The sequence below is a fragment of the Macaca mulatta genome, chromosome 11, assembly GCF_049350105.2.
Source record: "Macaca mulatta isolate MMU2019108-1 chromosome 11, T2T-MMU8v2.0, whole genome shotgun sequence".
NCBI classification, from domain to species: domain Eukaryota; kingdom Metazoa; phylum Chordata; class Mammalia; order Primates; family Cercopithecidae; genus Macaca; species Macaca mulatta.
This window is the reverse complement of record NC_133416.1, coordinates 62,679,079-62,751,167: the sequence shown is the minus strand read 5'-3', so window position 1 is coordinate 62,751,167 and position 72,089 is coordinate 62,679,079. Positions and strand designations below refer to the sequence as shown.

The following is a 72,089-nucleotide window of genomic DNA, read 5'->3' as shown; positions in this document are numbered from 1 at the left end:
GAACAGTGCCGCAATAAACATACGTGTGCATGTGTCTTTATAGCAGCATGATTTATAATCCTTTGGGTATATACCCAGTAATGGGATGGCTGGGTGGGTATGGCGATTCCTCAAGGATCTAGAACTAGAGGATTTCATTTTTGATTTCACTCTTGGCTTGGCTGTTATTGGTGTACAGAAATGCTAGTGGTTTTTGTACATTGATTTTGTATCCTGAGACTTTGCTGAAGTTGTTTATCAGCTTAAGGAGCTTTTGGGCTGAGATGATGGGGTTTTCTAGATATAGGATCATGTCATCTGCAAACAGAGATAGTTTGACTTCCTCTCTTCCTATTTGGATGCGCTTTATTTCTTTCTCTTGCTTCATTGCCCTGATCAGGACTTCCAGTACTATGTTGAATGGAAGTTTAATCCCTTAAAACTTCTTTAGTTTAGTTGAAGTTTCAATCCCTTAGCTTGCAGCTGTGACTTATTTTGGCTTAGGGGAAAGTCCCCTTAGGGAAGTTCCTATTGAACCAGGAAGTCCAGCCAACTTAGCCACTTAGTCCCTCAGTACCCCCTCTCAACAGGAAAGCCCGTGCTGTTGGGAAGTTGGGCGATGATCATTCTAGCTACTTCCTGCTGAACTGGGGTGTAGAAGGGGCTCTGGAGTTGAGGTTTCCTTGGGAGGGGAGTCTTCAGCGTTGTGGTGTGAGAACGGGTTGGCGGGTCGGTCTAGGGGTCCTTGATAGTAGGTGCTAGTGGTGGTCACTTGGGGCTCCATTTGTAGAACCATTTAAAGTTTCATAGATTCTATTGTGGAAAAGACAAATGTTACAAGGTTAAAAATGCAGGGTCCAAAGATAAGAAACACCACAATAGCTACCAAGGGTCCCAAGAAGGGGAGAAGCCAGGGTATCCATTGGTTGACAATACTCCAAGGTCCTGTGTTTTGGATCTTTTGTGTCTGGCACTGTATCTGGTCTGGAAGCTCTTTAATCTCATGGATTGATTAGTGAAATAACAGCACTCTTCTAGAAAAATACAGGTTCCGCCTCTTTCAGCTGTTAATAAGTTTAAGGCTCCCCGATTTTGAAGGGCTAGTGCTGCTAAAGAGTTAAGCTGACTTTGTAAGGTGACCAGTGAATTTACAACTCATACGATGTTATCATTTAACTCTTGTGATAATTTGTAATAGAATTGGGTGGAGGTGGTAACGCCTCCAGTGCTGGTTTCTAGTCCTCCTAGTATCCCAGCCCCAATAATGAATGGCAGGACAGTCCAGGTAAGTTGAGATGCTGGGTTTGACAGATCTTTAAAGGCAAATAAAAATTGAGAGTCAGGATGCAGAGGGATGAAGAAGAAAGTGTCCTTAAGATTTAGAACTGTAAGCCATTCTGCTTCCTCTGGTATCTGGGAGAGTAGAGTATAAGGATTAGGTACAACTGGATACAGTGGAACAACTGCCTCATTGATAATTCTGAGGTCTTGCACTAACCTCCGTTGTCTGTTGGGTTTTTGTATGCCTAGAATAGGAGTGTTGCATGGACTGTTGCATGACTTTAATAATTCCTGTGCTTTTAGGTCTTTGACAATCTTTTGTAACCCTTTTTGGGCTTCTGGTTTGAGGTATTGCCTTTGATAGGTAAAGGAGGTAGGATACTTTAATTTAACTTGAACTGGACAAACTTTTTTGCTCATTTGTATTGTCCTTCCTCTGCCCAGACTTCAGGATTAACTCCTCCCTCCTCGAGTAGAGGAAAGAGAAAAGAAATTTCTTTTCCTATATTCTAGTATATAATGGCCCCTGCTTTAGCTAATATGTCCCTTCATAGTAAAGGAGTAGGGCTTTTAGGCATAATAAGAAAGGCATGTGAGAAAAATAAGGTTCTCCTGTCACAACTTAGGGGGTGAGAGAAACACCTAGTGACTGGCTGTTCTAGGACCCCTTTGATGGTGATAGACCTGGAGGACAGAAGAGTAAAACCCAGAAGGCCATGCCAGTGTCCAGGAGGAAGTTAGTTTCCTGGCTTTCAATGCTTAAGCTTAGCCAGGGCTCTGTGGGGGTGATGGCAGGGGCCGGCACCTGCCCCAGGCACCTTCAGTCATGTTGTTAGACCATCTGGTTAGTGGCCTCAGGCCCAGAGGACCTTCGCCCTCAGGGGCAGTGTGCCTTCCAGTGATCCCCCTAGCACAAGGGACATGGATGAGGGAATGGCTTACTTTTGTTTGTGCAGTCCTTTTTGAAGTGCCCCTGTAAGCTGCACTGATAACAAGCTGTTAGGTGGGTTGCCTGTACAGCACTTCTTTCTTTCTTTTTTTTTTTTTTTGACTCTATGGTAAACTTTATGTACTTAGGAATTAATACCAACTCATTATTAGCAAAAAATAAACATCTTTACATCAAGAGTAGTTTTTCCTTTAATAAAAAAAGGTGGAATGTGTATAATGGACAAGGGATAATCAAAATTTGCCAAATGAGGCTAGTAAGACAATCCCAACAATTCACAATCATTATTCACTGGTCCATTAATCACAGGACAATACATACAAATGAAACTTACCTGGCTGGGCACGGTGGCTCATGCCTGTAATCCCAGCACTTTGGGAGGCCAAGGTGGGCAAATCATGAGGTCAGGAGTTCAAGACCAGCCTAGCCAACATGGCAAAACCCTGTCTTTACTAAAAATACAAAGAATTAGCTGGACGTAGTGGCGGGCACCTGTAGTCCCAGCCACTCAGGAGGCTGAGGCAGGAGAACCACCCAAACCCAGGAGGCGGAGGTTGCAGTGAGCCCAGACTGCACCACTGCACTCCAGTCTGGGCAACAGGGTGAGATTCCATCTAAAAAAAAAAAATGAAATAAAAAAATTAAACTTACCTACATATTAGAAAAACATCAAAATTCAACCATGAATCCAGCACATTATCAAATGACTAGACAAAAATTCTACCAACAAACTTAAGAAAATTTCATTATCTATGAAATTCAAGTACTACTGCTTAAAGAACATTTATAGAACTCTCACCTCAAGGTTTCCCTGGCAAAACAAGGTGAAATGCACACTCACGACTCTTTAAGAATGAGCCACTGATAAAAACTATATACTTGTAATTTGTGTAACATTTCATACATTTTTTTCAAGCACTGCACAATAATTAATTTGCATGAGGCTTTCCAAATTAGAAAAGCTTCACTTATAGAACTTCTTTCCAGTGGGAGTTTTCACTTGACTTTTCAAGTAAATGTTAAAACTGACAATATTCTTGCATTTTCTAAACTATTAGAGTTTTAATCCTGTGTACATTCTTGTATTTACAAGGTCCAGCCAGCTACAGTGTGCATTTTCATATGTCCTTGAGAGGGTATGAGAGAAATGAAACATTCCCACATTCTGGACATTCATAGGGTTTTTCTCAGGAATGAGCTGATGTCTTCAAATGGAACTAACACAACTGAAGGCCTTACCACAAATTTAAATTCAAAAGGCTTTTCTCCACTCTGAGTCCTCCCAAATCTTCAAAAACAGGAAAATCTGAAGGCTTGACCACATTTCCTGCATTCTTAAGGTTTCTCTGCAGTGTGAGCTCTTTCATGTTTATGAGGGAATGGGAAACAGTAAATGTTTTACCACATTTCTTACATTCAAGGAGCTTTATTTATTTATTTATTTTTTGAGATGGAGTTTCACTCTGTCGCCAGGCTGGAGTGCAGTGGCACAATCTCGGCTCACTGCAACCTCCGCCTCCTGGACTCAAGCGATTCTCCTGCCTCAGCCTCCTGAGTAACCAGGACTACAAGCATATACTACCACACCCAGCTAATTTTTGTATTTTTAGTAGAGACGAGGTTTCACCAAGTTGGCCAGGATGGTCTCGATCTCCTGACCTCGTGATCCGCATGCACAGGGCTTCCTCCCAACCCCCCATGGCTTTTTATGTCCTTGAAAAAGAACTAAGACAACTGAAATGTGCCACCATGCCCAGCTAATTATTTTTTATTTATTTATTTTTTTTGAGACGGAGTCTCGCTCTGTCGCCCAGGCTGGAGTGCGGTGGTGCGATCTCGGCTCACCGCAAGCTCTGCCTCCTGGGTTCATGCCATTCTCCTGCCTCAGCCTCCTGAGCAGCCAGTGTGAGCCACCGCACCCAGCATTATTTTATTTTTTGTAGAGACAGGGTTTCACCATGTTGCCCAGGTTGTTTCACATTGTTTTAATCCAGGCTGGCTATGAACTCCTGGGCTCAAGCAATACACACACCTTGGCCTCCCAAAGTGCTGGGACCACAGGCTGAGTCACCACACCCAGCCTCTATATCATGACTTCTTTCATGGCGAGTAAGGTGACTGGAACGAGTGTAGGCTTTACTGCATCTCTTACATTCATAGGGTTTTTCTCCAGTATGAATTCTTTCGTGGAGGTGAAGGGAACTGAGGTGACTGAAGGTTTGGTCACATTGTTTACATTGATGGGGTTTCTCTCCAGTATGAGTACTTCTGTGGTTACAAAGGGGACTCAAACGACTAAAGGCTTTGCCACATTGTTTACATTCATAGGGTCTCTCTCCAGTATGAATGCTTCCATGGTAACGAAGGGAAGTGGAAGAGTTGAAGGCTTTATCACATTTGGTACATTTATAGGGTCTTTCTCCAGTGTGAGTCCTTTCATGCGTCTTAAAAGAACAAGAAAATCTGAATGTTTTCCCACATTCCTTACATTTGTAGGGTTTCTCTCCAGTGTGAGTTCGTTCATGTGTTAGACAAGAACCTGAAACAGTGAACACTTTACCAAATTGTTTACATTTATAGGGTTTTTCTACTGTGTGAGTTCTCTGATGTCTTTCAACTGAATTGAGAAAATAAAAAGCTTTCCCACATATTGTACATTTATAAGCTGGATTTCCACTGTGCATTATCATGTGTCTTCTAGCACCTGGAACAGAAATGAAGAATTTCCCACACTGTTCACATTTATATTGCTTCTCTCCATATGGTTTGTATCCTGAGTGAGCTAGGATGTGCCTATTAAGGAGGGAATGACGTACAAAGACTTTTCCACAAATACTGCATTCCCATTGTTTTAATCCAGTAGAAATGTTCTCATTCAGATCAAGATTTGGAATTTGGCTGACAACTTGTCCATACTGACTACCTTCTTTGCTTTCACATAGTCTCTGTACCATATGATTTCTACAGAAGCCAGGTTCCTGCAGGTTTCCTGCATCACTTCTCTGTAGATATTCTTCTGAGAAGAATCTAGCAAAGCCCATTCCTCCTGGGTAAAGTTCACAGCCACATCCTCAAATGCCACGGAGTCCGTTCCTCGGCTTTCCGGGTGACCTGGTGTCAGCTAGGGATGTCCCAATACCCACAGGTCACAGGGTGGCAGAGGCTGCTGCAGAGCCACCTGGGCCTCGCAGAGTCAAGAAGTAGCTGCCCTTCTTTCTTTTAGAGCCATGGAAGTTCATCTGCCTGAGGGCCATGACTAAGGCGGTGGCCCTTTTTTGTCTCATCTGTTTCATTCAGCCTGCTCCTCCTTATCCCATATTATAAAACACCAAAGTTGCCAAATTCAGTAGAGTTTTCAAATTTTGATTGGGGCTGAGGGCAGACTTCTGAAGTTTTTTTTTAAATGTCTGCATCTGACTGAGTAAGATTCTTTAAGATTAGTTGGTCTTTAGAGTCAGGTGACAAGGAGGTATGCTTTCTGAATGCCTCCTTTAGCCTCTCTAAAAATGCCATCGTGTTTTCTTCCTTTCCCTGTGTTATAGTGGACATCATTGAGTAATTCATTGGCTTTTTTTTTCTGGTCTTTCTTAATCCCTCTAGTATACAAGTCAGTAAATGCCTGTGACTCCAGTCTCCACGCTCCAAATCGAGGTCCCAATAAGGATCCACACTGGGAACCTACTGTTGGCCTGTGGGGAATTGTTCCCTTTCTTCTGATGTCATTTTATCATTTACCTGGCTTAGGTACCAGAGATCCCCAAACTCCCGGGCTGCAGCTAAGGCAGTCTTTTTCACTGGGAGATAATGTGTGACCTAATAACAACATAATATCTCTCCACGCTAAGTCAAAAGGTTGTTCCAATCCCTGTAAGACGTCTATGTATCCATCAGGATTATCTAAGAATTTTCCTAGTTCAGGTTTGATTTGTTTTAAATCTGAGAGGGAAAAACAGACAGGTACTCACGCCGGGCCAAAGTCTCCTCCCCCTCCTTGGAGAGGACACAATTGAAGGCCATGGGCGCCTTTCGGTTCCTTGACTATCTTTTTGTCTGGTTCCTTTCGGGCTGTTAGGGTCAAAGGATAGTCCTTACTAGTGGGAGGGGGAGCTGTGGGGAGACCTGGGTATGGGAGTACACTTTGAGGACCCCCGGTATGATGTAAATTACACTTTTTACATAATTGTGGGTTATCCCTTAGTGAGAAAAAAACCTGTACATATGGCACTTCACTCCATTTGCCCTCTCTTTTACAAAAGAGATCTAGCTGTAGGATGCTATTATAGTTTATACTTCCCTTGGATGGCCATGTCTGTCCTCTGGGAAGAGGATATTGTGGCCAGGTGGTGCTGCAGAAAAATATAAGTCGCTTCTTCTTCAGCGTTTGAGGGTCAAATTGGTCCCAATTATTCAGGATACACCTCGGGGTGGCTTCGCTTTTGAGGGAACATCTCCCGTCTGAAAGGAGGAGCCCTAGTCATCCCCTACTGAGCACAAACCCTAGGGTATCCCCTATGGTCCTAGTGTCCTTCTCTTTCCAGGGTGCGCAGTCACCCATGGAACCTTTCTTATTGGATTTAATTGAGCTTACCGACTTAGAAGTTTTGCCCAGACTCATTTCCTGCCCTTTTTTAGTCACAAAAAAAGGGGGCTGGGGCTGCTGGATTTTAGTGGCTCCTTACCAGCATGCCCACAATTGCCTTTGCATCTGTGAGTGGGTCTTAGGTTCAGGGTGTATTTTGAGTTCAGAGACCAGGCACCAGGTAGCATATTTCTGGGCTTGGAGCTGTTCCAGCAAGATAAATTCCTTGAAAATGGCACTGAAGCACAACAGTTTTAGGGTAGGCAGTGGCAAATTGGATGACCAAGGTTGCAACAGTTTTTTTCATACCCAAATTTTCTGTCCCCTATTTGCCCTCATAAGAATATTCATTGACCTTTGGACTTGAATCGGGGACCTATTGTCTGTTATATTGTTTTTGGCCCATACGTCTGACTGCTTCAAGTGGAGAAGCTCTACAGTTCTAATCGCTGATCCCAGACAGGAAAGGTGGTAATTAAAGTAGCCTCTACAATCTGGAGTAAGTTGAGGGCAACAAAAGGAAAAGTGTCCTGGGTCTTCTATCAGCCGCTGACCTGCCTTTTGATGTCCTGGATAATGCCTTGGGTACAGGTTATGAGGGACAGGTCCCGTATAAGTATATTGATACCCATTTGCATAAGAATAAGCCTGGGGGCACCATAGGCAAGGGTCTTTGGATTGCCACCACACTCGACTTAGGCTCCTAGCCAAAAGATTCTTAGACTCATGGGTAGGAAAGATCCTAGAGGATAGGGCCTCAAGAAAGTCTTCTCTGAGGACGTTAGGACCCAGGAGGCATGGATCAGAAAGGGCAGGGAACTCACACATGGGCGATTGCAGAGTAGAGGCTTGTCGCGGTGCCATGATCTCCACTGGGTCAGTGCTGGGAGTTCGGGATGAGGGTTTTCCACCTCTAGCCAGAGAAGATAGAACAGAATAGCAAGTGAAAGGGGTCTGATGTTACTCACCACTTTGGAGAAATCCCAGACGGGCCCCCAGAAATGAGAGGAGAAGTCTTCCCCTATCAAAGGTATTTTCTCCATTGAAAGGTTAATGGTCTCACAGGCTTCAAGGAATGAAGCCGTGGATGGCAGTGGCGAGTGTTACAGCTCAATTAGAGAAAAAGGTGGACCCACAGAGTGTGAGGCGGCAGGATTTATTAAAGTGAAAGGGAAAGTAAAGTGAAAGTGAAAGTAAAGCTTCCACATGGTGGAAGTGGATCCGGAAGGGTTTCCCAGGTCCTCACTCTTATTTGGCTTTTAGGGTTTGAACTCGGAGTTCTACTGTTAGCCTTATGGGGATTTCTTTGTAAGTGACCTGTCCTTTCTCTATAGATGCCTTTAATATTTTTTCTTTCAGTTTTACTTTAAAAAATCTGATGATTATGTATCTTGGGGATGATCTTCTTGCATAGAATCTTGCAGGAGTTCTCTGTATTTCCTGAGTTTGACTGTTGGCCTCCAGTAAGATGGACAGTTTTCATGGACAATATCCTAAAATATATTTTCCAGGTTGTGTACTTTCTCCCCTTTCCTTTCAGGGATGCCAATGATTTGTAGATTTGACCTCTTTACGTAATTCCACACTTCTTGGAGGTTTTGTTCATTCTTTTTAATTCTTTTTTCTTTATTTTTGTCTGACTATCTTATTTCAGAGAACCAGTCTTCAAGTTCTGAGATTCTTTCTTCAGCTTGGTTTATTCTGCTGTTAATACTTGTGATTGCATTGTGAAATTCTTGTATTGTGTTATTCAGCTCTGTCAGACCTCTTAGGTTCTTTCTTATAGCAGATATTTTGTCCTTCAGCTCCCGTATCACTTTATTGTGATTATTATTTTCTTGGATTGGGTTTTGCCATCCTCCTGAATCCCAGTGATGTTTATTCCTATCCATATTCTGAATTCTATTTCTGTAATTCCAGCTAGTTTGGCCTGGTTAGAAACTCTTGTTAGAGAACTGGTGTGGTCGTTTGGAGGACATATGACACTCTCGCTATTTGAGTTACCAGAGTACTTGCATTGGTTCTTTCTCATCTCTGTGTGTGGGTGTTCCTTTAACTGCAGTGTAGATTGAGTACAATCAAGAGACTTCTTTTCTGGATGTTTTCACCAGGCTAAAATCTTGTGTAGGGTCTTTATTTGAAGCTGACTTCTTGTCTCTGGTTTCAGAGGGGGGTATGTTAGTGAGGTATTTTGGCATTGAAGCTTTGGAGTGTGATCCAGCAGGTGACACTTAGGCTTATTGGTAAGTTGATAGACTCACCGCTTGGGTGTGACTCCCCTATGTTTCCTCGAGTTGCAGCCATGTTCCCTCTCAGTGCACTTAACATATGGTTTCCTCTCTCCCTTGAGTGCTGGCTGTAGTTCACAACTTGGCACTCCTGGGCTGCCCACTGCAGCTCTGGAGTGATCTCAGTGTTTATGCTCTTTCCCCAGCTTAGAGGCAGCAGAGGAAGAGATCTTAGTAGTGGTTGTGGCCAAGGGTTTGTTTGCTTGACTCCTGAGGGTTCCATCTCAGAGAGATGCAGGTCAGCAATTGCTCAGTGCAGTCAGCCCAAGATGAAGGATTTGTGCTATGGGCCCAAGCAAGGGGTTCCCTGTCTGGTAATGAACCATGGGGGTGGTGTGGGACCTGGGGGAGATGGACTCATCTCCTCTCCTTGAGTTGACTGCAGCTTGTTGGATGTGTGAATAAGGCACTTAGGGTCTATGCTCCCTTGTTAGTCTGAGGGTGGCAAGGGCAGTTTCATTGCGGAGGCAGTGGCAGAAAGGCTTTCAGCTGACCTGGGAGGCTCTGTCCAGGGAGTTGCTGAGTTGGTACTGGCTCAATAGCTCTAGTAGTGGGGTGGCTGGAAGTCCAGGCCTGGGGGACCTTCCTAGTGAGGCGATATGGGAACAGTCTGGCCACTTTTCCATATGGCTGCTGTGGTATGCTTGGAGCCACTTCGGTTCCTTGTGTTCTCAGATTTTCCAGAACCTGGAGGTATCACCAGTGAAGGGTGTGAAACAGCAAAGATGACAGCCTATCCCTTCCTCTGAGAGCTTTGTCCCAGGGAGGTACAGACCTGTTGCCAGCCCAAAGGCACCTGAAGGAAGTGGCTGGAGAGCCGAGCTGGGAGGTCCTGCCCAGTGAGGAGGAATGGGATTGGGACTTGCTTGAAAAAGCAGTCTGGCCATGTTTTGGTAGAGCAGCTGTACTGTGCGGAGGGTCCACTTCAGGCCCCATTGACCTCAGACACACTGAGCCCAAAGGCTGGAAAGGCTAACTCGCTCAAAAAGCAAATATGGTAGCCTGCCCCTCCCTTTGAGAGTGCCATCCTGGGGGGGATTTCAGATTTTTGTTGGCTGAAGAGCTCAGGTGGGGGTGGCTGGAGGCACCAGTTGGGAAGTCCTGCCCAGTGAGGAGGAATGGGAGTGGACACCTGGTTAAAGCAGCAGTCTGGCTGTGTTTTGGTAGAGCAGCTGTGCTGTGTTGGGGGATCCCTTCTCCCCCATGTCAACTCAGACCCTCCAAAGCTTGAAAGCTAGAATGGCTAAGGTGCTCAAACAGCAAAGATGGTGGCCTGCCTCTCCCTGTGGGAGCTGTCTTAGGGAGGTGCAGTGCCACTCCTGGTAGCTGGCTGGAATCGCAAGCCAGTGGGTCTTATCTTGTGAGTTGTTATGGAAGTGGGGCCTTGCAGGTTGTTATGGAACAGCTGTTTGGGCGAATTAGCCTTTCCAGCCTTTGGGCCTCAGAGTGTCTGAGGTCAGTGGGGCCTGAAGTGGACCCTCAGCACAATACAGCTGCTCTACCAAAACATGGCCAGACTGCTTTTTTAAGCAAGTCCCAATCCCATTGCTCCTCACTGGGCAGGACCTCCCAGCTGGGGTCTCCAGTCACTTCCTACAGGTGCCTTTGGGCTGGTAACAGGTCTGTACCTCCCTGGGCTGTTGCTGCTCAGTATCCTGGATTCAGCCTCTTTCCTAGGGGTATGTACAGGAACCTAACCTCCCACTTTGCTGGAGCTACAGCTACTTTTGCCAAAAAGCCTGAATATTTAATGCTCCAGGGTCTCCCTCCATGCCTCAGTGGCTGCTCTGCTAAGACTCCACATAGCTCTGTTTGTCAGACTGAAGACCGAAGGCCCTGGTGCAGTGGGTTCACAAGGAGATCTCTTGACCTAAGGGTTGCAAATATATGTGGGAGAAGAGTAATTTCCTGGGGTTGCTCATTCATTCACTGCTTCCCTGGGCAGGAGAGGGTTCCCCAGGCTCCATGTTGCTCCCAGGTGGGCTGTTTTCTTGTCTTGCTTTTCTTCATTTTCTGTGGGACAAGTTGTTTTCTTGATTAGTCCTGATATGAGTACCAGGATATTTCAGTTGAAGGAGTTGTATTTACTTGCCCCTTCTGTTCCTCTCCATGAGAGCCACACACACTAGCTGCTTCTAGTTGGCCACCTTGGCCACTCCCTTCCCACATTCTCTTTATTCAGTCCACCCATGATGGGCACCTAAGTTGATTCTCTGTCTTTGCTTTTGTGAATAGCAAAGCAATGAACATATGCATGTATGTATCTTTTTGGTATAATACTCTATTTTCCTTTGGATGTATATCAGTAATGGTACAGCTGGGTCAAATGGTAGTTCTCAGTTTTTTGAGAAATCTCCAAACTACTTTCCACAGTGGCTGAATTAATTTACATTCCACCAAAAGTGTATAAGCATTCCCCTTTCTCTGCAGCCTTGCTAGCAACTGTTATCTTTCGACTTTTTAATTATAGCCATTCTGACTGGTGTGAGATGGTATCTCATTGTGGTTTTGCTTTGCATTTCTCTGATGATTATTTCATGTTTGCTGGTTGCATGAATGTCTTTTTTGAGAAGTGTTTGTTCATGTCCTTTCCCTTTTTTTTTTTTTTCTTTTTGAAACGGAGTCTCGCTCTGTCACCCAGGCTGGAGTGCAGTGGCTGGATCTCAGCTCACTGCAAGCTCCGCCTCCCGGGTTCATGCCATTCTCTTGCCTCAGCCTCCCAAGTAGCTGGGACTACAGGCGCCCGCCACCATGCCCGGCTAATTTTTTGTATTTTTTAGTAGAGACGGGGTTTCACCGTGTTAGCCAGCATGGTCTCGATCTCCTGACCTTGTGATCCACCCATCTCGGCCTCCCAAAGTGCTGGGATTACAGGCTTGAGCCACCGCGCCCGGCCCCCCCATTTTATTTCTATACACCATTAACACCCATGCTGAGAGTCAAATCAAGAACACAATCTCATTTACAATAGCCACAAAGAAAATTAAATACCTGGAAATACAGCTAACCAAGGAGGCAAAAGATCTCTACAAGGAGAACTGCAAACACTGCTGAAAGAAATCAGAGATGACACAAATAAATGGAAAGACATTCCATGCTGAAAACTTAGTAAAATCAATATTGTTAAAATGGCCATACTGCCCAAAACAATTTACAGATTCAACACCATTCTTATTTACCAATGCCATTCTTCACAGAATTAGAAAAATCAATTATAAAATTCATATGGAACCCAAAAAGAGCCTGAATAGCCAAAACAATTTTAAACAAAAAGAACAAAGCCAGAGGCATAACACGACAAACTACACAAGGCTACCATAACCAAAACAGCATGGTACTGGCACAAAAACAGACACATAGACCAATGAAACACAATAGAAAACTCAGAAATAAAGCTACATACCTATAATAATCTAATCTTCAACAAGACTGACAGAAACAAGCAATGAGGAAAGTACTCCCTATTCAATAAATAGTGCTGGGAAAACTGGCTAGCCAAATGCAGAAGATTGAAGCTGAATCCCTGCATTTCACAATTTTTATTTTTTGAGAAATTGCTATATAATTTTCCATAATGGAAATACTAATAAATGGCTATACTAATTTACATTCCCACCAAAAATGGGCTCTTTGTTATTTGTTTCTTTTTTTGCTATTGAGGTGTATTAGTTCCTTATAAATTTTAGATATTAACCCTTTATTAAATATATGATGTGCAAATATTTTTTTTCTGATTTTATAGGTTGCCTTTTTATTTTGTTGACTGTTTCCTTTGTTGTACAGAAACATTTTAGTTTGATGTAGTCCCACTTGTTTACTTTTGCTTTTGTTGCCTGTGTTATTGATGTCGTATCTAAAAATTCATTGCCAAGACCAATGTCATGGTACCTTTCCCTATGTGTTCTTTTAAGAGTTTTATGGTTTCACATCTTACCGTTTAAATCTGTAACACATTTTGAGTTGATTTTTGTGTATGGTGGAAGATAATAATTTAACTTTATTTTTTTGCATGTAGATATTCATTTTTCCTAAACAATTTATTAAGGAAACTATGTTTTCCTCCTTTCTGTATTCTTGGCAGCTTCGTGGAAGTTTCATTGACCATATATATATGTGTGGATTTATTTCTAGGTTCCTTATTCTCTTTAATTGGTCTAAATGCCTGCTTTGATGCCAGTACTATATTGTTTTGATTACCATAGCTTCGTAATAGAGTTTGAAATCAGGAAGTGTAATCTTTCCATCTTTGTTCTTTTTGCTAATTTATTTTTTGCCTATTTGAATTCTTTTTTGGTTCCATACAAATTTTAGGATTGTTTTTTCTATTTCTGTGAAAGATGTCATTGGAATGTCGATGGAGATTGCATTGAATCTGTAGATTACTTTGGGTACTATGGACATCTTAGCACTATTAATTCTTACTATCTAATAACACAGGATATCTTTCCATTTATTTGTGCCTTTTTCAATTTCAATTAATTGCAGTTTGTAGTGTACAGATCTTTCTCCTCCTTGGTTAAATTTATTCATAAGTATTTTTAATGCTATTATAAATAGGATTGCTTTCTTTTTTTTATTATACTTTAAGTTCTGGGTTACATGTACAGAACGTGCAGTTTTGTTACATAGGTATACACATGCCATGGTGGTTTGCTGTATGCATCGACCCATCACCTACTTTAGGTATTTATCCTAATGTTATTCCTCCCCTAGCCCCCCACCCCCAACAGGCCCCAGTGTGTGATGTTCCCCTCCCTGTGTCCATGTGTTCTCATTGTTCAGCTCCCACTTACGAGTGAGAACATGCGATGTTTGGTTTTCTGATCTTGTGATAGCTTACCGAAAATGATGGTTTCCAGCTTCCTCCATGTCCCTGCAAAGGACATGAACTCATCCTTTGTTATGGCTGTGTAGTATTCCATTGTGTATATGTGCCACATTTTGTTAATGCAGTCTATCTTTGATGGACATTTGAGTTGGTTCCAAGTCTTTGCTATTGTGAATAGTGCCGCAATAAACATATGTGTGCATGTGCCTTTATTGTAGAATGATTTATAATCTTTTGGGTATAGTAATGGGATTCCTGGGTCAAATGGTATTTCTAGTTCTAGATCCTTGAGTAATCACCACACTGTCTTCCACGATGGTTGAACTAATTTACACTCCCACCAACAGTGTAAAAGCATTCCTATTTCTCCGCAGCCTCTCTTGCATCTGTTGTTTCCTGACATTTTAATGGTTGCCATTCTAACTGGTGTGAGATGGTATCTCATTGTGGCTTTGATTTGCATTTCTCTAATGACCAGTGATCATGAGCATTTTTTTCATTTGTCTGTTGGCTGCATAAATGTCTTCTTTTGAGAATTGTCTGTTTACATCCTTTGCCCATTTTTTGATGGGGCTGTTTGCTTTTTTCTTGTAAATTTGTTTAAGTTCCTTGTAGATTCTGCATATTAGCCCTTTGTCAGGTGGATAGATTGCAAAATTTTTCTCCCATTCTGTAGGTTGCCTGTTTACTCTGATGATAGTTTCTTTTGCTGTGCAGAAGCTCTTTAGTTTAATTAGATTCCATTTGCCTATTTTGGCTTTTATTGCCATTGTTTTTGGTGTTTTAGTCATGAAATCTTTGCCCATGCCTATGTCCGCAATGGTATTGCCTAGGCTTTCTTCTAGAGATTTTATGGTTTTAGACCTTACATTTAAGTCTTTAATCCAAATTGAGTTACTTTTTGTATGAGGTGTAAGGAAGGAATCCAGCTTTAGCTTTCTGCATATGGCTAGCCAGTTTTCCCAACACCATTTATTAAATAGGGAATCCTTTCCCCATTGCTTGTTTTTGTCAACTTTGCCAAAGATCATGTGGTTGTAGATGTGTTATTTCTGAGGTCTGTGTTCTGTTCCATTGGTCTATACATCTGTTTTGGTACCAGTACCATGCTATTTTGGTTACTGTACCCTTGTAGTACAGTTTGAAGTCAGGTAGCATGATGCCTCCAGCTTTGTTATTTTTGCTTAGGATTGTCTTGGCTATTCAGGCTCTTTTTTGGTTCCATGTGAAATTTAAAGTAGTTTGTTCCAATTCCGTGAAGAAAATCAATGGTAGCTTGATAAGTATAGCATTGAATCTATAAATTACTTTGGGCAGTGTGGCCATTTTCATGATATTGATTCTTCCTATCCATGAGCATGGTATGTTCTTCCATTTGTTTGTGTCCTCTTTTATTTCATTGAGGCATGGTTTGTAGTTCTCCTTGAAGAGGTCCTTCACATTTCTTGTAAGTTGTATTCCTAGGTATTTTATTCTCTTAGTAGCAATTGTGAATGGGGGTTCACTCATGATTTGGCTCTCTATTTGTCTGTTCTTGGTGTATAGGAATGCTTGTGACTTTTGCACATTGATTTTGTATCCTGAGACTGCTGAAGTTGCTTATTAGCTTAGGGAGACTTTGCGCTGAGATGATGGAGTTTTCTAAATATACAACCATGTCATATGCAAACAGGGAGAATTTGACTTTCTCTTTTTCTGTTTGAATACTCTTTATTTCTTTCTCTTTCCTGATTGCCCTGGCCAGAATTTCCAATACTGTGTTGAATAGGAGTGATGAGAGAGGGCATCCTTGTCTTGTGCATTTTCAAAGGGAATGCTTAGTTTTTTCCCATTCAGTATGATATTCGCTGTGGATTTATCTTAAATAGCTCTTAGTATTTTGAGATATGTTCCATCAATACCTAATTTATTGAGTGTTTTTTAGCATGAAGGGCTGTTGAATTTTGTCAAAGTTCTTTTCTGCATCTATTGAGATAATCACATGGTTTTTGTCATTGGTTCTGTTTATGTGATGGATTTCATTGGTTGATTTGCATATGTTGAACCAGCCTTGCATCCCCAGGGCCAAGCTGACTTGATCATGGTGGATAAGCTTTTTGATGTGCTGCTGGATTTGGTTTGCCAGTATTTTATTGAGGATTTTTGCATAGATGTTCATCAGGGATATTGTCCTGAAATTTTCTTTTTTTGTTGTGTCTCTGCCAGGTTTTAGTGTCAGGATAATGCTGGACTCATAAAATGAGTTAGGGAGGAGTTCCTCTTTTTCTATTGATTGGAGTAGTTTCAGAAGGAATGGTACCAGCTCCTATTTGTACCTCTGGTAGAATTCGGCTGTGAGTCTGTGTGGTCCTGGACTTTTTTTGGTTGGTAGGCTATTAATTACTGCCTCAATTTCAGAACTTGTTATTAGTCTATTCAGAGCTGTGGTGTGCTCCACCTAGTTTGAACTTCCCGGCAGCTTTTTTTACACTGTTTGGGTAAAATCATCTACTCTACTCATCTACTTGGGTAAAATCATCTACTCAAGCCGAGCAATGGTGGATGCCCCTCCCTCTAGCAAGCTGGAGCATCTCTGATCGGCCTCAGACTGCTGTGCTGGCAGCGAGAATTTCAAGCCAGTGGATATTAGCTGGCTGGGCTCCATGGCTGAGCTAGATTACTTGGCTCCTTGGCTTCAGCCCCCTTTCCAGGGGAGTGAATGGTGCTGTCTTGCTGGCATTCCAGGCACCACTGGGGTATGAATAAACAAAACAAAACAAAATAAAAGGTAAAAAAAACCCCTAAAAAACCTCCTGCAGCTAGCTTGGTGTCTGCCCAAACGACCACCCAGTTTTGTGCTTGAAACCCAGGGCACTGGTGGTGTAGTCACTGGAGTTAATCTCCTGGTCTTCCATTTGCAAAGGCCATGGTAAAAGTGCAGTATCTGGGCTGGACTGCACCATATCTCATGGCACTGTCCCTCATGGCTTCCTTTGGGTAGGGGAGGGAATTTCCCAAACCCTTGTGCTTCCTGGGTGAGGTGACACCCCACTCTGCTTTGACTCACCCTCTGTAGGCTGCACCCACTGTCCAACCAGTCCCAGTGAGATGAACCATGTACCTCAGTTGGAAATGCAGAAATCACTCACCTTCTGCGTTGATCTTGCTGGGAACTGCAGACTGGAGCTGTTCCTATTTGGTCATCTTGCCAGCAATCGGCACTAAATACTTTAACATGGTAATCATAATCGCTTTATAGTCACTGTCTAATAATTCCAACATCTGTGTCATTTCTGAGTCTAGTTCTATTCATTGCTTTATGTTTTGCTACTGTTTTTTTCTCACTTTTTTGTGTGTCTTGTAATTTTTGATTTCATGTTAAACAGTATGTATAGACAAACAAGCAGGACTGAAATAAATAGTATTATACCCAGAAATGGGCATGAATTTTATTCTGTAAGGCTGATGGTTGGTGGATTGAATCCATCTAGTAAAGAACTGAGATTAGCTTAGTTTTGTTCATGTTGCTATCAATAACTTCAGTGCACTACAGTCTTCAAAATCCTTCAAAGTTGAGTTGGTTTGTTTGGAAAAATGTCCTAGTCAAGAAGAATGCAGTGGCATATGTAATGATGCAGGTATTTGAAAAATACAGGGGAATAAATGCCTACAAAGACAATGAAATTGACAGTTACTGCTAAGTTGTATTGATGTCCTGAAGAGAGGTGATGAGAGTCTAAGGGCTTTTAACAAGCAGTTAGTGGCTTATGAGATCCAGAGGGCCTATGTGGTAGCTTAAAAAGAGGGTCTTATATCTTGCAGTGGAAGGACAGACTTGGTTGACTGGCGTGTTGATCTACTTGTTAATGACATAGAGGTTCAGACATATTTGAATCATTAGCAAGGAAGGTCTGTTATAAAGCTAAGGACCTTGATGGGGAAATCTGGGACTGGAAACATGGAAAAGGGACATCTGGATAGATGCCTGTAATTATTTTTACTTTGCAACTCCCTCCAAACACTTTTGATTTGCAGAGATGGCCCACTCTTTCGTAGTAAGAGTTACCTGGAAGATATTTCAGGAGATCACCTGATGCTTCCTTCAGTAGTTGTATTCAATTCCTTTCCCAGATGCTAGGCTGATCTGTTAGGGTTAAACCCAATATAATCCAGCTAAGGACATGCTGGGCTTGATAGGGAGGAAAGAACCTACATACTGAAAGAATTGTAAGAATTGGCTATTTTGTACTGGTAGGAGTTAGAGGAATGCTCCTGGGATTGAATTTTGATCAGGGGTCTAACATGTAAGACTGGCTGAGCTAGAATTTATTGACTTGGGGAGCACTTTCATAGAATGTGGAGTGAGGATTTCACTTCACTGCTGGGGCGGATCTTCGAGCCTGAAAATTGTGATGTCCAACACTGTGGAAATATCTGAGTTGCTCTGAAAGGTGGTAAAGGAATAAATAAAGAGGTTGAGGGAGATTGGCATGATAGGATGGATATATGCTATTAGACCATAAGGCCCACTAGATGATTTACTTCATAGGAGGGCCTACAGGACACACCATTCACCAAGGCATAAGGGAATGTGTTTCTGAGAGGTGCACCAGCATGATTAGTAAGTTCACTGGTGGCTCTTATTCACCAGGGATGATGGTAAGAGGGATAGTCGTGGAGCTGGGCTTGATGTTCATTGAGATGATGAGGGCTGAAGTAGTAAATGCCAGGTGACTCCACTTAAGCACAGGAAGCCAGGGGGCTGGAATTACCACAATAGTTGGCAAGGTCAGAGGGGCATCCAAGGGACTCTGATGGCAGAAAGTTGTTAAGATAGTTAATAGACCACGGCATAGTATCCTAACACTCCCAACCTCCTCAGTTTCATCTCTAAATATATCGTGTAAAAGCTAGGCACATCCTTGTCACAATACAGCTCTTAATAGATTTTTATAATTGCCAAAATTGCCGAAGAGTTTTCTTCACCTGAGTCTTCCTTTAAATGGAATCCAGATGGTTCTCTGGTAAGAGTTTTCATTCTGATTTCAGCTCTCAAATCAGACAGTCAGCAATGTTCTAGGAGCACACATGAAAGCCAGTACTGTACTTTACAACTGGAAATAATTTCTGTGGTTTATGCCAGAAAGAGATAATCTTTGGAGTTGTCAGAGGAAGAAGCTTCAGAATCAAAATTGTTTAGAACCTAAGAAAAGGTGATCTGGAATAGAATTTTTTTTGGTAGGACATCATTGATAACCTTCTTTGAGAAGTAGCTAGTCATTTCTGACCCAATGTGTTTGCAACTTTTTCTTTATTGATGAGACTAAGAGCTCCTCATGAGAAGGAAGACTTAATCATTCAGCTAATCACCAGATTTATAAGAAAATAGTTTTTAACCAAGTAGTTGTTTTTGTGTACAAAGTCTAAGAATATAATTTTCCTAATTTTTCCCTTTATTAAACTATATCTACCAGAAAAAAATTTGAACTTGCCTTCTCTGAATACTTTTGTCAGCAAGTTTGAAAAAAAAAAAAGAAGACACATGCTCACATTGTATTTTTCTGGGAAATCACTTTAACAAAAGGAGAAATCTGAAGCTCAAGTTATCAGCTGGAGGAGCTCCATGAATATCATTCAAAAGTTCTATTTATTTCGGGGTGATTAAACTGAATAAAGACTCACAATTTTTCTGACCATGTCCTTGAAGGCTTGTTTTACTTGTTTATTCCTTAGAGTGTAAATGAATGGGTTCAGTGAAGAGGCAACTGAGATATTGAGCACAGCTACTCCTTTATTGAAGGCAACACCTTCTTTTGCTGAAGGTTTTATGTACATGAAGATGCAGCTGTCATAAGAAAGAGAGATGACAACCACGTGGGAAGAACATGTGGAAAAAGCCCTTTTTCTTTGCTGAGCAGTGGGGAGCTTCAGAATAGTCCTGATAATGTTTGTGTAGGAGAGAATCACTAGCACCAGGGTGATCATCAAGGTCATAACTGCTTAGAAAAAGTCAACCAGTTCCAGTAGACTTGTGTCTGAGCAAGCTATTTCTATGAGGTGTCCATAGTCACAATAATAATGATTCACAATAATAATGATTTCTGTTGGAGGCACAGAAATCCAGCTGACTGGTGAAGATGATTGGGACAAAGATGATCAAGAATCCACTCAGTCAAGAGCAGAGAACCAGCTTAATGTGGATCCTCCTGCTCACAATGGTGGTGTAATGCAGGAATTTGCAGATGGCTACATAACGGTCATAGGACATGGCAGCCAGAAGACAAAACTCTGTGGCCCCGAGGAATATGGCAAAAACATATTGAGTGAAGCATCCAGCAAAGCTGATGGCTTTATTCCCGGTTGAGATGCTGAACAGTAGCCTGGGAGTAAAAGTGGTTGTAAAGAAAATTTATAAGAAGGAGAAGTTCCGGAGGAAAAAATACATGGGGGTCTGGAGGTGGGAGTCAAGTAGTGTAAGGATGATGATGATCAGATTTCCAATGATGCTGAATATGTAGGTGAGGAAGAGAAATACAAAAATGATAATTCGAAGCTCTGGGTTGTCTGTTAGTCCAAGCAGAATGAATCCTGTGAGAAAGGTTTGGTTTTTCATTTCTAACTTTTGCTGCTTGTGAATGTATAGAGGAAAAATGTTAGTGATGAACACAGAAGAGCTCAAGAACATTTTGGAGAGGCAAGTTTTACCCATAGGATTAGTTTAAGTGTCTTTTTTTTTTTTTGACAGTCTTACTCAAATTTTTTTTTTTATTGGATAAGAGCTGGCTCTTTACAACAACTATTTTCTTAAATTCTCATGTAGGATTTTCTCTAAAACTCCTCTTAACAATTTTCATATACTTTCCTAGCTTACCTTCAAAACGAATGCCTAAATTCTCCATTTCCAGTTTTTATTTTCACTTTGAACATGTCTCTACTTTTGATCTTTCATTATATCTGTTAATTTGGCAGTGATGTTTCTTTCATCACTGTCTTTGTCTCAGAGGGAAAAGAAAAAAGAAAAAAGGTAGCTCACAGTTGAAAAGTCTTTGGGATGGAATCAGCAGTACCATTGAAACTGTGATAATCAAAGATTCCACAGCTTCCCTTTGATTTTTGAATATGTGGACTCTTGTAACTATTACCAGTCTCTAAATATTTGCTGCTGGTGTCTGCTTTCCCTCAGGCCCGAGCTCAAGGTTTATTCATGTTGTAGCATGTGACAAGATTTCTTTCCTTTTTAATGTTGAATAATACTCAATTGTATGTGCGTACCACATTTTGTTTACTTCTTCATCTGTTGATGGAAGTTTGATTGCTTCTACTTGGCTATTGTGAATAGCGCTGCTATGAACATAGATGTGCAAATATCTCTTTGAGAGCCTCTTTTCAATTCTTTTTTGTTTAATTTTTAAATTTTTTAAAATTTTTTATTATGCTTTAAGTTCTAGGGTACATGTGTACAACGTGCAGGTTTGTTACATATGTATACTTGTGCCATGTTGGTGTGCTGCACCCATCAACTCGTCAGCACCCATCAACTCATCATTTACATCAGGTATAACTCCCAGTGCCATCCCTCCCCCCTCCCCCCTCCCCATAATAGGCCTCAGAGTGTGATGTTCCCCTTCCAGAGTCCAAGTGATCTCATTGTTCAGTTCCCACCTGTGAGTGAGAATATGCGGTGTTTGGTTTTCTGTTCTTGCAATAGTTTGCTGAGAATGATGGTTTCCAGCTGCATCCATGTCCCTACAAAGGACACGAACTCATCCTTTTTTATGGCTGCATAGTATTCCATGGTATATATGTGCCACATTTTCTTAATCCAGTCTGTCACTGATGGACATTTGGGTTGATTCCAAGTCTTTGCTATTGTGAATAGTGCTGCAATAAACATATGTGTGCATGTGTCTTTATAGCAGCATGATTTATAATCCTTTGGGTGTATACCCAGTAATGGGATGGCTGGGTCATATGGTATTTCTAGTTCTAGATCCTTGAGGAATCGCCATACTGTTTTCCACAATGGTTGAACCAGTTTACAATCCCACCAATGGTATAAAAGTGTTCCTATTTCTCCACATCCTTTCCAGCAAAGAGAATAAAATACCTAGGAATCCAACTTATAAGGGATGTAAAGGACCTCTTCATGGAGAACTACAAACCACTGCTCAGTGAAATAAAAGGGGACACAAACAAATGGAAGAACATACCATGCTCATGGATAGGAAGAATCAATATCATGAAAATGGCCATACTGCCCAAGGTAATCTAAACATTCAATGCCATCCCCATTAAGCTACCAATGACTTTCTTCACAGAATTGGAAAAAACTGCTTTAAAGTTCATATGGAACCAAAAAAGACCCCGCATTGCCAAGACAATCCTAAGTCAAAAGAACAAAGCTGGAGGCATCAAGCTACCTGACTTCAAACTGTACTACAAGGGTACAGTAACCAAAATAGCATGGTACTGGTACCAAAACAGAGATATACACCAATGGAACAGAACAGAGCCCTCAGAAATAATACCACACATCTACAGCCATCTGATCTTTGACGAACCTGAGAAAAACAAGAAATGGGGAAAGGATTCCCTATTTAATAAATGGTGCTGGGAAAATTGGCTAGCCATAAGTAGAAAGCTGAAACTGGATCCTTTCCTTACTCCTTATACAAAAATTAATTCAAGATGGATTAGAGACTTAAATGTTAGACCTAAAACCATAAAAACCCTAGAAGAAAACCTAGGTAATACCATTCAGGACATAGGCATGGGAAAGGACTTCATGTCTAAAACACCAAAAGCAACAGCAGCAAAAGCCGTAATTGACAAATGGGATCTAATTAAACTAAAGAGCTGCTGCACAACAAAAGAAACTGCCATCAGAGTGAACAGGCAACCTATAGAATGGGAGAAAATTTTTGCAATCTACTCATCTGACAAAGGGCTAATATCCAGAACCTATAAAGAACTCAACCAAATTTACAAGAAAAAACAAACAACCCCATCAAAAAGTGGGCAAAGGATATGAACAGACACTTCTCAAAAGAAGACATGCATACAGCCAACAAACACATGAAAAAATGCTCGTCATCACTGGCCATCAGAGAAATGCAAATCAAAACCACAATGAGAAACCATCTCACACCAGTTAGAATGGCAATCATTAAAAAGTTCTTTCAATTCTTTTGGATATATGCCCAGAGATATACATTGTTGGATTGTATGGTAATTCTGTTTTTAATTTTTTTGAGGAAATGCTATATGTTTTCCATAGTGACTGTACTCTATGTGGAATTTTAAAATCAAAATGAATATCTGAATATCTGGGACACAAAATAAATGCAGAGAAATGTCTGATTCTAAGATAAGAATTAACATAATGATGCATTCTGTTCAGGCATCAACCATTTTCTATCTTATGTGTGTGTCATCTTTCCAAAACTAGTTTATAAGTTCCTTAAGAGCAGGTGAAGGACAAGAGAATCAAGGCTTATTGTATGATTATAGTGTTGGTTTATGCTAGATCTCTTTATAAATATATTTTTCTTCTTTTCTGATATTCATTTATCTCCCAATAACAACAGCAAAAACACACAGTATGGGCAAAATACATACTCGTTAAATAAATGAAAAAAATTAGTGCCCCTGCCACTTTACTTTGTTCTTCATTTGCCGATTTATCCTTGGCCATTTATGATACAGTTGTACTTTCTTCCCTAGATTTCTTGCCTAGAAACTAAAACTTTCAAAGTCTAGCCTAACATAAAGCTACTTGGTTCTGTAACTTGATTTTACCTTTGCCTTTCTTTTTCCACTGATGAATGGCCAGAGAGTCATGTGTGTTACCTCATCTTTGCTGGGATTTCAAGAGCTGAGAGCCAGGCCTTTATCAGTAAGACCGTATTTTTCTTTTTTCTTCAACTTTTATTTTAAGGTCAGAAGTACATGTACAGAATGTGCAGGTTTGTTACATAAGTAAATGTGTGCCATGATGGTGCCCAGCATCCATTAGCTATTCTTCCTGATGCTCTCCCTCCCTCCACCCCCGCTTGAAATTTTCTTGTTCATAGTTGGTGCTCTTCTATCACCAAATAATAAAAATCTATATTTGTTCTGTTTGTTATTGAGAGTAAGAGGAATATAATAATTTTGTTTTTTTTTCAGGGTTTTGTTATTTTTTTTTAAATTGACATCAAATTGTTTGTATTTATCATGTACAATGTTATGTTTCAAAGTATATATATACATTGTGGTTTGACTGTAAAAAGGACTCAATGTGTGTAAGGTTTGTTTGGGCACAGAACTGTTCCTTGTCCTTCGTTTTCAGGACACTGAGCTATCTGTTCCTTTAAATCTTCCCCACTGACATTTAAGGAGAAGTGTTTATTTGTACTTGGGGCCCATGCTACACATTCTCTAAGCCTCTGAATGGACTAGTTACTTTCAGGAAAGGGGCTACAAGCATAAGGTACTTTTTAATTAAACAAAAAAAAATTACAGTTACATGATTTCATGTTCCACAATTACAAAAAGGTAACATAGATATAACTATAAGCTGAGAATATACTTACACTTGACTTTCAGGACAAATGTTATAGGATTTTGACCATAGACGTCTGTGGAATGGATCACAATTTAGAAGTCAGATATGGATGAGAGGTGGCATAAAATTCAACTTGTTTGCTTTTCCAACCGTGATTTGTTGATGTAATCATTCACAAAGTTCACAAACTTATGAAAACTTAGTAAGAAAAATCTTACTCATCCGGTTATATATCAGTTTAGTTCTCATTTGCTACTTCCTATTTGCACATTAATTTAAATGCACCTTGGCCAGTAACTAATCCTTTGAGATGTGACTTATTTTAAGCTATGCAAAGTTATACTAGTGGGAATAAAACCCTAGGAAGCACTCTCCCTTCAAATATTTATTTCCTCTACTTTGCCTTATTTGAACATAGATATGTGCATCCTCTCTGATTTCACACCAGACTGAAGCACATTTTAAAATTTCTATTCTGAGGAGACCTCAACATAATCATTTGAGGAAAGAAATAAAAGATCTCAAGAGACCCACATGCAGAACATACTAATGAACCCTAATTTTTGAGAACTCTTGAATTGAACTTTTAATAGGAGTTTAGGGAAGAAGTCTAAAGAGACTCTAAAGAATTTTACAGGAGAACATCAGTATATTACAAAAGCCTTATGAAAACTGCAGAAATAATGATGGTTAAAAATAATCATGGGCTGGGCATGGTGTCTTATGTCTGTAGTCCCAGCACTTTGGGAGCCTGAAGCAGGTGGATTGCTTGAGCCCAGAAGTTCGAGACCAGTCTCAGCAACATAATGAAATCCTATTTCGACAAAACAAAACTAAACAAATTGTGGGAAATAGAACAATTACCAGTATTTATTTATTTAAATTGACAGTTAAATTGTATGTATTTATCATGTATATCATGATGTTTTGAAGAATATAACATTTTGGAATGGTTAAATCTAGCTAATTAACATATGCATTAGTTCACATAGCTATCATTTTTGTGGTTAGAACACTTAACATCCATTCTCAGCATTTTTCAAGAATACAATGTATTTTATATTAATTGTAGTCACAATGCAACATATCTCGTGAACTTATTCCTCTTTATCTAACCGTAATTTTGTATCCTTTGACCAATATCTCCCCAATCCTCCCCCCTACAACTGTCCCAGTCTTTGGTAACACCATTCTACTCTCTAGTTCTGTGAGATCAGGTTTTTGAGATTTCACATGTAAGTGAGATCATGCAGAATTTCTTTCTGTGCTTGGCTTATTTCACTTAACATAATATCCTCCAGGTTCATCTGTGTTGTCCCAAATGATAGGATTAAATTTTTATGGCTGAATATTATTCCATTGTGTATATGTACTACATTTTCTTTATTCATTAATTCATCCATTGATGGACCCTTAGGTTAGTTCTGTATCTTGACTCTTGTGAATAGTGCCACAATAAACATGGGAATGCAGATATCTTCTCTTTGGCATACTGATATAATTTCCTTTGGATATATGCCCATTAATAGGATTGCTAAATCATTTTGTAATTCTATTTTGTTTTTTTGAGACAGAATCTCTGTCTCCCAGGCTGGAATGCAATGCCACAAACATGGCTTCCTGCAGCCTCAACCTTCTGGGCTCAAGCAATCCTTCCACCTCAGCCTCTCAAGTAGCTAGGACTGCAGGGACTTGCCATCACACCTGGGTAATTTTTGTATTTTTTGTAGAGACGGGGTTTTGCCATGTTGCCCAGGCTGTTCTTGGGTTGTTGAACTCCTGAACTCAAGGGATGTGCCCCAACTTGGTCTTCCAGAGCGCTGGGATTACAGGTACGAGCCATAGTACTTGGCCTTTTTTTTTTTTTTTTTTTTTTTTTCCTATTTTTATTTTCTTTTGGGAACAATTGTATTTTTTAGTTTTGGGGAACTTCCAACAGTGTGCAAGGATTCCCTTTTCTCCAAAACTTGTTATCTTTTGTCTTTTTGATAATAGCCGCCTCTCTTTTTTTTTGAGACAGTCTCTCTCTGTTGCCCAGCATGGAGTGCAGCGGCACAATCTCAGCTCATTGTAACCTCCACCTCCTGGGCTCAAATGATCTCCCTACCCCACCCTCCAGAGTAGCTGGGACTATAGGTGCATGCCACGGTGCCCCAGCTAATTTATTTATTTTTATTTTTATTTTTTGTAGAGACGAGGTCCCACTATATTCCCTGGGCTAGTCTCAAACTCCTGAGCTCAAGTAATCCTCCTGCTGTGGCCTCCCAAAGTGCTAGGATTCAGGCATGAGCCACCATACCCAGATGATGATAACCATTTCAACAGGAGTGAGGTGTTATCTCATGTGGTTTTGATTTGCATTTTTCTGATGATTAGTGATGTTGAACTTTTTTTTATATACCTGTTGTCATTTGTATGTCTTCCTTTGAGAAATTTCTATTTAGGTTCTATGCCTGTTTTTAAATTAGGTTATTTGTTTTCTTGCTACTGAGTTGTTGAATTCTTTATATATTTTGGATATTAATCACCTGTGAGATAAATAGTTTGCAAATATTTTCTTCCATTCTATAGATTGTCTCCTCACTCTGTTGATTGTTTCCTTCACTGTGTAGAAGCTTTTAAATTTGATGTAATTAGTTTGTCTATATTTTTACATTTGTTGCTTATGCTTTTGTTGTTATATCCAATAAATCATTACCCAGACCAATGTTATGGAGATTTCCCCCTTTGTTTTCTTCTAGAAGTTTTATAGTTTTGGGTCTTACATTTAGGTCTTTCATCCATTTTGAGTTGATTTTTGTAGGGAGAGAGATGGGAGTCTAGTTTCATATTTCTATATATGGACATCCAGTTTCCCCAGCACCATTTCTTGAAGAGACTGTCCTTTCCCCAAGAGTGTCTTGGTGCCTTTGTCAAAATCAATTGGCTATAGATATGTGTATTAATATCTGGGTTATCCATTCTATTCAATTGGTCTATGTGTCTGTTTTCATGCTGGTATCATGCTTTTTTTTAATTATACTTTTTCTAGGGTACATGTGGATAACGTGCAGGTTTATTACATATGCATACTTGTATACTTGTGTCATGTTGGCGTGCTGCACCATCAACTCGTCAGCACCCATCAACTCGTCATTTACATCAGGTATAACTCCCAATGCAATCCCTCCCCCTGTTTTTGTTACTACAGCTTTGTAGTGTATTTTGAAGTCTGGCAATGTGATTCTTTTAGCTTTGTTCTTGTTGTCCAGGATTGCTTTGCCTTTTCGAAGTGTTTTGTGGTTCTATACACATTTCAAGATTGTTTTTTCTATTTCTGTGAAGAATGTCATTGTTTTAATAGGGATTGCATTGAATCTGTAGATTGCTTTAGGATTATGGTCATTTTAACAATATTAATTCTTCTGACCTACAAGCATGTGATATCTTTCCATTTGTATCCTCTTTAGTTTCTTTCATCAGTGTTTTGTAGTTTTCCTTCTAGAGGTCTTTCACTTCCTTGATTAAATTTATTCCTTGCTATTTTATTTTTAATAGCTATTGTAAATAGGATTGCCTTAATGATTTCTTTTTTCAGCTAGTTAGTTGTTCATGTATGAAATGCTACTGATTTTTGCATGCTGCTTTTGTATCCTATGACTTTACTTTTCAGTTCTAAGAGTTTTTAGGTTGAGTCTTTAGGATTTTCTATATATAAACAGGGACAACTTGATTTCCTCCTTTCCAATTTGAATGCCTTTCATTTCTTTCTCCTGCCTAATTGCTTTGACTAGGACTTCAATTATTATGTGGAATAAGAGTGGTGAGTGTGTATTTCCTTGTCTTGTTCCAGTTCTTAGAAGAAAAGCTTTCAGTATAATGTTAATTTCAGTATGTTAGACATCAGATTCAGTATAATGGGTTTGTCATATAAGGCCTTTATTGTGTTGAGGTACTTTCTTTCCATACTTAATTTTTTTGAGAGTTTTTATCATGAAGGGATATTGAATTTCATCAGGTATCTTTTCTTCATCTATTGAGATGATCATGTGTTTTTTGTCCTTCATTCTATTTTATGTGATGAATCACATTTATTGATTTGTATGTGTTGGACCATCATTACATTCCTGGGATACATCCCACTTAGTCATGGTGTATTATGTGTTTGATATATTGTTTGATTTTGTTTGCTAGTATTTTGTTGAGGGTTTTTGTGTATATGTTCATCAGGAATATTGGCCCATGTTTTTTTTTTTTTTCTGTGTCCGTTTCTGATTTTGGAATCACGGCCTCATGGAATGAGTTGGGAAAAGTTCTCTCTGCATCAACATTTTGAAATAGTTTGAGAATAATTGATATTAATTTTTCTTTAAAGGTTTGGTAGAATTCAGTTGTGAAGGCATCTAGTTCTGGACCTTTCTTTGTTGGGAGACTTTTTATTATTATTACTGATTCAATCTTGTTACTTGTTCATGTCTGTTCAGGTTTTCAGTTTCCTCTAGGCTCCATCTCAGTAGGTTGTATGTGTTGAGGGATTTATAAATCCATTTCCTTTTGATTTTTGAATTCATTGGCATATAGTTGTTCATTGCAGTCTCTAATGACCCTTTGTATTACTGTGGTATCTGTTGTGAGGTCTCCTTTTTCATTTCTGATTTTACTTATTTGTGTTATCTCTTAATTTTTCTGTCCAGCTAAAGGTCTGTCAATTTCATCTTTTCAAAAAATCAACTTTTTGTTTTGTTGATCTTCTGTATTTTTTTAGTCTCAATTTTATTTATTTCTGCTTTGATCTTTATTAATTCTTTTTTTAGAAGAACACATTTTATATTTATTTATTTATTCATTTATTTCTCCCCCAGTAGGTTATTGGGGGTACAGGATGTATTTGGTTACATGAATAAGTTCTTTAGTGGTGATGTGTGAGATTTTGGTGCACCCATTACCTGGGCAGCATACACCAGACCCTATTTGTAGTCTTTAACCCTCTTCCCAACCTCCTCCCAAGTCCCCAAAGTCCACCGTATCATTCTTATGCCTTTGTGTCCTCATAGCTAAGTTCTCACATATCAGTGAGAACATACAATGTTTGGTTTTCCATTCCTGAGTTACCTCACTTAGAATAATAGTCTCCAGTCTCATCCAGGTCACTGCAAATGCCATTAATTCATTCCTTTTTATGGCTGAGTGGTATTCCATCATATATATATATACACACATACACACACACACACACATATATACATATATATATACACACACCACAGTTTCTTTATCCACTTGTTGATTGATGGGCATTTCGGTTGGTTCCATGATTTTGCAATTGTGAATTGTGTTGCTATAAACATGCATGTGAAAGTATCTTTTCGTATCATGGCTTCTTTTCCTCTGGGTAGATAACCAGTAGTGGGATTATGGGATCAAATGGTAGTTCTACTTTTAGTTCTTTAAGTAATCTCCACACTGTTTTCCATAGTGGCTGTACTAGTTTATATTCCCACCAGCAGTGTAGAAGTATTCCCTGATCACCACATCTACGCCAACATCTACTGTTTTTAAATTTTTTGTTTATGGCCATGCTTGCAGGAGTAAGGTGGAATCACATTGTGGTTTTGATTTGCATTTCCCTGATCATTAGTGATGTTGAGCATTTTTTCATGTGTTTGTTGGCCATTTGTATATCTTCTTTTGAGAATTGTCTATTTGTGTCCTTAGCCCACTTTTTGATGGGATTGTTTGGTTTTTTTCTTACTGATTTGTTTGAGTTTGTTGTCGATTCTGGATATTAGTCCTTGTCAGATGTATAGACTATAAAGATGTTCTCCCACTCTATGGATTGTCTGTTTACTCTGCTGACTGTTCTTTTTGCTGTGCAAAATCTCTTTAGTTTCATTAGGTCCCAACTGTTTATCTTTGTTTTTATTGCATTTGTTTTTGGGTTCTTGGTCAGGAAACCCTTGCCTAAGCCAAAGTCTAGAAGGGTTTTTCCAATGTTATCTTTTAGAATTTTTATAGTTTCAGGTCTTAAGTTTAAGTCCTTAATCCATCTTGAGTTGATTTTTGTATAAGGTGAGAGATGAGGATCCAGTTTCATTCTCCTACATGTGGCTAGCCAAATATATGAGCACCATTTTTTGAAAATCATGTCATTTCCCCACTTTATATGTTTTTGTTTACTTTGTTGAAGATCAGTTGGTTTTTATTTCTGGGTTCTCTACTCTGTTCCACTGGTCTATGTGCCTATTTTTATACCAGTACCACACTGTTTGGTGACTGTGGCCTTACTGTATAGTTTGAAATCAGATAGTGTGATGCCTCCAGATTTGTTCTTTTTGCTTAATCTTGATTTGGCTATGTGAGCTCTTTTTTGGTTCCATATGCATTTTAGATTTTTTTTTTCTAATTCTGTGAAGAATGATGGTGGTATTTTGATAGGGATTGCAATGAATTTATAGATTGCTTTTGGCATTATGGTCATTTTCACAATATTGATTCTACCCATCCATGAAACATGGGATGTGTTTCTGTTTGTGTCATCTATGATTTCTTTCAGCAGTGTTTTGTAGTTTTCCTTGTAGAGTTATTTTGCCTCCTTGGTTAGGTATATTCTTAAGTATTTTATGTTTTTTGCAGCTATTGTAAAAGGGGTTGAGTTCTTGATTTGATTCTCTGCTTGGTCCCTGTGGTGTATAGAAGAGCTACTGATTTGCATACATTAATCTTGTATCCAGAAACTTTGCTGAATTCTTTTATTAGTTCTAGGGGCTTTCTGGAGGAGTCTTTAGGGATTCTGAGGTAAACAATCATATCGTCAGCAAACAATGACAATTTGACTTCCTCTTTACCAATTTTGATGCCATTTATTTCTTTCTCTTGTCTGATTTCTCTGGCTAGAACTTACAGTACTGTGTTGAAGAGGAATGGTGAGAGTGGGCATCCTTGTCTTGTTCCCGTTCTCCTAGGGAATGCTTTCAACTTTTCCCCATTCACTATTATGTTGGCTGTGGGTTTGTCATAGATGGCTTTTGTTACATTGAGGTATCTTCCTTGTATGCCAGTTTTGCTGAGAGTTTTAATAATAAAGTGATGCTGGATTTTGTGGAATGTTTTTCCTGCATCTATTTAAATGATCATGTGATTTTTGTTTTTAATTCTGTTTATGTGGCATATCGCACTTACTGATTTGCGTATGTTAAACCTTCCCTGCATCCCTGGTATGAAGTCCACTTGATCATGCTGGATTATCTTTTTGATATGCTGTTGGATTCAGTTAGCTAGTATTTTGTTAAAGATTTTTGCATCTATGTTATATTATTTTGCTGAATTGATCCCTTTATTATTGTATAATGACCTCCTTTGTCTCTTTTTACAGTTTTTGGCTTAGAGTATATTTTATCGGATATAAGTATAGCTAGTGCTGCTCTGGTTTCCATTTGAATGGAATATCTTTTTCCATCTCTTCACTTTCAGTCTATATGTGTCCTTAGGGATGAATTGAGTTTGTTGTAGGCAGCATATATTTAATTCAGACCTCTTTGTCTTTTAATTGGAGATGTTAGTTCATTTACATTCAAAGATATTATTTTTAGGTAAGGACTTAGTACTGCCATTTTGCAATGATATGTTTTTTTGAGCAGTCTAGTGTATCCTGGGCATAATGTTAAATAAAATACCATTATTATATTTATGTATAAAGCTAGACAATATAACTTGTTTTCTTAATGTTCATAACACCATATGACTCCTAAAGAGGGAGATAGTTAGGGCATTTACCTTCTGTTGCTGTGATGGTCTCATATAGTGGTCAAGAAATGTGAGAGATGGAGTAGGGTTTAGTGTTTCCTCCCAGAAACTCCTTTTCTCTTTCAGTCTCATGTACCCTGATAACTGTCCTCTGATGAGAGGTAGGAGGTCTTGTTCTTCCTCTATTTCTTCTAGACTTGAGAACTGCTCTTCCACTTGTTCCTGACACTCCTGCTCAAACTTTTCCAAGTTTACACACTTGCAATCTCTAAATGTTTACATGGAAATGATAATTGTCAAGTGACTCCTAATAGCTACTAAATGACTCTCCCTAACAAAAGGAATTTCAGATTGGAAGGAGTAGAGGGACATGGTCTTGGAAGGATCAGTGTTTGGCTTTGCCCTAGAGCCCTATGTACAGGATTAATTCTCAGCTTATGTTTGGTGAGAGGAATGTTTGTATTTGAGGTTAATCCTAGATGATATCTGTGATTAAGTTGTGAACAATCTCTCTCCTCTGATCCCAGTTTGGCTTCAGACAGAGAGTCCTAATAGATGAGTGTGCCAAGTATGGATTTTTGGGAATGCCAATGTGATAGAGAATTATAGCATACAGAATTTGTTAGGAAAGAGAAACATGGTCCTGGGAGATTACTGGAGAGCAATAACATATACACCAGGACAATAGGAGTTTAGAGAAAAGGCAACAAAGAGGGAGTAACAAAAGAACAGTATAATTTACAGAAGGGATTAATTCAATCTAGTCTACAGCTTTGTGGGAACATGTGTTCGTGGGTAATTCTTGATTGAGGAGGAAGACAAAGATATAACTTTATAGTACATAAGATAGATCATTGTTTATTTTCTCTTCCAGCCCACACCACATGTTGAGAAAACTAGAAGAGAATGAACTTGGCCAGAGGAGAATGAAGTAAGTGTAGGCATGAGCCAAGTGGAGCCAATTATCTTCTCTCTTTTGGAAATTTGCAGTTAGTTATAGATTCTGGGTTGGTAAACTGTGGGTCATCAAGGTAGAAGGTGATATATAATAAATATGTGTACATTTAATTATGATAATATTTTTCCTGTTTATAAGAAATGTTGTGAGATAAAATGATAGTAAATAAGTCATTCAGTTTGCCCATGAATGATAATGCTGAGCTGGCAGAAGAAATCCATAACCAAAAGGAAGGGCTGTTTCAGTGAAGACAATTGCTGCCCCACTATAATAGAAAGGGCCCTTTACAATTAACTAATTAGCAGGTGGTTGATTGCATATGGAAGTAGCAGGTGCCATGCAATAGGCTTGGCTTTGATTTCTGCTATTAGAAGATTGGACACAGAAATGACAGTAGCCGGATGAGTCTTGGTAAGGAAAGGCTCATGCTTAATTCTACAGTCCTGCTTTAATGTTCTTTGTTTTAAACAAGCATTAAAGTGGTGGGGAATGAGATTGATTCTCATCCACAGAAAAAGTCCGATTGTGTACCAAGTTTTTAATAGATATATGTGTATGTCTGTTTGTTGAAGAAGACTTATGGTGAGTACTCATATTTATATGGAATACAAGTATTCTCAACTCTAGTCACATTATGAGAGGTACATCTGTGTTCTTCTACTGTAGTCCCCCTGGAGTAGGTTAGCTAATCCTTCAATTTTTAAATTCTAAATCCCTGATAACACAGAGAAACCATTATTCTGCAATCATAAAATGGTAGAGATTCATACCTCTTTTTCTTGAATGACAAAGTGTGTGGCTTATCAAGATATGAAAGACTGTTTCCTGAATTGAGATTGTGATACTGACAATCTTATATCATGGATGTGTCCCAGAAAAAATAAAGCACTTTGGAGCATTAGGCACTATGTCAGGATCCAGTCAAATGCAGAAATGGAGTAGAAGTAAGGAAAAAATATAGAATAACACAGGAGAATCTAGAACTTTGGCCAGTAATAGAGTTGGAGTGTCCTAAGTTTCATTTTTGTTGGGTACTAATTGTGTATTATGGTGAAGAGTAGAATTTAGTTTAAAATCACAGAAATAAAATCAGGGGGGAATACTCAGGAATCTTTTGATTTCACATGACAGTGACCCAAGTCAAACTATCTTAAGTGAAGACAAAAATTTATAATTCACATAACATGTAAGTCCAGCAGTAACCGGTTTCAGGTGTTACTAGATCTAGAATACAGGGACTCAAACATAGTTACTCTGTCCCCATTCTCTTCTTTTAAGGTTGGAATTATTCTATTGAGACAGATTTTTTCATTTGGAAGACAGTAGACAGTCTCCAATATATAGTCCTTAAAATCTATGATCCAGAAAGCATGGCACCATCTCTCTTTTCTTTCAAGTCTAAATCAAAAAGGTCGTAAGGCCCATCTTGGTTCATATGCTTAACTCTGACTCAATTTCTTAGCTAGGGCAATGTGGTATCATAATTGAATGAGCCAGATTGTATGTTTATCAATGACATCAAATAAGGAGAGATGAGTGGATTGACAGTTCTGTCAGAAATCCAAGACTGGAGCAGGGTGAAATATTTGTCAAAGAAAGGGAGATGCTAACACTAACAAAAATACAGCTATTGATAAAAGGAAGTTAATTGAATCAGGCAAGAACTGCAGGAGCGCATTACTTTGTGAGAAATTGCCAAAGCCAAAGGCATTGAGAGGGAGAGTGTGTGTGGGATAAAGAGTGAGTGATATGGTCAAGAGTGGGGAGGGGTAACAGTTTATGCTGAATCACCATTTGATGTACAAGCTTCTGTTATATAATAATGAGACCCTTTTCATATATAGGATCAGACCAGTCAGAGGCATTTTGGTACTAAATGTGCAGTATGAACCAGGTACTAGGCAGTCTAGAGTTGGATGACCAAGATGGGCACAGTTTTGGTCCATCAAATTTGTGATGATGTTACATTGTGAGCATGTATATTCTGCGAGTAATTAGATCTGTATCAGAGACTCCATATCCAAAAGGTCTGAAAAGATGCAGGAAGCTCCTATGAAGAAGAAATAACTTTATGCAAAACTGTGAAAGTTCTAGAATTTCCCTGCATTTTCTCATGCAAAGAATTGTTCACCCACAGTTCAAGTCAATAAATATTTAAATCATTAATAAGCCAGTTATAATCTATATAATCTCTTCTTTTTGGATATTTATTTGCAATTATTATTGACAGTTTTAGAAAAGAAAACAAAGCAAGGAATTGCTGGTGTAGACACTGAATTTCCATGAATTTTAACTGTTGTTGATACTCTTCCTATTTTAAAGTTCTTAGAAATTTTATTCAAATTTTGATGATTTTCTGATTTTGCAGGAAGAACTAAGTGTTATGACAGTCTGAATTGTTACTAGTGATATTTTTATGATTTTCTATATTTTTGGGAAAGGACAAACATTACAATGGTGTGGGAACTTACCATGAAATAAAGTATTATGGCTATTAGGATTAGATAGCTGCCTCATTGTTCAGCTCCACCCAGAGAATACTTGAATTATGGCACAGGCCTAACATGCCTAGTATCTATGGCATGTCAAACTAGAGACAGTATTTTCCAAGAATATTATGTTCTGTGGAGTTTTCTTTGTCACAAAGGAGGCTATATCATAATATTTTGGAGGAAGTATATATGATTTCATCAAATGCCACACATTTGATAAAAATGGTCACCAAGTAAAGATTCTTTATTGAGATATTTAAAATAGAGAAACGTTGTCTCCTTGTGTGTTAAATAAAATAAAATAAATGAGAGAAATGTACAAAGAAATTTTTATACTCTTGCCTTTACCCCACTCAGAATTGAGGTTATCATGTTTTTCATATCTGCCTTTTTCTAAATTAAAGGAACATAGCATAGCAGGTATTGTTGATTTCTTTCACTAATCCACCCACAGAGAATTATAGTTCGGATCAGAGAGTAGTGTAGATGATCAGGCTCTGTGGCTGTATGGGAACCTTGACAGCAGTGCTGGCGGCTGGCCCCCTGGCCACCCTGGCAGCCTTAAGTGAAGTCGAGGCTGCCTCAGGACTGTGGGGGCCTCTGGGACCCCAACTGAGGGACAGCAGCCTGCAGCCTGATGCCCTCATCCTGGGAACTGATCCAGCAGTTGGTGATCAAGCTGTCCCAGGCAGTGTGGGCCAACAACCTGCACACAGTGCTTGGCTGTGCAAGATCCTGCCCAGCAGCCCCATGCTCAGCATGCGCCTGGTCAACAGCCACTGCCTGCAGGATGGAATAGTACATCCAACAATGATAAATGGTTGGGTGATTGTGGAAGACCTAAAGGCAGAAATGCTGTTCAACCCAGCAATCCCATTACTGGGTATATATCCAAAGCAATATAAATCATTCTCTTATAAAAACACATGCATGCGTATGCTCATTGTAGCACTATTCACAATAAGAAAGACATGGAATCAACCTAAATGCCCATCAGTGATAGGCTGGATAAAGAAAATGTGGTACATATATACCATGGAATACTATGCAGCCATAAAAAAGAAAAAAACATGTCTTTTGCAGGGACATGGATGGAGCTGGAGGCCATTATATTTAGCAAATTTACTCAGGAACAGAAAACCAAATACTGCATGGTCTCACTTACAGGTGGAAAAGCTAAATGAGGCGAACACCTGGACACATAGAAAGGATCAACATACACTGGGGCCTACTGGAGGGTGGAGGGGGAGGAGGGAGAGGGAGAGGATCAGAAACAATAACTAATGGGTATCAGGCTTAATACTTGGGTGATGAAATAATCTGTACAACAAACTCCCAGGACACAAGTTTACCTATGTTGCAGACTTGCACTTGTATCTCTGAACTGAAAAGTTAAAAAAAAAAAGAAAAAGAAATGGTTTGAAAACCCGTACTGAAATTTTACTGTCCAGTTGAAGGATGCCCTGCGTGCTCTCACAAACCATTTTCTCAATTTTCTCTCATAAAGCAGCCCTTTATGAAAATGCGTGCTGAGAACATAAATGTAGTAATGAGACTTGAAAAGACACTTGGAGGACTGTGGCAAGATTTTCGAGTGCACATGTGTCTGTCCCTATGCCAGTGGAATGGTATTACAGTCTCACATTTACTAAACTGGCCATGATCCCTGCAGAACACAGATATCTACCTAGTTAGAAAAGGAAAATGTAGAACTGTCTATAAAGCTAGAGATTGTCCAATAAGACCGTTGAATCACTAAGCAACCAGCCAACTCCTAGACAGACACTCAAGAACCAGAAGCTTCAGAAATAAAACTAGTAGCTTTTTGTTTTTGAATAATCTTGCAGCTCTAATGCCAGAAAGCAGACTCTTACAACACCTCTGAGATAGCCTCAGAAGTTGCGTTTACCATATCCCAAAGTGGTTTTGGTTACCTGTGATGCAGTTTTCTCTTATGCTTGTCATTTAGCCTGCAGCTGACTCCCTGCTGAGCCTGTGGTGTGAGGTATTGATGAGGCTTCTGCCACAGAGTCTGTGCACCTACTACCTTGTCAATAGGAACCCTGATCCATGCCTTAGATTCAGAGGCTTGCTCTCTTAAGAAGAGCCTACCTCTTTCAAAAAATTGTAAATCCTGTTGTTGTTGAGCCAATTAATATGGTTGTTCAAGTGAACCTGGGTAAAAGTCTCTCTAATCCTTTGCAAGAAATAGGGAGCACATGCCCAAAGAGTAGCATTTCTTCAATTAATGTACAGACAGATATGTCTTATGCCTCTCAAAACTTTGTACCTTCTGCACAGTGGGCTAGCCTTGATTCTTCTGTGTCTTCTTGTTCTCAAATCGATTTGTCATTTGATTCTCAAGTGTCCCTTCCCATTAGTGTTCACACAGACATTTTTGCCCAGCTTGAAGCTAACTTCATCTATAACTGCTCAGAGTGATGCATTTATAGGCACTTGTTTCCAGTCAGGTGAGATCTTCAGAGAAACCAAAAGTAGTAGGATTGTTTAAGACTAAAACCATGGGATTGAGATGGGAAAGGCTGTGGGTAAAGCAAATTTGCCAGGGGCTGGAGGAAAGGAGAGATTGTCAGGTGAGATGGGGAGGTGGTGTAGATTAGACACCTAGTTAGAATGCTTGAGTTTGAGATATCTATTAGACATCCACCACTGAATTTAGTAATGTGGCAAAAGGTCCTAGACAATAAAGATTTTCACTTTTTAATGAGACTAGACCAAGCAGAATAAATAATTTCTAAAGTTGAAAACAGGTCTTTTGAAATAGCACAGGCAGACTGAAAAACAAAAGAGAAAAGTGAACAAAGCCTATAGGATTTACAGGACACCATTAAGCAAACAAATATTTGTATTCTGGGTATTTTAGAAGGAGAAAATAAGGGAAATGTATAGCAAGCATATTTAATAAAATAATAGGTAAAAATTTTCCAATTCTTGAGAGAGGGCTGGACATCCAAATACAGGAATCTCAAAAAAACCCCAAATAGATTCAACCCAAACATGTCCTCTCCAAGACACATTTTAGTCAAAGTGTCAGAAGCCAAAGACAAAGAAAAAACTCTAAAAAAAAGCCAGGGAAAGGCATTAAGTCATATGTAAGGGAATCCCCATTACACTAACAGTGGATTTCTCAGCAGAAGCCTTACAGGCCAGGAGAGAATGGAATGACGTATTCAAAATACTGAAAGAAAAAAAACCCCTGCTAGCCAACAATATTATGCCCAGCAAATCCATCCTTCAGGAATGAAGGAGAAATAAAATATGTGACAGACAAGCAAAAATGAAGGGAATTAATAGTCACCATACTGGACTTACAAGAAATGTTCAAGGGAGTCGTACATCTGGAAGAGAAAACATGATAACCACCATGATGAAAATATGCAAAACTATAAACTCACTGGTAGAGCCAATAGAAAAAGGAAAAACAAAGGAATCAAATCTTATTACTACCAATCACAAAAATAGACAATAAGATAGGAAGTAAGGAGCAAGGGATATACAAAACAACCAGAAAACAACAAATAAAATAATAGGAGTAAGTCATCACTTATCAACAATAATCTTAAATGTAAACAAGTTAAATGCCCATTTAAAGGATATTGACTAGTTAGGCACAGTGGCTCATGTCTGTAATCCCAATACTTTGGGAGGCCGACATGGTTGGATCACTTGAGGCCAGGAGTTTGAGGCCAGCCTAGTCAACATGGCGAAACACCATTTCTACTAAAAATACAAAGATTAGCTGGGCCTGGTGGCACATGCCTGTAATTTCAGCTACTCAGGAGGCTGAGGCATGAGAATCACTTGAACCTGGGAGGTGGAGGTTGCAGTGAGCGGAGATCGTACCACTGCACTCCAGTCCGGGTGACAGAGTGAGATTCCGTCTCAAAAAAAAAAAAAAAAAAGATGTTTACTGACTTTATGGTTAAAAGAAACATGACTCAACTATATGTTGCCTATAAGAAACTCACCTCACCTGTAAAGGCATTTTTAGACTGAAAGTGAAGGGATGGAAAAAGATATTCCATATGAATGGAAATCAAAAGTAAACAGAAGTAGCTATGCTTATATCAGGCAAAACAGACTTCAAGTCAAAAGCCATAAAAAACAAAACAAAACAAAACAAAAACCAAAGAAGGACATTACATAAATAATAAAGGGATCAATTTAGCAAGAGAATATAGCAATATAAATATATATGCACCCAACACCAGGGTACCCAGGTATTTAAAGGAAATGTTATTAGGTCTAAAGGGAGAGAGAAGCTTTGATACAATAATACCTGGAGACTTCAACATCCCACTCTCAGCACTGGACAGATTCTCTAGAAAGAAAATCAACAAAGAAACATTGGATTTAAACCGCATCATTGACCAAATGGACCTAAAAGATATTTGCAGAACATTTTACTCAACAGCTGCAGAAAACACATTCTTTTTATCAGCACTAAGAATATATTCCAGGACTGACCATATGTCAGGACACACACAAGTCTCAAAAATACTTTAAAAATTAAAATCAAATCAAGTATTTTACCTGACCACAATGGAATAAAACTAGAAATGCATAACAAGAACATTTGAAACTATGCAAATACATGGAAATTAAACAATGTGTTCCTGAACAACCAATGGGTGAAGAAAGAAATTAAGAATAAAAAATTCCTTGAAACAAATAAAAATAGAAATACAACATACCAAAACATGGGACACAGCAAAAGCAGTATTAAGAGGCAAGCTTATAGAGATAAATGCCTACATCAAAAAACCAGAAAGATTTCAAATAACCTAATGATGCATCTTAAGGAACTAGAGAAGCAAGAACAAACAAAAGCCGAAATTAGTAGAAGGAAAGAAATTATAAAGATCTGAGCAAAAATAAATGAGATTGAGACTAAAAATATACAAAAGATCAACAAAATAAAATGTGCTCAAAAGTCTTCAAAGATTTTGACCCCGTGTGTGTGTGTGTGTGTGTGTGTGTGTGTGTGTGAGAGAGAGAGAGAGAGAGAGAGAGAGACAGGGTCTCAGTCTGTCACCCAGGCTGGAGTGCAGTGGTGAGATCCTGGTGCATTGCAGCCTCAACCTCCTTGGCTCAAGTGATCCTCCCACTTCAGCCTCCCAAGTAGCTGGGACTATAGGTGCATGCCATCACACCCAGCTACTTTTTTTATTTTTGTGTATAGACAGGTTTTCGTCATGTTGCCCAGGCTGGTTTCGAACACCTAAACTCAAGCAATCCACCTGCATTGACATTCCAAAATGCTGGGATTACAGGCATGAGCCACTGTGCCTAGTCAAATTAGAGCCTTTAAAAAACAAGTAGCTTGTAGAAAAGCTTATGATAATTGCTCGAACCTTAAGTAATAAAGACATTTTTCATTTGTACATTTGTTCTTTTACTAATTGAACATTTATCGAGTACCTATTATGTAGTAGACACTGTTATATGTAGTAGACCACCATTTCTGCCCTCAAGTCTAGAAGCCAAGGCCATTCCCCTGTGGCTCAGAAAGAAGATAAATAGGGAGGAAGTGAGTCCAGTTAGCAGCTTATATGAGTCTCCTGGTTCATTACTTAATCTTCATTGAAATCTTCTTATTGTGTGTGTTGGGGGGAAGATGGAAGCAAAATACTGTTTTGTTAATTCCCATGCTCTTTGGGATCTTTATGTTCCTTCTGAAAGTGAGAAAATAAATAGGAGATCCACATTCTTCACGAGAGATATGGATGTGGAAAGGAGAAGGATTTTGAGAGAAGTCAAGAGCCATAGGGTGGAATAATATGAGCTTGTGTATACTTGCAACTTCCTAAAGAGAATCATGTCCCAAAGGCTTCTAACAAAGCTTGTTGAGAGCTTGGAAAAATGAGATAGGTAAAAAATCAAGGTCACTTAAAATACTTAGAAGTGTTGGGGAGAGGAAATGGCAAAACTAGTTAGAATGGCTGTATGGCTCAGTAGTTAAGCAGGTGGGCTCTGGCACCAGACAGATTTGGCTTCTGATTGTAGTGCAGGCACTTAGCTGTGTGACCTTGCAGAAGTAATTTCACTTATTGAAGCTTCAGTTCTCCATATGTAAAACAGAGTGGAATTTCCAGGCAGGTCTAAGTCCATATGTAGCATGTCTTGATAGTTCCTTTCTCAAAGTATATAAGCCCTCAAATGATCACAAACCTTCATTAAAAAAATCTGTTCTGGGACCCCTCATTCATTTGTCCACCCACCCATCCATCCTTCCGTCCATCCATCCATCCATCCATCCATCCATCATTCATCCATTTAAGAACTATGTATTGAGCACTTACCATTGCTTGGCATTGCAGATGAAATTGTGATTAAGAAGTTATTATCCCTGCACTCCTGTGCCTTACAGACTAGAGGTGAATGCGGATTTACATATATAAGCATTATTATGATATGACCAGTGAAAAAGCACAGAACACCATGGAGAAATATAACTTGGGGCTCATTCTTCTTTTCATTTCTCTATTCTCAAAATTCCATTTTATCATCCTCTAACTTGTCAGCTCCCATTCACTAGTAACCCACAACAATCTGATTTCTTCCTACCCAACCCAACTTCCTACCCAACTTTCACATTTGCTGAAAATGTGAAATCCAATTGTCAGTTCTCACACTTTCATTCTTCCTATTAATCGCTCTCTGCAGCATTTCACATTGACATCTTGAGATGTTTCTTGAGACATCTCTTCCCATAAATTCGATAGGTCAATTGCCTTTCTTATTAACCCCTCTGCTCCTTCTGCTCTTTAAATTTTGGGACAATCCTTAGCATTTAATATTTAAATCTTTTCTATACATGCTTTTATATATGACCTCATTTATTCCCACATCATTAACTACCATGTACATGTTAAGGATTGTGAAATTCATAGATCTGGTTCCAAATTCAGATGGGCATTTAACTTATTTTAAAAGAGAATTTAACTTAATTCAAAACTAAATTTATCATCTCCATAGCTTTTTGTTTTGTTTTGACTGAAACTAATAGTGGTAACATTTACTCAGTCTCCTTGGATTGAAATTTTGTGCTCCTATTTCACAATATTTCTTCTACCAAAATTTCTTTCTTTACCCCCTCCGAAAACATTTATTTTCTCTCTAACTTAAGTTGAGTTATTCAATTAAGTAACTAAATAGAACAAAACCATATTCATTTCACTATTAACACTTAACAGGTTGTAATTTATTTCCAAGTCCTTCCCACTGAACTGAAGTTTAACTCTTTATTGAGTACTTAATAACCGTCAGAGAGCTTAGTACATAGTAGCGACCCATCAATGAAATCTTAAATTCTTAAATTCTTTTTTTCTTTTCTCTTTTTTTCATACCTAGTCCCACAGATAATTCTTAAATTCGTTAAAGATTCACAAGCTTTTTGACAATATCCTTGAAGGCTTGTTTTACCTGTTGGTTCCTTAGGGTGTAAATAAAGGGGTTCAACAAAGGAGCAACTGAAGTAATGAGTAGGGCTACTCCCTTGTTGAATGCATCCCCTTCTTTTGCAGAGGGATTAATGTACATAAACATGCAGCTTCCATAAGAGAGGGAGATGACAATCATGTGGGAAGAACAAGTGGAAAAGGCTTTTGTCCTTTGCTGAGCAGAGGGGAGCTTCAGAATAGTCTTGATAATGAATGTATAGGAGAGAATCACTAGCACCAGAGTGACCACCAGGGTCACAGATGCCACAAGAACGACAACCTTCTCTATGAGGCTTGTGTCTGAACATGAGAGTTCCAGAAGAGGCTCATAGTCACAGAAATAATGATTCAGCCTGTTGGATGCACAAAAGTCCTGCTGACTCATCAGGGTGATTGGTGGTATAATAGCCATTAGCCCACCCAGCCAAGAGCAGAAAATCAGCTGGGTGCAGACTCTGCTGCTCATGATGGTGGTGTAATGCAGAGGTTTGCAGATGGCCACATAGCGGTCATAGGACATGGCAGCCAGAAGGTAAAACTCTGTGGCCCCAAGGAATATGGCAAAGAAATACTGAGTGAAGCAGCCAGCAAAGCTGATACTCTTGTCCCCTGTTGTGATGCTAATCAGGACCCTGGGAATGAAGATGTTTGTGAAGGAAATTTCCAAGAAGGAGAAGTTCCGGAGAAAGAAATACATGGGAGTCTGAAGGTGGGAGTCCAGTAAGGTGAGGATGAGGATAATCAGATTTCCAAGGATGCTGAGTAAATACGTAAGGAAAAGAAAGGTGAAAACTGCCACCTGGAGTTCAGGGATATCTGTTAGACCCAGAAGGATGAACTCAGTTAACACGGTTTTATTTTTCATTGTTGAAAAAATTTTGAGTCTCAAAGTGAAAAAGAGACTAGTAACCAAAGGTGAGAAAGGAAGAGGTGCTCTGAAATGAACAGATGAAGTTTGACAAGAACAAAATGAAAAGGACCATGAACTCCTCTGATGACGTGGTCCAGACCAGTGGCCCATTTGAATGATGTTGGATCCTTCCCAGTCCCATTTGCCCTGTGGAGGAAAGTTCTTGTCATTGATTTTCCCACATTGTACTCTCCCTAGTGCTCACATGAGGCAAGTGTCTGCCTCATAGATGATGTTCAAAGAATTGTGAAATGAGTTAATAAAATAATGCCTCCAGCTGCTACCTCCTTCCAGAATATTTATTTCTTTCCCCCCACATTAACTGTATTTCTTATTGACCCCATTCATTGCCCCACTTCCTTTGTGTGCCTAACTCTTCTCAGAATTGTTTTTCTTACTCTTCCCTACCTTTTTTTCATATAAATATAGCAGTTTCTCATTTTTCTTCGAGTTCAGTTTCCTTAGTTCCCTTGATGCAAAAAAAGTATCATCTTCCCACTTCTTTCCGGTGGACCCTCCAAATTCTTAGCCTATGTCTGTCTGTTAGATTCAAATATCTGTGTATTAGGGTTATGCTATTCTGTCCTTTGAAACATTCTACATACTTTCTAGGGGTCAGTAAATATTAGATTAGAATACTTCCTCAAACACATTCAGAATCTTTAGATCTAGAATTTTGCTTTCCTGTAAGGGTAGGGAGATTCTATTACATTCCAAGGAAATTTTAGGATCTTAAGAATATTTAAAGCAAGAATTTTTAAACCAGGGATCTACTAATCCCTAGATTAGATTTACTATGTATGTAAATCCATTAAATTATGTGTAAAACATTTTGTGTATGTGGGCATGTGAATTTTATGGGGAAAATGGATAGAACTATGATACAGGATTTTCTGGGAGATTCCATATTTGAGTACTTCATGGGCATTTCAAATAAGTTTCTACTTATTTGTGAGCTCATGCAGGTAAAGAGTCACATTATCTGGGAGTGCGCTTATTGATTTATTCAAGATTTCTTTCTAGTTATGTTTTTATAAATGTTTATAAGGCAGCAGCTTTAAAGCATTTTTGATTAAAATTCATTCTAAATTATGTATATTTTAATAAACACATATAGATATCACTTAAAAGTTTTATACAGCGTTTCTTACTACATATGGTATAATCTTTTTTTTTTTTTTTTTTTTTGAGACATAGTCTTACTCTGTCACCCAGGCTGGAGCAAGTAGCATGATCATGACTCACTTCAGCCTTGATCTCCTGGGCTCAAGTGATCCTCCTACCCCAGCTTCCTGAGTAGCTGGGACCACAGGCATGCACTACCATCCCCAGCTAATTATTATTAATTTTTAATGTTTTGTGAAGATGGGGTCTTGCTATGTTGCCCAGGCTGGTTTTGAACTCCTGGGCTCAAATGATCCTCTCACTTTGGCCTCCCAAAGTGCTGAGATTACAGATGTGAGGCACTGTACCTGGCCCATGTGATAAAATCTGATATTTTCTATTTAATTTTTAAAATGCTGGTTGCAGCCCACTAAATTGATTTTATAACCTCTTATTGGGTTGCAGTCAACAGTTGAAATCAGGGATCAAGAAAAGTTATTGTAAATAACTTAGGGAACAAACTTTAAATATGCAACTGAGAGAAGAGGGTCCAGAGAGGTTAGCTTGGAGATGGGTTGGTGGTGCTGAGGATGGTAGCCAGAGAGCATCAGCTGCAGATGCCCTTCCCTCCTGGTTACTAACCTGGAGTCTTCAGGGAGTGGTTGAATATTCACATCTGCATCAGTTTCAGGCTTTACAACTCCTGAGAAGTAAAATAAATGAAGCTATGAACAGTTAACATACTTCCTGACTTGACTGTCCAAATGACTGTTGCGAGATTTTAATCCTAAATGTTCTTGGTGGTAAATTAAAATTAGAAGGCAACATAATTACAAAATAGTATAAGATTTATTGCATATATATATTTTTTTACCTTTTCTGCCAGCAAGTTCTATACTACATTTCATAGAAGTACACAAATTTCCAAACTTCTCTTGGTAAGAAGTAGTCTGCTGCTTCTGTTTTTTATCATCTCAGTGGGGATTTGCTTATCTCTGTTCTTCAACTAATTAAACAGGAGCTGAATCAGAGTTTTTGGACATCCTCTTTTTAAAGTGTAGCCAATAACTAGGACACTAAAACAAAGACTTTGAGAAGCAGAGTACTCTTGAATTTTTCTGTTGTAGGAGAAATAAGCTGATAATCTCAGAAGGCATAATATGAACTCCCTGTCCTACCCCAGATTAAACTTTACCCAGAGTGACACAGGTTATACATGCTCTATTGAGAGCATGCACTGGGGATCAATTGAGTAAAGAAACACAAGTTCCCTGGGGGATCTTCATCTGGAACAGGCTAATGAATGTCCTTTGTGAATAACTTTGGGAACAAACTTTAAATAGACAGTTGAGAGAAGAGGGTCCAGGGAGACTAGTTAGGAGATGTATTGGTGGTGGTGGGGGAGGCATCTAGAGAGCATTAGCCACAGAGAAGAGTATGGAGTCATTATATTTTTCTTTCTCAGGTGGGTGGTCATAGCTGGACTTGGCTATGGACAAACAGGTTGGGTGGAACCATTTGGAGGTCCTAAAAAGCCACACTTTCTTTTTTTAACTTTTATATTAGGTTCAGGGGTACATGTGCAAGTTTGTTGTATAGGTAGACTTGTGTCATGAAGGTTTGGTGTACATATTATTTTGTCACCCAGCTACTAAGCATAGTACCCAATAGTTATTTTTTTCTGATCTTCTTCCTCTTACTATCCTCCCTCAAATAGGCCCCAGTGTCTGTTGTTTTCCTCTTTGTGTCCATTTGTTCTCATTTAGCTCACACTTATAAGTGAGAACATGCAGTATTTGGTTTTCTGTTCCTACATTAATTTGTTAAGTATAATGGCTTCCAGCTCCATTCATGTTCCTGCAGAGGACATGATCTTGCTCTTTTTTTAAATGGCTGCATAGTATTCAATGGTGAATAGGTACCACATTTTCTTTATCCAGTCTCCTGTTGATGGACTTTTAGGTTGATTCTATGTCTTTGCTATTGTGACTAGTCCTGCAATGAACATAGATATGGTTTTGCTATGTCTCTACCAAATCTCATCTTGAATTGTAGCTCCCATAGTTCCCTCATTTTGTGGGAGGAACCCAATGGGAGATAATTGAATCAGGGGGTGGTTTACCTGATACTGTTCTCATGGTAGTAAATAAGTCTCATGAGATCTGATAGTTTTATAAGGGGAAACTCGTTTTACTTGACTATCATTCTCTTCTCTTGTCTGCCACCATGTGAGACGTGCAGAAGGGAAAAGCCCTTCTGCTATGATTGTGATGCCTCCACAGCCATGTGGAACTGTAAGTCCACTAAATCTCTTTCTTTTGTAAGTTGCCAAGTCTTGGGTATGTCTTTATCAGCAGTGTGAAAATGGACTAATACAGTAAATTGGTATCAGGAGTGGGGTGCTGCTGAAAAGATACCCAAAAATGTGGAAGCAACTTTGGAACTGGGTAACAGGCGGAGGTTGGAACAGTTTGAAGGGCTCAGAAGACAGGAAAATGTGGGTAAGTTTGGAACTTCCTAGAGATTTGTTGAATGGCTTTGCCCAAAATGCTGATAGCAATATGGGCAATAAAGTCCAGGCTGAGGTGCTCTCAGATGGAAATGAAGAACTCGTTGGGAACTGGAGCAAAGGTAACTCTTGTTGTGTTTTAGCAAAGAGACTGGCAGCATTATCCCCCTGCCCTAGAGATTTGTGGAACTTTGAACTTGAGATAGATGATTTAGGGTATCTGGCAGAAGAAATTTCTAAGCAGTAAAGCATTCAAGAGGTGACTTGGGTGCTGTTAAAGGCATTCAGTTTTATAAGAGAGTAGAGCATAAAAGTATGGAAAATTTGCAACCTGATGATGTGATAGAAAGGAAAATCCCATTTTCTGAGCAAAAATTCAAGCTGGCTGCAGAAATTTGCAAAAGTAACAAAGAGCCAAATGTTAATCCCCAAGACTATGGGGAAAATGTCTCCAGGGCATGTCAGAGGTCTTCACCGCAGCCCCTCCTATCACAGGCCAGGAGGCCTAGGAGGAAAAAATGGTTTCGTGGGCCAGGCCCAGGGTACCTGCGCTGTGTGCAGCCTAGGGACTTGGTGCCCTGCATCTTCGCTGCTCCAGCTGTGGCTGAAAGGGGCCAATGTAAAGCTCAGGCCATGGCTTCAGAAGGTGCAAGCCCCAAGCCTTGGCAGCTTCCACTTGATGTTGAGCCTGTGGGAGCACAGAAGTCAAGAATTGGGGTTTGGGAACCTCTACTTAGATTTCAGAGGATGTATGGAAATGCCTGAATGCCCATGCAGAAGTTTGCTGTGGGAGTGGGGCCCTCATGGAGAACCTCTGGTAGGGCAATGCAGAAGGGAAATGTGGGCTGGAGCACCCACTCAAGAGTCCCTACTAGGGCACTGCCTATTGGAGGTATGAAAAGAGGGCCACAGTCCTCCAGACCCCAGAATGGCAGATCCACCAACAGCTTGCACTGTTCACCTGGAAAAATCACAGACATTCAATGCCAGACTGCGAAAGCAGCTGGGAAGGAGGCTGTACCCTGCAAAGCCACAGGGGCAGAGCTTCCCAAGACCATGGGAACCCACCTTTTGCATCAGCATGACCTTGCTGTGAGACATGGAGTCAAAGGAGATCATTTTGGAGATTTAAGATTTGACTGCCCCTCTGGGTTTCAAACTTACATGGGGCCTGTAGCTCCATTGTTTTGGCCAATTTTTCCCATTTGGAATGAGTGTTTTTCACCAGTGCCTGTATCCTCATTGTATCTAGGAAGCAACTAACTTACTTTTGATTTTACCAGCTTATAGGCAGAAGGGACTTGCCTTATCTTGGATGAGACTTTGGATTGTTGAACTTTTGAGTTAATGCTGAAATGAGACTTTAGGGGACTGTTGGGAAGGCATGATTGGTTTTGAAATGTGAGGACATGAGATTTGGGAGGGGCCAGGGACAGAATGATGTGGTTTGGGTGTGTCCCCACCAAAATCTCATCTTGAATTGTTGCTCTCATAATTCTCTCATTTTGTGGGAGAAACCCAGTGGGAGATAATTGAATCATGGGAGCAGTTTCTCCCATACTATTCTTGTAGTGAATGAGTCTCATAAGATCCAATGATTTTATAAGGGGAAACCCCTTTCACTTGGCTCTCATTCTCTTCTCTTTTCTGTGGCTATTTGAGACATACTTTCACCTTCTGCCATGATTGTGAGGCCTCCCCTCACAAATTTATTAAATTTATTAAATTAAATCACAAATTTAATTATCTGTGAGTCCATTAAACCTGTTTCTTTTGTAAATTGCCCAGTGAGCACCATGAAAATGGACTAATACAAACATACACATTCATGTGTCTTTATGGCAGAATAATTTATATTCCTGCATTAGTGTGTTCTCACACTGCTACAAAGAAATACCTGAGACTGGGTAATTTATAAAGAAAAGAGGATTACTTGGTTTACAGGTCTATAGGCTCTACCAGAAGCACACTGGCTTCTGCTTCTGGAGAGATCTCAGGGAACTTACAATCATGATGGAAGGTGAAGAAGTAGCAGGCATGTCTTACATAACCAGAACAGGAGCAAGAGAGAGAGGAGTGGGAGGTGATACACACTTTAAAATAATCACATTTGCAAGAACTCATTATTGTGATGACAGCACTGAGGGGGAATGTTGTAAAACCATGACAAACCACCTGCATAATCCAATCATCTCCCACAAGGGCCCTGCTCCAGCATTGGGGATTACATTTCAACATGAGATTCAAGTGGGTGCACATATCCAAACCATATCATTCTTCCTCTGGCCCTGCCCACATCTCATGTATTCTCACATTTTGAAATGTAATCATGCTTTCCCAACAGTCCCCCAAAGTTTTAACTCATTTCAGCATTAACTCTAAAGTCCACAGGCCAAAACCTCATCTGAGACAAGGCTAGTCTCTTCCACTTATAAGCCTATAAAATAAAAAATAAGTTAGTCACTTCCAAGATGAACTGATATATGGGCATTGAGTAAATACTTCTATTCTAAAAGGGAGAAATCAGCCAAAAGAAAGGGGCTACATGCTCCAATGAAAGTCTGAAACCCAGAAAGGCAGTCATTAAATTTTAAAGCTCCAAAATAATTTCCTTTGACTCCATGTCACACATCCAGGAAACACTGATGCAAGGGGTGTGCTGCCAAGGCCTTGGACAGTTCCACCCCTGTGGTTTTGTAGGGGTCAACCTCTGTGTCTGCTTTCATGGGCTGGTGTTGGGTGCTTGTGGGTTTTTCAGGTGCATGGTGCAAGTTGTTGGTGGCTCTACCATTCCGGGATCTGGAGGATGGTGGCAGCCTTCTCACAGATGCAGTGCCCCACTGGGAACTCTGTGTGGGGGCTACAATCCCATGTTTTCCCTCCACTGCCTTAGTAGAGGTTCTCCATGAGGGCTATACCCTTGCAGCAGGCTTCTGCTGGGACATCCAGGCTTTTCCATATATCCTCTGAAATCTAGATGGAGCTTTCCAAGCCTTAACTTTTGTGTTCTGTGACCTGTGGGCTTAACACCATGTGGAAGCCACCAAGGCTTATGTCTTGCACCCTCTGAAGCAACAGCTTGAGTACCTGGGCCCCTTTGAGCCATGGCTGGAGCTGCAGTGGTTGGGATGCAGGTAGCAGTGTCCCAAGGATGTGCAGGGCAGTGCGTGCCTCAAAGGTCTCTGAAATACCTATGAGGCCTTGTCCCTGTTGTCTTGACTATAAGCACTTGCATTCCTTTTAGATTTGCAAATTTTTGTAGCCCCACTTGAATTCCTCCCCTGAGAATGGGCTTTCTTTTTCTACCACATAACCAGGCTGCAATTTTTTCAAATCTTTACTCTCTGCTTCCTCTTTAGATATAAGTTCCAATTTCGTATCATTTATTTGCTCACATATATGAGCACAGATTATTAGAAGCAGCCAGGCCACATCTCAGCTGGACATCTGTAATCCCAGCACTTTGGAAGGCCAAGATGGGTAGATAATTTGAGGCGAGGAGTTCAAGACCAGCCTGGCCAACATAGCAAAACTCCATCTCTACTGAAAATACACATACACACACACACACACACACACACACATACACACACACACACACACACACACACACACACACAGAGAAAAAAGTTACCCAGCTACTTGGGTGGCTGAGACAGGAGAATTACTTCAACCCAGGAGGCAGATGTTACACTGAGTCAAGACTGGGCCACTGCATTCCATCCATTAATCTGTTGATGAATGCTTAGGTTGATTCCATCTCTTGGCTATTGTAAATAGTACTGCAATACACAAGGGACTGGAGATATCTCTTTAACATATTAATTTCCTTTCCTTTGAGTATATACCTAGTAGCGGGTTTTCTGGATTATATGGTAGTTGCATTTTCAGTTTTTTGAGGTGCCTTCATACTGTTTTCCATAATAGCTGTACTAATTTACATTCCTACCAACAATGTGCAAAGGATTCCTTCTTTTTTTTTTTTTTTTTGTTAGTCTCACTCTGTCACCCATGCTGGAGTGCAGTGGTGTGATCTCAGCTCACTGCAATTTCCACTTCCTGGGTTCAAGCAATTCTCCTCCCTCAGACTCCTGAGTAGCTGGGATTACAGGTGCATGGCTACCATGTCCAGTTAATCTTTGTATTTTTAGTAGAGATGGGATTTCAGCATGTTGGCTAGGCTGGTCTCAAACTCCTGACCTCAGGTGACTCTCCCACCTCAGTCTCCCAGTCCTGGGACTACAGGCATGAGCCACTGTGCCCAGTCCAAAGGATTCCTTTTATCCACATCCTTGCCAACAATTTTTATTTATCTATCCTTTTTGTTTGTTTGTTTGAGATGTAGTCTTGCACTGTTGCCCAAGATGGAGTGCAATGGTACAATCTTGGCTCCCTGCAACCTCTGCCTCCTGGGTTCAAGTGATTCTCCTGCCTCAACCTCCTGAGTAGCTGGGATTACAGGCACCCATTACCATGCCCAGCTAATTTTTTGTGTTTTTAGTACAGACAGGGTTTCACTATGTTGGCCAGGCTGGTCTCGAACTCCTGACCTCGTTATCTGCCTGCTTTGGTCTCCCAAAGTGCTGGGATTACAGGTGTGAGCCCCTGCACCTTACCTTTATCTATCTTTTTGATAATAGCCATTCTAGCAGAAGTGAGGTGATAATGTGATTTTAATTTGTATTTGCTTGATGATTAGTGATGTTGAACATTTTTTCATATGTTTATTGGCTGTTTGTATTTTTTTTTAAAAGAAATGTCTGTTGAAGACTTTAGCCTATTTAAAAATCAGATTATTTGTTTTCTTGCTATTCAGTTGTTTGAGTTACTTATGTATTTTGCATGTTAACCTCTTATCAAATGTTTAGTTTGCAAATATTTTATCCTATTCTGTAGGTTGTCTCTTCACTCTGTTGTTTCCTTAGCTGTGCAGAAGGTTTTTAGTTTGATGTAATCCCATTTGTGTATTTTTGCTTTTGTTTTCTATGCTTTCGTTGTCATATCCAAAAAATCACTGCCCAGACCAGTGTTATGGAGCTTTCCCTCTTTGTTTTCTTCTAGTAGTTTCACAGTCTTGGTCTTACATTTACGTCTTTATTATGAATTGATTTTGTATATGCTATTAGATAAGGGTGTATTTTCATTCTTCTGTATGCCAGTATCCAGTTTTTCCAACACTATTTATTAAAAAGACTGTCCTTTCTTCATTGTGTGTTCTTGGCACCTTTGTTGACAATAAGTTGGCTGTAAATGCATAGGTTTATTTCTGGGCTTTATATTCTGTTCCATGGGTTTACATATATGTTTTCATGCCTGTATCATGCTGTTTTTGGTTATCATAGCTTTGTAGTATATTTTGAAGGTGGGTGGGGTGGTGTTATACTTCCTTCTTTGTTCTTTTCGTTCAAGATTGGTTTGGCTGTTTGCAGTCTTTTGTAGTTTTATATACATTTTAAGAGTTTTTTTCAATATTCTTTCATGATAAAAACCTCTTAACAAATTAGGTATAGGAGAAAAGCACCTCAACAAAGTAAAGGCTATATACGACAAGCCCACAGCTAATGTTATGCTCAATGGGGAAAAATGAAAAGCTCTCAACATTTTTCTACTTATAATAGCTGTGGGTCTGTCATATATGACCTTTATTGTGTCGAGGTATGTTCCTTCTATACTGAATTTGTTTAGGGCTTTCATCATGAAGTGATGTTGAATTTTATCAAATGCTTTTTCTGCATCTATTGAGGTGATCATGTGGTTTTTATACTTCATTCTCTTAATGTAGTGTATCAGATTTATTGGTTTGCACATGTTGAACCATGATTGCATCCCTGGGGTGAATCACACTTGGTAATCATGAACGACCTTTTTAATATGCTGGTTGGATTTGTTTTGCTAGTATTTTGTTGAGGATTTTTTTCATCTATGTTCATCAAGGATACTTTCATGTAATTTTCTTTTTTTATGTTCTTATTGTGTTTTGGTATCAAGGTAATGGTGACATCCTAAAATAAGTTTGGAAGAATTTCCTTTTAAAATTTTTTTTGGAAGGGCTTGAGAAAGAATGGTATTAATTATACTTATTTATTTATTTTTATTATTATACTTTAAGTTCTAGGGTACATGTGCACAACATGCAGATTTGTTACATAGGTATAAATGTGGTGTGTTGGTTTCCTGCACCCATCAACTCATCATTTACATTAGGTATTTCTCCTAATGCTATCCCTCCCCCACACCCCACCCCTCAACAGGCCCCGGTGTATGATGTTCCCCTCCCTGTGTGCATGTGTTCTCATTTTTAAACTCCCACTTATGAGAACTTGTGGTGTTTGGTTTTGTGTCCTTGTGATATTTTGCTGAGAATGATGGTTTCCAGCTTCATCTGTGTCCCTGCAAAGGACATGAACTCATCCTTTTTTATGGCTGCATAGTATTCCATGGTGTATATGTGCCACATTTAAAAAAAATTTTTTTTTTATTATACTTTAAGTTCTAGGGTACATGTGCACAATGTGCAGGTTTGTTACATAGGTATACATGTGCCATATTGGTTTGCCGCACCCATCAACTCATCATTTATATTAGGTATTTCTCCTAATGCTAACCCTCCTCCAGCCCCCAACTCCCTGACAGGCCCCAGTGTGTGATGTTCCCTGCCCTGTGTCCAAGTGTTCACATTGTTCAATTCCCATCTATGAGTGAGAATATGCGGTGTTTGGTTTACTGTCCTTGTAATAGTTTGCTGAGAATAATGGTTTCCACCTTCATCCATGTCCCTGCAAAGGATATGAACTCATCCTTTTTTTATGGCTGCATAGTATTCCATGGTGTATATGTGCCACATTTTCTTAATCCAGTCTATCATTGATGGACATTTGGGTTGGGTCCAAGTCTTTGCTATTGTGAATAGAGCCACAATAAACATACATGTGCATGGGTCTCTATAGCAGCATGATTTATAATCCTTTGTATATATACCCAGTAATGGGATTGCTTGGTCAAATGGTATTTCTAGTTCTAGATGCTTGAGGAATCACCACACTGTCTTCCACAATGGCTTAACTAATTTGCGCTCCCACCAACAATGTAAAAGTATTCCTAATTCTGCACATCGTCTCCAGCATCTGTTGTTTCCTGACATTTTAATGATTGCCATTCTAGCTGGTGTGAGATGGTATCTCATTGTGGTTTTGATTTGTATTTCTCTGATGACCAGTGATGATGAGCATTTTTTTCATGTGTCTGTTGGCTGCACAAATGTCTTCTTTTGAGAAGTGTCTGTTCATATCCTTTGCCCACTCTTTTGATGGGGTTGTTTGTTTTTTTCTTGTAAATTTGTTTAAGTTCCTTGTAGGTTCTGGATATTAGCCCTTTGTCAGATGGGTAGATTGCAAAAATTTTCTTCCATTCTGTAGGCTACCTGTTCACTCTGATGGTAGTTTCTTTTGCAATGTAGAAACTCTTTAGTTTAATTAGATCTCGTTTGTCTATTTCGGCTTTTGTTCCCATCGCTTTTAGTGTTTTAGTCATGAAGTCTTTGCCCATGCCTATGTCCAGAATAGTATTACCTAGGTTTTCTTCTAGAGTTTTTATGGTTTTAGGTTTAACATTTAAGTCTTTTTTTTTTTTGAGACAGAGTCTCACTCTGTTGTCCATGCTGGAGTGCAGTGGTGCGATCTCGGCTCACTGCAAGCTCTGCCTCCCGGGGTCATGCCATTCTCCTGCCTCAGCCTCCTGAGTAGCTGGGACTACAGGTGCCTGCCACCATGCCTGGCTAATTTTTTGTATTTTTAGTAGAGATGGGATTTCACTGTGTTAGCTAGGATGGTCTCAATCTCTTGACCTCATGATCCGCCCTCCTTGGCCTCCCAAAGTGCTGGGATTACAGGCATGAGCCACTGCGCCCAGCCACATTTAAGACTTCAATCCATCTTGAATTAATTTTTTGTATATGGTGTAAGGAAGGGATCCAGTTTCAGCTTTCTACATATGGCTAGCCAGTTTTCCCAGCACCATTTGTTAAATAGAGAATCCTTTACCCTTTTCTTGTTTTTGTCAGGTTTGTCAAAGATCAGATGGTTGTAGTTGTGTGGTGTTATTTCTGAGGCCTCTGTTCTGTTCCATTTGTCAATATATCTGTTTTAGTACCAGTACCATGCTGTTTTGGGTACTGTAGCCTTGTAGTATAGTTTGAAGTCAGGTAGCATGATACCTTCGGTTTTGTTCTTTTTGCTTAGGATTGCCTTGGCTATGCAGGCTCTTTTTTGGTTCCATATGAACTTTAAGGCAATTTTTTTCAATCCTGGGAAGAAAGTCAGTGGTAGCATGATGGGGATGGCATTGAGTCTATAGATTACCTTGGGCAGTATGGCCATTTTCACGATATTGATTTTTGTTATCCATGAGTATGGATGTTCTTCTGGCTTGTAGGGTTTGCTGAGAGATCCGCTGTTAGTCTGATGGGTTCCCCTTTGTGGGTTACCATGCGTTTCTCTCTGGCTGCCCTTAACATTTTTTCCTTCATTTCAACCTTGGTGAATCTGACAATTATGTGTCTTGGGGTTGCTCTTCTTGAGGAGTGTCTTTGTGGTGTTCTCTGCATTTCCTGAATTTGAATGTTGGCCTGTCTTGCTGGGTTGGGGAAGTTCTCCTGGATAATATCCTGAAGAGTGTTTTCTAACTTGGTTCCATTCTCCCTGTCACTTTCAGGTATACCAATCAAAGGTAGATTTGGTCTTTTCACATAGTCCCATATTTCTTGAAGACTTTGTTCATTTCTTTTCACTCTTTTTTTCTCTAGTCTTGTCTCTAGCTTTATTTCATTAATTTGATCTTCAATCATGGATATCTTTTCTTCCACTTGATCAAATCTGCTATTGAAGCTTGTGTATGATTCACGAAGTTCCTGTACTGTGGTTTTCAGCTCCATCAGGTGGTTTAAGCTCTTCTCTACCCTGGTTATTCTAGTTAGCCATTCGTCCAACCTTTTTTCAAGGTTTTTAGCTTCTTTGCAATGGGTTAGAACATGATCCTTTAGCTCAGAAAAGTTTGTTATTACTGACCTTCAGAAGCCTACTTCTGTCAACTTGTCAAATTCCTTCTCCATCTAGTTTTGTTTCCTTGCTGGCAAGGAGTTGTGTTCCTTTGGAGGAGAAGAGACATTCTGGTTTTTGAAATTTTCAGCTTTTCTCCTCTGGTTTCTCCCCATGTTTGTGGTTTTATCTACCTTTCATCTTTGATATTGGTGACCTACAGATGGGGTTTTGGTGTGAATGTCTTTTTTGTGGATGTTGATGCTATTCCTTTCTGTTTGTTATGTTTCCTTCTGACAGTCAGGTCCCTCAGCTGCAGGTCTGTTGGAGTTTGCTGGAGGTCCACTCCAGACCCTGTTTGCCTGGGTATTACCAGTGGAGGCTGTAGAACAGCAAATATTGCCACCTGATCCTTCCTCTGGAAGTTTCATCCCAGAGGGGCACCTGCCTGTATGAGGTGTCTGTCAGCCCCTACTGGGAGGTGTCTCCCAGTCAGGCTACATGGTGGTCAGGGATCCACTTGAGGAGGCAATCTGTCCATTATTGGAGTTTGAACACCATGCTGGGGGAACCACTGCTCTTCAGAGTTGTCAGGCTGGGACATTTAAGTCTGCAAAAGCTGTCTGCTGTCTTTTGTTCAGATATGTCCTGCCCCCACAGATGAAATCTAGAGAGGCCTTGCTGAGCTGCAGTTGGCTCCACCCAGTTCAAGCTTTCATGCAGCTTTGTTTACACTGTGAGCATAGTACTGCCTACTCAAGCCTCAGCAATGGTGGATGCTCCTCCCTCTGCCAAGCTCCAGCATCCCAGTGGATTTCAGACTGCTGTGCTTGTAGCAAGCAATGTTTTGTGTGTGTGGGTCCTGCCGAGCCAGGCACGGGAGGGAATCTTCAGGTCCACTTGTTGTGAAGACCATGGGAAAAGTGCAGTATTTGGGCAGGAGTGTGCTGTTCCTCCAGGTACAGTCACTCGTGGCTTCCCTTGGCTAGGAAAGGGAAATACCCCAACCCCTTGTGCTTCCCAGGTGAGGCGACATCCCAACCTGCTTTGGTTTGCCCTCTGTGGGCTGTGCCCACTGTCCAACCAGTCCCAATGAGATGAACCAGATGCCTCAGTTGGAAATGCAGAAATCACCTGTGTTCTGAGTCGGTCTCACTGGGAGCTGTAGACCATGCTGATCCTATTCGACCATCTTGGAAGGAGCAGGTATTAATTATTCTTTAAATGTTTGGTAGAAATCAGCACTGAAGCTATCAGGTCCTGAGTTTTTCTGTAATGGGAGGCTTTCTGTTACTCATTCAATTGCTTTACTCGTTATTCATGTGTTCAGATTTTCTGTTTATTTATAAATCAGTCTTGGTATGTTGTATGTTTCAAGGAATTTATTTCTTCTAAGTTATCTAATTTATTGATGTATATTTGTTGCAAATAGTCTCTTATGATGATTTATATTTTTGTGGTATTGAGTGTTTCCTTTTTCATTTCTGATTTAATTTATTTGAGTCTCCTCTTTTTTCTTAGTTATTCTAGCTAAGGATTTGTTGATTTTGTTAATCTTTTAAAAAAACTAACTCTTTGTTCACTGATATTTTTCTCATTCTTCTAGTCTTGATTTTATTTATTTTTCCTCTAATCTTTATTATTTTCTTCCTTTACTAATTTTGGGTTTAGTTTGTCTGTGTTTGTCCAGTTTCTTGAAGTATAATGTTAGGTTGTTTATCTTTTTTTGATGTAGGCATTTATTGCTCTAATGTTTAGTTTTAGAATTGCTTTTGCTGTAACCCATAAGTTTTGATAGGTGGTGTTTACATTTTCCTTTGACAGTCCTGTACTTGGTTATTTATGTCTTTCTCCAGGTTTGGAAATGTTTTCTTGCTATTATTTCTCTATGCAAATTTTCTACTTCTTTGTCTTTCTTTTTGCTTCCTTTAACTCTAATAACTGAAAACACTTGCTGTTTTGATGTGTTCCCATAAATCTTGTAATATTTTCTTATTTTTTTTCTTTTTTTCTCCTCTTACTTTATACTTACATATAAACTGTCTTGAAGTTCACAGATTTTTTTTCCTGCTTGATCAATTCCACTGTTTATACAATCTACTTTTATTTTATTACATCTTTAGCTCCAGATTTCTGTTTAATTTTTAAATTACTTTAATCTCTCCATTAAATTTCTTGTTCTGGTCATTTCCTGTTTTCCTTGTTTCTTTGAGGAAAATATTTCTCTGCATTTTATTCAACATTTTATTCAAGTTCACTGAGTTTCCTTAAAATAGTTATTTTGAGTTCCTTGTCAGGTCTTTCATATATCTCCATTTTTTTAGGGCTTGTCATTGGCATTTTACTTTGGCCATTTGGGGATTTCATGTTTTCCTGATTGTTCTTGAACCTTCTAGTCATGTGTTGATATCTGTAATTTGAATAAGTAGTTATCTATTTCAATGACTGCAAACTGGCTTTGTCTGGAAACTCCCTTTAACATTAAGCCAGTGCAGAGATTCTGGTCAGGGCATTTAGTGTGGTCTTCATGTCAGAGACTTTTGCAGCCATTGCAGTGCTAGGGGGAACTCTAGGCCCAGGACCTCTGTGGTTATTATGGTGCTGGGCTGGAATCCTGTGGCCACTGAGGCTGGTGTAGCACTGCTGAATTCCTGAAGGTAGTGGCTGTGGAGGCCTTCCTGCCACGAAGAGCTGTCCAGAGCCTGAGACTACTGTAGTCAGCTAGCATTTATGAGGACTGGAGATCTAGTCTATGACTCAGGTGCCTTGGATTCCTGGATTTCCATCTGACACCAAGGCAGGTCTAGGGGCTTAATCTGTGGGTATTGGCCTTGATCCAGAAACTGTAGAGATTTGCTTGGTACTGAGTTTTACTGTGGCAACTGGTGTTATGGCCCAAGGCTTATTTTCTTCTTTTTATCCCAAGCAGGCTGTATTTCTCTCTGTGGTGTGCTGCCTGGTGTTGGGGGAGAAATGGGCAGATAATGTAAAATTGTCCCTCCTATCCTCTTCAAGTCTTTTTTCCTGTTATTATGCTCTAAATAGGTACTGCAATCTCTTACCTGGTTTCCTTAGCTCTTGTGAAGGCTTTTTTTATGCATGAATAATTGTTCAAATTGGTGTTTCTGTGGAGGAATGGAGATGTCTAATCTGCCATTTTGCTCTGCTCTCCCTAATTTTTATTCTATATTATCTTTCTTTTATCTTACTTTGGTCCTCCTTTGCAACCCTACAATGCATGTTTTCTAAAATTTTAGTTCCAGTTATGAATTACTTTTACTGGCAAAAACTGCAATTACTTTAGCACCATCCTAATAGATTTTTCTTCTTTGAGTGTCACTTTTTGAACAGACAAAATATATTATTTCCTTAAATGGGTTTTCTAAACTATTTGGTTTTCTTTCCCCTCAAGAATATTGATAATTCATAAATTCAGTTGCTTTAAATAGTTCTATGCATTTTGAAGGCCTTGTTCATTTTTTTTTCTGTTTGTCTGACTGTATTATTTTTAAAGATCTGTCTTAAAATTCTGAAAGGTTTTCTCCTCCTTGGTCCAATCTGTTGTTAAAGCTTTCAAATGTAGTTTGTAATTTCTTCAACAAATCTTTCAGTTACAGATTTTTAAAAAATATATCTCATTGGTAAATTTCTCATTCATATCCTAAAAAGCTTCTGCACAGTAACAAAATTAATAGAGTGAAAAGGCAACTTGCAGAATGGGAGAGATTATTTGCTAACTATACATCTGACAGGGGACTAATGTCCAGAATTTACAAGGAGCTCAAACAATGCAGCAACAACCAGAGTAAATAATCCTATTGAAAAGTAGGCAAAGGACATGAATAGACATTTTTCAAGAGATGACATACAAATGGCCAAAAAACTCATGAAAAATGCTCGTTGTCACTAATCAGATAAATACAAAAATTTAAGCCCAATGAAATGTCACCTCACACCAGTTAGAATGCCTATTATTAAAAAGACAAAAAATAACAGATGTTGGTGAGGCTGTGGAGAAAAGGGGATACATACACTGTGAGTGGAAATATAAATTAGTACAAGCATGATAGAAAACAGTTGGGATATTTCTGAAAGAACTAAAAATAGAACTACCATTCAATCCAGCAATCCCATTACTGAGTGGCTACCTAAAGGAAAGGAAATCATTATATGAAAAGATACCTGTACTTGTATACTTATTGCAGCACTATTCACAACAGCAAAGATATGGAATCAACCTAAGTGTCCATCAATGAATGATGGGATAAAGAAATTTTATACACTACACAGCCATGAAACAGAATGAAATTATGTCTTTGCAGCAAGGTGGATGGAACTAGAGGTCATTATCTTAGGTGAAACAAATCAGACACAGAAAGACAAACATCGCATGCTCTCACTTATAAGGGGAAGCTAAATAATGTATATACATGGATGTAGACTGCAGAATAATGACAATGGAAACTCATAAGGATGGGGGTCAGGAGGAGGGTGGATTAATTAAGGGATACAATGGATATTATTCTGGTGATGGATTCACCAAAAGCCCTGACTTTACCTCTATGCAACATATCCATATAGCAAAATTATGATTGTACCCCATCAATTTATACACAAAGGGCAAAAATATACTTTGTGTTTGATACAATTTATATTATTATTTAAATCTTTCCTATTATTTACATCATGCTTCTGTAGTTATTTCTGTTCTAATTTGTGTATTTCTTTTTAAAATTATTTGTAATTTGTTCTTTGTGTGGTGAGCCTTCTGAGGTGATCTTTTATTTTACCATCACATTTAAATGTCTGATAATCTTCTATTTTACCATCATATTTAAATGTCTTATTTTAGAGGTGCATATTTTCTCTATCTATTCTGTATGATATTTATGATATCTGCTAGTTGCTATCTTTGTATATTGTAGAAAATATATTATTTCCTTCTGTTTTTTTCCTTCTCTTTTTTTCCTTTTCTTTTCACTCATGGTTCCTATTGTCTATATTTATTTTGGCATTTGCATTTGTCTTTTGTTATCTATCTATCTATCTATCTATCTATCTATCTATCTATCTATCATTTCTCCCTATTTAATCTTTTTATTGTTTTCTTTTGTCTTAATGGAGACTTTATTAGACCTGATCTTCTAGCTCATTATTTCTGCTTTCATTCTACCTGTCATGGTATTATTCTCATTTGTTTTATTCTTTATTTCTTTTATTATGTTTTTTCTTTCTCTATTTCTCTTTTCCAACCTTTTGTGAATTTGGACACTTTTTATGTTTTTAAACCTCATTATTTTATAATGTTTTGTCCTTAATTTTACCAGTATCTTTTGTATCTTTTTGAAGAAATTATAATTATTTAAAATTCTTGATGTTTCTGCTTTAATTTTTTAATATCATATATTGTCCAGTATGTAATCTTTTTTTTCCCCTCCAAGTATATCTGTTTCTCAGATGAGTGGTTGCTTTAGCTTTAGAGCATGTGACTCCACTATAGCTTTAGCTATACTATCTAATGATATGTATCAAAAAATGCTTAAGCCCTGGTTTTTGACCTTCAAGGTGAATTTAAAGAAATGGGTAAATATGATTTTCAGGCCAGAGAACCCAAGTCATTACAAACTGTCCCTAATCATCTCTATGTTACATCTTACTTGGCTTCCTAAAAAATTCTCTGTTAAAGATACACAAATGGCCAAGAAACATATTAAAAAAGTTCAATACCACAAATCATTAGGGATATGAGAATTAAAACTACAATGAGATACCACCATATTCCTGCAAGAATGGCCGTTATTAAAAAGTCAAAAAGCAATAGATGTTGGTGTGGATGTGGGGAAAAGGGAAAGCTTATTGATGCTGCTGGGAATGTAAATTAGTACAACCTCTATTGAAAACAGTATGGAGATTCATTAAAGAGCTAAAACTAGACCTACCATTTGATCCAGCAATCTCACTACTGGGTATCTACCCAAAGGAAAAGAAGTCGTTATATGAAAAAGACACTGGCATATGTATGCTTATAAAAGCATAATTCACAATTGCAAAGATGTGGAACCAACCTAAGTGCCCAATAATGAAATGGATAAAGAAAATGTGGTATATATACACCATGAAATACTACTCGGCCATGAAAAGAAACAACATTATTTATTTATTTATTTATTTATTTTTTATTATACTTTAAGTTGTAGGGTACACGTGCACAACGTGCAGGTTTGTTACATATGTATACATGTGCCATGTTGGTGTGCTGCACCCATTAACTCGTCATTTACATTAGGTATATCTCCTAATGCTATCCCTCCCCCCTACCCCTTCCCTGCAATAGGACCCGGTGTGTGATGCTTACCTTCTTGTGTCCAAGTGATCTCATTGTTGAATTCCTACCTATGAGTGAGATCATGCAGTATTTGGTTTTCTGTTCTTGTGATAGTTTGCTGAGAATGATGGTTTCCATCTGCATCCATGTCCCTACAAAGGACATGAACTCATCCTTTTTTATGGCTGCATAGTATTCCATGGTGTGTATGTGTCACATTTTCTTAATCCAGTCTGTCACTGATGGACATTTGGGTTGATTCCCAGTCTTTGCTACTGTGAATAGTGCCGCAATAAACATATGTATACATGTGTCTTTATAGCAGCATGACTTATAATCCTTTGGGCATATCCCCAGTAATGGGATGGCTGGGTCGAATGGTATTTCTAGTTCTAGATCCTTGAGGAATCGCCACACTGTTTTCCACAATGGTTGAACTAGTTTACCATCCCACCAACAGTGTAAAAGTGTTCCTATTTTTCCACATCCTCTCCAGCACCTGTTGTTTCCTGATTTTTTAATGATCACCATTCTAACTGGTCTGAGATGGTATCTCAATGTGGTTTTGATTTGCATTTCTCTGATGGCGAGTGATGAGCATTTTTTCATGTGTCTGTTGGCTGTATGAATGTCTTCTTTTGAGAAGTGTCTGTTCATATCCTTTGCCCACTTTTTGATGGGGTTGTTTGTTTTTTTGTTGTAAATTTGTTTGAGTTCTTTATAGGTTCTGAATATTAGCCCTTTGTCAGATGAGTAGATTTCAAAATTTTTCTCCCATTCTGTAGGTTGGCTGTTCACTCTAATGGCAATTTCTTTTGTTGTGCAGCAGCTCTTTAGTTTAATGAGATCCCATTTGTCAATTTTGGCTTTTGTTGCCATTGCTTTTGGTGTTTTAGACATGAAGTCCCTTTCCATGCCTATGTCCTGAATGGTATTACCTATGGTTTTAGGTCTAACATTTAAGTCTCTAATCCATCTTGAATTAATTTTCATATAAGGAGTAAGGAAAGGATCTAGTTTCAGCTTTCTACTTATGGCTAGCCAATTTTCCCAGCACCATTTATTAAATAGGGAATCCTTTCTCCATTTCTTGTTTTTGTCAGGTTTGTCAAAGATCAGATGGCTGTAGATGTGTGTTATTATTTCTGAGGGCTCTGTTCTGTTCCATTGGTATATATCTCTGTTTTGGTACCAGTACCATGCTGTTTTGGTTACTGTAGCCTTGTATAGTTTGAAGTCAGGTAGCATGATGCCTCCAGCTTTGTTCTTTTGACTTAGGATTGTCTTGACAATGCAGGGTCTTTTTTGGTTCCATATGAACTTTAAAGCAGTTTTTTCTGATTCTGTGAAGAAAGTCATTGGTAGTTTAATGGGGATGGCATTGAATCTATAGATTACCTTGGGCAGTATGGCCATTTTCACGATATTGATTCTTCCTATCCATGAGCATGGTATGTTCTTCCATTTGTTTGTGTCCTCTTTTATTTCACTGAGCAGTGGTTTGTAGTTCTCCTTGTAAAGGTCTTTTACATCCCTTGTAACTTGGATTCCTAGGTATTTTATTCTCTTTGAAGCTCTGATTCATGATTGGGCTCTCTGTTTGTTACTGGTGTATTAGATTGCCTGTGATTTTTGCACACTGATTTTGTATCCTGAGACTTTGCTGAAGTTGCTTATCAGCTTAAGGAGATTTTGAGCTGAGATAATAGGGTTTTCTAAATGTACAATCATGTTATCTGCAAACAGGGACAATTTGACTTCTTCTTTTCCTAACTGAATACCCCTTATTTCCTTCTCTTGCCTGATTGCCCTAGCCATAACTTCCAATACTATGTTGAATAGGAGTGGTGAGAGAGGGCATCCCTATCTTATGCCAGTTTTCAAAGGGAATGCTTCCAGTTTTTGCCCATTCAGGATGATATTGGCTGTGGGTTTGTCGTAAATCGCTCTTATTATTTTGAGATACGTTCCATCAATACCGAATTTATTGAGAGTTTTTAGCACGAAGGGCTGTTGAATTTTGTCAAAGGCCTTTTCTGCATCTATTGAGATAATTATGTGGTTTTTGTCTTCGATTCTGTTTATATGCTGGATTACGTTGATTGATTTGTGTATGTTGAACCAGCCTTGCATCCCAGGGATGAAGCCCACTTGATCATGGTGGATTAGTTTTTTGATATGCTGCTGGATTCAGTTTGCCAGTATTTTATTGAGGATTTTTGCATTGATGTTCATCACAGATATTGGTCTAAAATTCTCTTTTTTTGTTGTGCCTCTGCTAGGCTTTGGTATTAGGATGATGTTGGCCTCGTAAAATGAGTTAGGGAGGATTCCCTCTTTTTCTATTGATTGGAATAGTTTCAGAAGGAATGGTACCAACTCCTCCTTTTACCTCTGGTAGAATTCGGCTGTGAATCCGTCTGGTCCTGGACTTGTTTTGGTTGGTAGGCTATTAATTATTGCCTTAATTTCAGAGCCTCTTATTGGTCTATTCAGGGATTCAACTTCTTCCTGGTTTAGTCTTGGGAGAGTGTAAGTGTCCAGGAAATTATCCATTTCTTCTAGGTTTTCTAGTTTATTTGCGTAGAGGTATTTATAGTATTCTCTGATGGTAGTTTGTATTTCTGTGGGGTCGGTGGTGATATCCCCTTTATCATTTTTTATTGCATCTGTTTGATTCTTCTGTCTTTTCTTCTTTATTAGTCTTGCTAGCAGTCTATCAATTTTGTTGATCTTTTCAAAAAACCAGCTCCTGGATTCATGGAGTTTTTGAAGGGTTTTTTGTGTCTCGATCTCCTTCAGTTCTGCTGATCTTAGTTATTTCTTGCCTTCTGCTAGCTTTTGAATGTGTTTGCTCTTGCTTCTCTAGTTCTTTTAATTGTGATGTTAGGGCATCAGTTTTAGATCTTTCCTGCTTTCTCTTGTGGGCATTTAGTGCTCTAAATTTCCCTCTACACACTGCTTTAAATGTGTCCCAGAGATTCTGGTATGTTGTATCTTTGTTCTCATTGGTTTCAAAGAACATCTTTATTTCTGCCTTCATTTTGTTATGTACCCACTAGTCATTCAGGAGCAGGTTGTTCAGTTTCCATGTAGTTGAGCCATTTTGATTGAGTTTCTTAGTCCTGAGTTGTAGTTTAATTGCACTGTGGTTTGAGAGACAGTTTGTTATAATTTCTGTTCTTGGACATTTGCTGAGGAGTGCTTTACTTCCAACTATGTGGTCAATTTTGGAATAAGTGCGATGTGGTGCTGAGAAGAATGTATATTCTGTTGATTTGGGGTTGAGAGTTCTGTAGATGTATATGAGGTCTGCTTGTTGCAGAGTTGAGTTGAATTCCTGGATATCCTTGTTAACTTTCTATCTCATTGATCTGTCTAATGTTGACAGTGGGGTGTTGAAATCTCCCATTATTATTGTATGGGAGTCTAAGTCTCTTTGTAAGTCTCTAAGGACTTGCTTTATGAATCTGGGTGCTCCTGTATTGGGTGCATATATATTTAGGATAGTTAGCTCTTCCTGATGAATTGATCCCTTTACCATTATATAATGGCCTTCTTTGTCTCTTTTGATCTTTGATGGTTTAAAGTCTGTTTTATCAGAGACTAGGATTGCAACCCCTGCTTTTTTTGTTTTCTATTTGCTTGGTAGATCTTCCTCCATCCCTTTATTTTGAGCCTATGTGTGTCTTTGGATGTGAGATGGGTCTCCTGAATACAGCAGACTGATGGGTCTTTACTCTTTATCCAGTTTGCCAGTCTGTGTCTTTTAATTGGACCATTTAGTCAATTTACGTTTAAGGTTAATATTGTTATGTGTGAACTTGATCCTGTCATTATGATATTAGCTGGTTATTTTGCTTGCTAGTTGATGCAGTTTCTTCCTAGCATCGATGGACTTTACATTTTGACATGTTTTTGCAATGACTGGTACCGGTTTTTCCTTTCCATGTTTAGTGCTTCCTTCAGGATCTCTTGTAGGGCAGGCCTGGTGGTGACAAAATCTATAAGCATTTGCTTGTCTGTAAAGGATTTTATTTCTCCTTCACTTATGAAACTTAGTTTGGCTGGATAGAAATTCTGGGTTTAAAATTCTTTTCTTTAAAAATGTTGAATATTGGCCCCCACTCTCTTCTGGCTTCGAGAGTTTCTGCCGAGAGGTCTGCTGTGAGTCTGATGGGCTTCCATTTGTGTGTAACCCCACCTTACTCTCTGGCTGCCCTTAACATTTTTTCCTTCATTTCAACTTTCGTGAATCTGACAATTATGTGTCTTGGAGTTGCTCTTCTCGAGGAGTATCGTTGTGGCATTCTCTGTATTTCCTGAATTTGAATGTTGGCCTGCCTTACTAGGTTGGGGAAGTTCTCCTGGATGATATCCTGAAGAGTGTTTTCCAACTTGGTTCCATTTTCCCCATCACTTTCAGGCACACCAATCAGACATAGATTTGGTCTTTTCACATAATCCCATACTTCTTGGAGGCTTTGTTCATTTCTTTTTACTCTTTTTTCTCCACGCTTCTGTTCTCACTTCTTTTCATTCATTTGATCTTCAATTGCTGATACTCTTTCTTCCAGTTGATTGAGTTTGTTACTGAAGCTTGTTCATTTGTCACATCATTCTTGTGTTATGGTTTTCATCTCTATCAGTTCTTTTAAGGTCTTCTCTGCCTTAATTATTCTAGTTATCCATCCATCCATTCTTTTTTCAAGGTTTTCAGTTTCTTTGCGCTGGTTACGTAGTTCCTCCTTTAACTCTAAGAAGTTTGATCAACTGAAGCCTTCTTCTCTCAACTCGTCAAAGTCATTCTCCATCCAGCTTTGTTCCATTGCTGGCAATGAGCTACGTTCCTTTGGAGGGGGAGATGCACTCTGATTTTTCAAATTTCCAGCTTTTCTGCATTGATTTCCCCACATCTTTGTGGTTTTATCTGCCTTTGGTCTTTGATGATGGTGATGTACTGATGGGGTTTTGGTGTGGGTGTCCTTTCTGTCTGTTAGTTTTCCTTCTAACAGTCAGGACCCTCAGCTGTAGGTCTGTTGGAATTTGCTTGAGGTCCACTCCAGACCCTGTTTGCCTGGGTATCAGCAATGGAGGCTGCAGAAGATAGAATATTGCTGAACAGTGAGCGTTGCTGTCTGATTCTTGCTCTGGAAGCTTCATCTCAGGGGTGTACCCCACCGTGTGAGGTGTGAGGTGTCAGTCTGCACCTAGTGGGGGATGTCTCCCAGTTAGGCCACTCAGGGGTCAGGCACCCACTTGAGCAGGCAGTCTGTCCATTCTCAGGTCTCAACATCCATGCTGGGAGATTCACTGCTCTGTTCAAAGCTATCAGACAGGGGCATTTACCTCTGCCGAGGTTTCTGCTGCTTTTTGTTTAACTATGCCCTTTTCCCAGAGGAGGAGTCTACAGAGGCAGGCAGGCCTCCTTGAGCTGCAATGGGCTCCACCCAGTTCGAGCTTCCCAGAGGCTTTGTTTACCTACTTAAGCCTCATCAATGGCAGGTGCCCCTCCTCCAGCCTCGCTGCCACCTTGCAGTTAGATCTCTGACTGCTGTGCTAGCAATGAAGGAGGCTCCGTGGGCATGGGACTCTCCAGGTCAGGTGTGGGATATAATCTTCTGGTGTGCCATTTGCTAAGACCCTTGGTAAAGTGCAGTATTAGGGTGGGAGTTACCCGATTTTCCAGGTGTTGTGTGTCTCAGTTTCCCTAGCTAGGAAAAGGGATTCCCTTCTCCCTTGTGCTTCCCAGGTGAGGCAATGCCTCGCCCTGCTTCAGCTCTCGCTGGTTGGGCTGCAGCAGCTGACCAGCACCGATTGTCCGGCACTCCCCAGTGAGGTGAACCCGGTACCTCAGTTGAAAATGCAGAAATCACCCATCTCTGTGTCACTCATGCTGGTAGCTGGAGGCTGGAGCTGTTCCTATTCAGCCATCTTGGACGTGCCCCCAGATTCAACAACTCAGAAACAACATTTTTTATTATTTGATTTTATCTTCTTTTGAGACAGAGTCTTGCTCTGTTGTCCAGCCTGGAGTGCAGAGGCATGATCTCAGCTCACTACAACCTCTGCCTCCCTGGTTCTCATACCTTAGCCTCCCAGGTAGCTGGAACTACAGGCTTGTGCCACCACACCAGGCTAATTTTTATATTTTTAGTAGGGACAGGGTTTCACCATGTTGGCCAGGCTGGTCTCGAATTCCTGACCTCAAGTGATCTGCCCTCCTTGGCCTCCCAGAGTTCTGGGATTACAGGCATAAGCCACTGCACCTGGCCTGGAAGGGAACGAAAGAATGTCTTTTGCAGCAATTTGGGTGGAGTTGGAAGTCATTATTCTAAGTGAAGTAATATGGGAGTGGAAAACCAAAAACTTTATGTTCTCACTTGTAAGTGGGAGCTAAGCTATGAGTATGCAAAGGCATACAGTGTGGTATAATGAACTTTAGAGAGTCAGAAGGGGAATGATGGGAGGAGGCTAGAGATAAAAACTACACCTTAGGTCCAGTGTATACTACTTGGGTGACAGGTGCACTAAAATCTCAGAATTCACCACTATTTAATTCATTGATGTAACAAAAGGCCACTTGTACTCCAAGTGATTCTCGTGCTTCAGCCTCCCCAGTAGCTGGAATTACAGGCACACATCACCATGCCTGGCTAATTTTTGCATTTTTATTTGGTTGGTGCAAAGGTAGTTGTGCTTTTTGCCATTATCTTTAGTAGCAAAAACCATAATTACTTTTGCATCAATGTAATAGTAGAGGTGGGGTTTCCCTGTGTTGGCCAGGCTGTTCTTGAACTCCTGACCTCAAGTGATCCACCTACCTCAGCCTCCTAAAGAGCTGGGATTAGAGGTGTGAGCCACTGATCCCAGCTGAAATAAAAAAATAAAAAAATTAGATTTTATTGTTTTGAATTTTATTTAAAACTCTTTGCAAGAAATGATGCTGGAAGACTACCTCTTTAGAGTTGTAATCCATACATCCACAAGCTCTGGCGACTTTAAAGACAGGCAATGGAAGAGTGAGCACTCAAATGTAGCAGATTGGCTCTTACTCATTTTCATAATCTGCCCACCCTAGCACTGATATAATATTATTCTGAGAATGTTAGTCAGCTAAAGCTGTTTCTTTTAATTCTTGTCCACATTGGTGACATGAGGAATAAAACTCACCATTTCATATCTTTAGATACTGAATATTCTGGTAGCTCAGCACCAGACTCTGTGAAGTCATTCCTTTTGTTTATCTGTGACTTGGATTACATTCCAAGTATGAATTAACATAAAGCCAGACTAGATGAACAGTTTTAGAAGAATATGACTTGCTTTTTTTTTTTTTTTGAAGAGCTCATTTAGAAGGTGATACATTCTTTTCCATATTCATTTCCAAATGCTTATATAAAGAATGCTGAGTGACGTCTTGCCTAGTGATCTTAAACACTGACTTACACAAAGTACCTTGCTTCCTTGTCTCAGCACGTTAATACATCCCCTTTCCCCCATAGATATCTAGGGCAATGAAGTTGATGCTAGCTCAGTTCTTATAACCTGCTGCCAAGTATTTTGATGGCATTATCTGAAGTGTAGGTTAGCTCTTTGCTGACCCAGCTACCTAGCATGCAACTGAATGTGTGAAGAGTAGGAATATGCTGGCCTTGTGTGGATGGATTTCAAGTGCAATGGCCAACATTTTTACAGTCCCAGCTATATTAAACCAACCAATTTAATACCTTCTTTCTAGTTAAGCTCCAGTTCCTTGAAAAAGATATTGTTTATAATTATCATATAGCTATATTAGATATCATTTATTAAACACAATAAATACTGGCTGTTTTTAAATATTTTACATCTATTTTCTCACTGAATGCTCAAAACTATAAGATAGACACTATTATTGTAAACATTTTAGAGTTGACAGAGGTGAGCCTTAGAGAGATAAAGTAACTATCCCCAGGTAACTTTGGCAGAAAGTTGAAAAGCTGGAATTTGAAATAAAGCCTATGTTTTAAGCCACTCTATGACATTGCTCCCACTGTACCATTGGTTTTGGTAGATGGATGTAGGGGAACTTAATGATTCAGATGTGGCTATTCAAGAACACTTGTTGTTCTTGTAGTGCATTAAATTTGGACTATATTGAATATTATCACTAATCTCTAGCTAGCAACCAAAGAAAACAAGATATTAAAGATAGCAACAGCTTTACATAGAATATTTTTTCAAAAATATTATACATTCTCCAATATTTTCTGTGGCTCTGAGAATTTGCTGTCATAATCAGTTCAATCTAGCTTGTTCCTTAAATGCTTGAGAAGTACCTCATTCTACTCAACACATTACCACATATAAAGCATGTGACAATACCAGATTATGTTCCACTTCTACCCCAAATAGTAACAAAACTCCTGTATTTGTTAAGATATTATTAAACTGTGTACAGGTGCTCAGATTAAAAAAAAAGTCCCTTCTTCCATTGAAGTTGGACACTACCACTACCTATTCAAATTCAAGTTGTCATGGCCTCGAATCCATATGTAAAGTTTTTGGTAGGATAGTCTATTTCTAGTTGTTTTTTCAAGACTCATAATTTGGAACATTCTAGATATAAAATTGTATTGACACTTCATATTCTTTTTCACTTTATAAAAAGGTCATTCATGGTTTATGTTAAAAACAAAAGCAAAAATTTGGAGGAAAGTTAAAGAAGTAGAGCCAGATAACAGAATTTTCTTTTCTAATATCTAATAAAGTGAAACAAAAAGATGAAAATAAAATCACAATAGGAAGGAAAAGATCACCAGAAACTATCAAAGAGAGAGAAAACAGATCTCACACCATTAACTTAAAACAAGTCACCTAAGAAAAGAAACAATAGATTTTGTCTAGGAGAATGAAAGTCTTCTAAACTTGCCTCTAGAAACCTGTTTTAACCATAAACTAGAAAATGGACATGTAAGTTGACAAAAATCTTAAGAATTTTTCTCCTCATTTGGAGAAAAGTAGACTAAATGTATATTTTTTCTTTTATTTTCCTCTTATGAAAGGATGGAAGTTGCAATGGTTACATTTGAAATATAAATGAAAAATGGGTAGAGAATCAAAATTATTCACTCCTAGATGGAAACACAGTCTCCAGGGCTCCATG

General features: G+C 39.2%; 1 protein-coding gene and 2 pseudogenes across 1 annotated transcript; 1 reads left to right on the top strand and 2 right to left on the bottom strand.

Moving 5' to 3' along the window:
- Positions 1-19,544: 19,544 nt before the first annotated feature.
- Positions 19,545-20,496, bottom strand: LOC100425154 (olfactory receptor 6C4-like; annotated as a pseudogene).
- A 15,742-nt stretch (positions 20,497-36,238) lies between these two features.
- LOC100425054 (ATM interactor pseudogene) lies at positions 36,239-38,113 on the top strand (annotated as a pseudogene).
- Positions 38,114-42,999: 4,886 nt separating this feature from the next.
- On the bottom strand, positions 43,000-43,929 carry LOC706668 (olfactory receptor 2AP1). The gene has a single exon (XM_001095052.4). It carries the CDS (start codon positions 43,927-43,929, stop codon positions 43,000-43,002), a length of 930 nt encoding a protein of 309 aa, XP_001095052.4.
- Between the last annotated feature and the right edge of the window lie 28,160 nt (positions 43,930-72,089).

Excerpts from the sequence above, each read along its gene's own strand:
- LOC706668 (XM_001095052.4), bottom strand. The coding sequence starts at position 43,929 with ATGAAAAATAAAACCGTGTTAACTGAGTTCATCCTTCTGGGTCTAACA.